The sequence below is a fragment of the Panthera tigris genome, chromosome A3 (genome assembly GCF_018350195.1).
Source record: "Panthera tigris isolate Pti1 chromosome A3, P.tigris_Pti1_mat1.1, whole genome shotgun sequence".
Lineage (NCBI taxonomy): Eukaryota > Metazoa > Chordata > Mammalia > Carnivora > Felidae > Panthera > Panthera tigris.
The window spans coordinates 93,293,507-93,365,595 of NC_056662.1; positions in this window are offsets into that span (position 1 = coordinate 93,293,507).

Here is a 72,089-nt window from a genome sequence, read left to right on the forward strand (position 1 = left end):
GAACAATGTCTGTGTTAATGCAATAATTCTCAAACCTGACTACCTAGTAGAATATGCTGGAGAAGTCTAAAATGGCTGAGGCCCAGGAATCCCACTGTACCAATTAAATCTCAATTTCTGGGGCAGGGAAGGAAGGCCAGTAGTCAGGTTTTGGGGTAGTCTAAAAGCTCTTCTAGATGTTTATACTATTCACAAAGGATTAAAGAAATTCAGCAATCAGGGTCTCTTGATTCTTAACTCCTAGGTGTTTTATTGTTAAATTAATACTGATTCAAAGCCATTTAGTAATTATATATGCAATGGAGTGAGAGCATTCCATGGCATTTTGTGGATATAATGTTTTTTTCTCAAATATTTTAAAGTACCAATGTTTTAAAGTTTCTTTTTTTATATCTTAAATTACTTTTGGTTTCATAGAGATCAGTTTTATGAATTCATTCACATATATTTAAACTTAATCTTTCTTTTCATGTGCTGTGGATCCACATGTGCTGGGATAACCTTGTCTACTGACATTTTAGAATAAAATATTATAATTATAATTTATCAGGTATAATTGCCCTCAGTTGTTTAAAGACAGGAATATTTATCCTATGGGGAATTCCTCTAGAATTAGAAAAGTTGACTGAGAATTCCATTTATGTGTCATAGGTTTGCCAAATGACTGGCTCTGTGTGGGTTGGGGGAAAACTGACAGTTGCCAAATATTCCAGCCAAGAGCAAGGATTGTAGATTGTGAGAAACTAATAAATACCAACTGCAGAGCCAAGGGCTCTCCTGAGAGTGGAAATTAGCCATATTGGAAAACAGACTGAAACCCCTAACTCTGTTTTTATTTTTATATTTTGCAGAGTTATTAAAATAAAATTGACATGTAACATTGTCTAAGTTTAAGGTGAACTACATGTGGATTTGATACCCATATATATTACTAAACAATTACCACAATAATTTAGTTAACACATTCATCACATCACATAAATCCATTTTTTTGTGATGTGAGAATATTCAAGACCTACACATTTCAATTACACAATACAGTATTATTAATTGCAGTCAACACGCTATATGTCACATCCCCAGAATTCATTCATCTTATAACTGTAAGTTTTTACATTTGACCAACATCTTTCCATCTCCCCCATCCCTATCCCTGGGGACTCACCATTCTACTCTCTATTTATATGATTTCAGCTTTTTTAGGTTCCACATACCAGTGAGATCATGCAGCATTTGTCTTTTTCTGTTAGACTTATTTCACTTAGCAGAATGGTCTAAAAGTCCATTCATATTGTCTCAAATGGCAGAATTTGGCTGAATAATATTCCACTGGAAATATATACCACATTTTCTTTATCCATTCATCTGTTGATGGACATTTTAATTGTTTCTATGTTTGGCTATTGTGAATAATGCCGCAATGAACATGGGAGTACAGATATCTCTTCAAGATGTGACTTCACTTCCTTTGGATATATGCCCAGAAGTAGGATTCCTGGATCATATGGTAGCTCTATTTTAAATCTTTTGAGGGTCCTACATACTGTTTTCCACAGTGGCTATACCAGTTTAAATTCCCATCAACAATACACAGATTCTTTTTTCTCCCCATTATTGCCAAAATGTATTCTCTCTTGGCTTTTTGATAATACTCATTCTAACAAGTGGTATCTCATTGTGGTTTTGATTTATATTTCCCTGACAATTACTGATGTTGAGCACCACTATGAACCTCTCCTCATCAGTTCTCTCCTGGACAGTTACAACTTCTTCTGAATTGGTCTTTAATGCTTCCATTTTTGTGCCCCTATGACCCATGGTTCACACAGAATAGAGGCATTTTATAAAATTAAATAAATTGTTTTTTTCTCAATAAAAAATAAGATTATATTATTCCCCAGATACGAACCTTAAGCTCTAAATGGTTACTCATTGTAACAGGAATCACATCCAATCTCCTCATAATCTCTAAGTCCCATCTGGTCTTACCCTGTCCATTTAAACGCTTCCCTCTGCTCCATATCCTCCATCCTCACTAGTGTGCATTTTCTTCTTCGAACATTATAGGCTCTTTCCCAACCTGAGCATGTTGCTCCTGCTATACTCCTGACAGAAAACTCTTCTTTATTCACATCACATGGTCCATTCCTTCTCATAATTTCATTCTCAGAACAAAAATCTAAGACTTTACATGACCTTAAATGATTAATGTACTTAAGTGATGGTACATTTTTACCTATCCTTATCCTGGATTATTTATTGTATTAAAAACATGTATGTAATTTGTAATTATACTTCTCATTAACTTTTTTCCTGTTTATATTTTCAACTATTCAATTCTTGCAATTAAGATACACTAACATTTCCAACTGCTCATCTCTGTTAAGAGCATTACCTTTGTAATCATCTAGGTTCAAAATTGTAAGAGTACTTTTCTCATTTATCTTCTTTGATTCTCATACACACTCATGTATCACCTTTTCTTGATTGTATTTCTTACTTAACCTTTATTGATTCCTTTTTCTTTTAATCCCTGCTGTCACATCCTTAGTTCCAATCCCTATATTATCTCTCTTGAATCATGATGTGGTCTCAGGAAAGAAAATATTTTTAATATCTTTTACAAACAATATTTAAATTGCTAGCAAATGTTTATTTTGGGGATGTAGGGGGAAACTAGTTATCTTTTTTTAAATTTTTTTAATGTTTATTTATTTTTGAGAAAGAGAGAGATACAGAGTGCGAGCAGGGGAGGGGCAGAGAGGGAAACACAGAATCCAAAGCAGGCTCCAGGCTCTGAGCTGCCAGCACAGAGCCTGATGTGGGGCTCGAACTCATGAACCAAGATATCATGACCTGACCCTAAGCTGGATGTTTAACCACACTGAATCACCCAGGTTCCCCCTAGTTTTCTAATACTTTATTATTATATGTGCTTTACTTGAGATGTATATTACTTGTTTTTAGATTACTTATGTTTTTTTGTTTGTTTTCATAAAACATACTGTATTCCTATAATCAGATTTGTAAGAAATACAAAACTTACAGGAGATTTTTATAGTAAATGTGTATTTGGAATAATGTACAGCATTTCATTAAAAAATGTAACTGTTCTACATCATTATCCTTGATCTTACAGCAACCTCTTCTATTATTTTCTTACAGTCCTTCGTATTTTGGACTTTTGCCCCACCCCACCCCTCTGCCACCATCCCATTCAACTATGAGTTTCTTCTGTTCCCTCATCCAGATCCTCTCCATATTGCTTTAATCCTAAGCACAGAGCCAGCTACAAAATTTACCAGGCCCAGTACAAACTGAAAATGAGGAAATGAGGGCTCTTTTTCCAAAATCAGAAAATAAGCTTTTCTTTCTTTCCTGGTCTCTGTCTAGTCCTGTCATGGTATTTTCCTACTTGATTTTTAATGACATACTGCCTTTGACACAGGGATACTAGCGGGGCCAGTACAGCCCCTGATAGGCTCACGGATACCCCATCCACCTCACTATCCAGTACATGGACCACAAGCCAACTCTGCTCCTTCTCACACCCTCAGCAGTAGTTGGACAGAACCAGAGGAGTGGATATCCAGAAACCTGTTTTAGGGAGAAATATTTTTTTTCTAATACAAAAGTAAAATACAGAAATTTTCAAATATACCAAAACTGAAATACTCATTCCCAGCAGACCTAAACTCCAAGAAAGATAAATGAATTCTTTCAGAGCAAAGGCAAATGATGCCAGATGGAATTATAATCAAAAGAAAAGAATGAAGAGTACGTGAAATGGTACTCCATGGGTAAATATGTAAGAACGTTTTACTATTATTATAATATCTTTATTAGAGCATTATATAAAAATTTTAAAAAGGTATTATGCTATTACATGTATGACCAAAGTGTATGCCAATAATAACATAAGAATGTGACGGGGAGAAAATAATTGTTTGAAGTTTCTTCTACTATATGATACATGAAATGGTATAATTCTACATGTAATAGTCTGTGGTAAGATAAAGATATATAATGTACTATAAACTTTAAAGTAACCACTAAAATAAAACAAACTATAACTAATCAACCAGCAAAGGACATAAAATGGAATCATAAAAAATAGTCTGAAACAAGCAAAATAAGAAAATTATAACAACAAGAAGATTAAATACATGGAAAAAAATATTGAAATAGATTTTAACCTAATCATGGTAGTAATCACATAAAAGTGATTTAAATATTCCAATTAAATATCAGAGAATGTCACTGAATTAAAATGCAAGACTTGACTATGTTGCCCATACGAAGTACACATTCAAAATAAAGATACAAATAGGTTAAATTTAAAAGAATGGTAAAAGAAATTTTGTGCAAATACTAAATAAAAAAAGCTGAGGTTCTCAAGAGAAAACGAGATGGATAAAGCATGATTTGATCACAAATAAATTACTAGCCATGGGACACTGAGTTAATTGTTTAACTTTCTCACAGGGACCTCATCTGCACACTGAAGTTAAAATGCTTAGTCCACAGAATTGTCACAAGCCTTAAATAATATATGTGAAGACACTTTAAAAGTTACAAAGTGCCATACAAATGCAAGACTAGATGAGAGATTGACAAACATCCTTCTGCTGGCTTAGAGGCTATTGAACAGCCCGAGGAAAAGAGAAGGAAGGCCAGAACTAATGATAGTAACATTAGAGAGGATTTGATGGATGTGCCCATCATTTCAGGGGCAGTGTAGATCAAATTTGATGGCTAATTAGTTGGGCAAAAGTCATAGAAGAAGGAGCTAAAAATGACTAAACTTTGAACCTATATGACTAGGCAAAAGATGATAATAGCTGAGCCAGGAAACATGGAAAGGAGCTCCATTATGAACTCTAATATAGGATTCACAGGAGATATCTAGAAGAAAAGGCCAGGTGGGAGTATAGGAGAGTATAATAGGTAGTCTCCTAAACTTCCCACATCCCCACTCCCAAATTTCCTGCCCTAATCCCTCAGACTATAAATATGATGAGATATTATGCCCTAAGTCTGTTATATTTCATGGCAAAAAGATACAAATATTTAATTTAGATCCTCATTAGTTAACTTTAACTTAATCAAAATAATATTGGAGGGGATATTAATCTAATCACATAAGCCCTTGAAGGGGCCAAGCATAAGGCCTGGAGTGTGGTCTCTAGCAATTGAGAACAATCAGGATCCAAAAGCTAAGAAGGACAGGGAATTTGATCCTAAAACCAGAAGAAACTGGATTTTTCTAACCACCTGAATGAGCTTGTAAAAGATAAAATTTTCCATTAGCATTGAGATGATATCCGAGTCCAGTCAACATTTTGATTTCAACCTTTTTGATCCTAAGCAGAGAACCTCAGTACCAAAACCCTTGACTTGCACAACTGTGAGATAACAAATAGGTGTTGCTTGAAAACTAAGAAGGAAGAGGAAGAGAAGGAGGGAAGATTTAGGGGTTATATTAATGTTGGACAAAGTAGTTCTCAAAACAAAGAATATTACTAGGGGTCAAGAAGGCCATTTGATGATGTCAAAGGAGTTAATATATCAAGTGAACATAACAATTCTAAATGTTTATTCCCCTAATAACAGATTTAGATTTAGAACAGCTTTTAATCTAAATTCTAAATCAAAGAATTTAGAAATGTATTTTGGGAGCACATGGGTGGCTCAGCCAGATGGGCATCCGACTTCAGCCTAGGTCATGATCTTGCGGTTTCTGAGTTCAAGCCTCACATCGGCGGGGGGGGTCAGTGATAGCACTCTGTGCTGTCAGCACAGAGCTTGCTTCAGATCCTCTGTCCTCCTCTCTTTGCCCCTCCCCGACTTGCGCTCTCTCAAAAATAAATAAAACATTTTAAAAAGTTTAAATGTATTTTGAAGTGAACTAAAAGGAAAAATACAACATATAAAAACTGTAAAATTCTGCTAAGCCAGTACTAAGTGGAAATTTTTAATACCAAATGCCTATATTAGAAAAGAAGGACTCAAATCAATGACTTTCTCTGTACCATAAGAAACTAGAAAGCAGTCAATTAAGTAAACCCAAAGTAGAGAAAGAAAAAAAATGACAAAAAATAAATAAAATTAAAAAGCATAAAGAAAAATCAATGAACTCAAATATAGTTCGTCAGGGAGAAAATGGTAAACCTCTAGTCAGACTGATCACAGAAAATACAAGGGAAGAAAACAAATATTCAAATATCAGGAATGAGAGAAGTGGCATTTTACTGGTATTACAGATTTGACAGATATTAACAGAAAAATATGACTATTTTATAAAGTATTGTAAGCCAATAAAAGTGACAAACTAGATACAATGGACAAATTTCTTGAAAGACACAAATTATCTACCAAGGTACACTTAAAAAGTAATAGGTAACCTGGATAGCCCTGTATGTATTAAAGCAATTTAACTTAGAATTAAAAACATTCTCCAAAAGAATGTACTCTAGGGACAAATGACTACTCTAGAGAATTATTATTATTATTATTATTATTATTATTATTTTGAGAGAGAGAGTGAGCAGGGTAGAGGGGCAGAGGAAAAGAGAGACAGAATCTTAAGTAAGCTCCACACTAACTGCAGAGCACTATGTGGGGCTTGATCTCATGACCCTGGGGTCATGACCTGAGCCCAAATCAAGAGTCAAATCTCATTTGACTGGGCCACTCAGGCACCCTGAATTCTATAAAACTTTTAGGGAAAGGTATTATTAATTCAAAACAAACTCCTTCTAGGGGCGCCTGGGTGGCTCAGTCGGTTGGGCATCCAACTTCGGCTCAGGTCAAGATCTCTCGGTTTGTGAGTTCAAGCCCCGCATCAGTCTCTATGCTGATAGCTGGGAGCCTGGAGCCTGCTTCAGATTCTGTGTCTCCCTCTCTCTCTGCCCCTCCCCACTCGTGCTCTGTCTTTCTCTGTGTCTCAAAAATGAATAAATGTAATTTTTTTTAAAACAAACTCTAAAAGTTAAAAAGGAAAGAATATTTCTCAATTCATTCAGAGGCTAAAATTGCCCTCATTACAAACCAGACAAAATCATTACAAGTAAAGAAAAAAGAGAAAAGGTACTCCTTGACATCATTAGCATAAGGAAATGCAAATTAAAACTACAATGATATACTACACACCATTAGAATGGCTAAAATTAAAAGCTTTACCAAGTGTTAACAAGGAAAGTGAAAAACCAAACCTATCACGCACTTCAAATAGGAATACAAAATGATCCAACTAGTTTGGAAAGTAGTTTGGCAGTTAGACACAATATAATCCAACTATCCCACTCCTAAGAATTTGCTGAGGAGAAAGTGTATGTCAATACAAAGACTTGTATACAGATTTCTACAGCACCTTTATTTGTTATATCCCAAAACTCAAAAAACAACTAAAATGTCTACCAATAGACATGGATGAACAAATTGTGGTATATTGATGCAATAGGGTACTTCTCAACATTAACTTAAAAAAATTATACTAAGTGAAGAATTCAGACAAAAAAGAGTAGCTTCTTTATGATTGCATTTACATAAAATTATAGTAATGCCACTAATCTATTTGGACAGAAATAATATCAATAATTATATAGGGATAGGGATTATATAGGGACAGAAGAAAACTGTTAAGGTGCATACGGCAAATTTTGGGTTACAATCTTTTGTAGACTCAGCAGACCTAAAGACATTTCATGGTAGACTGAGTAGACCTGAAGAATATAAAGTATTTGTTCACTATCTTGATAGTTGTGATGTTTCATAGGTGTACATACATGACAATGTATCAAGTAGTATATTTGAAATATATGCAGTTGATTTTTATAAAAAAGAATTCAACATAAAACTTAAAAACACATTTTTCCTTTCAAATAGTCAGTTCTCTTTGAATGAGTGAAACTGAAATGTTGAATTAAAAGCTACAAGTAACTTAGATGCTCAACAAACCTTTCATAGTATCTTTCCCATTTTTTTTCTTATATCAGAAATTGTGGACTTATAAGACTTTATTCATATCAATTTCCCATAGACATTTCTTACCTTTTCTGTCAGTTTTCTGGGGAAATGGGAAATCAATACATCCAAGGTATTTAGACTACAGTTTCATTTTTGGGCCAGAATCTGTGCAACAAATTATAGCTAAGGAAAACGTTGACTTTGTCCAAGTCAGAGAACCAAATTAGTCTATTAATTTCTCCTTCAATCTCTTGTAGTCATCATGAGGCAATTTTCCTGTGCAGCCTCAAGTAATTACAAATTAAGACCTTTAGTTGAAAACCGGACTCTTCCAATAGGGTATCCAGCTGGGATAACATTTTCTGAGCATTATTAGAGAAACTGCTTTATCATTTTGATTGGGACTATGACTTCTTAGTTGTAACTTCCCTTCCAAAGGAAGCTCATACTTCTTCCCATGAAGAGTGGAGGCATTTCGGAAAGAGTGGGAAGGCCCTACAAAGAGGGAGCCATAACGTAACTGCTATGTCCACGGATGAGCCCATGAGACCTCTAGCTATTGACAATATAGTGTGCAGCAGTGCTGCTCTTAATTTTAATACACTAACTTGGTAAACTTAAAAATACGTAGGAGACAATAATCTCATTTTGTTGTTTTGGAATTTAATTTTCTAAAGCACTCCTGGAATCAAATATAGCAATAAATACGTTTTTACTCTTAAACCTTTCACTTGATTTATATCATATTTTTTTATTTTATGTATGCAGATGGTCCCATAAAAAAAGAAATATTTAAAAAGTTGTAAGTATATGATTTCAATACAGCATTACATCATTTATATTTACTCATTACACCAAAATTATTATGAGCCTACATTGTGCAAGGCACCATACTGAGCATATTAAAGTATCCAATAAATAATTGTTGAATGGAAAAATGAATGAGAGAATCTCATGCTCTTACAGATTTGATGATATATGTGCTAATAATAAGAGCAATTACTTTCAAAACTGCCCTCCACTGGGGACTTTTTTATAATGATGCACATATCTTTACTAATGAGTTACATTTCTATTGTTTTTAACTTCATTTACCCAGTGTTTTCTTGAATGTGAACCCACTATTAAAAAAGATTCAGGTGACATTTTGCTAAGGAACGTGTTTATTTTGATGGTGTGCAATTAAATTATTAAGAAGATTTTAATTATGTTCAGTAATAAGTAATTCGGGTATGATAGGTTATTTTAATGCTGTAATGATGTTTTTCATGTGCTCAGTCTACCATTAAATGTCAGGTAGACATTATAACCCAAGAATTTCAGCTTTCAATTCTTATAATTATTTAGACTGAATTTTGCTTGAGTTATTCCTAACTTTCTCTGTGCTTATCATTCAGATCGAGAAGATTATAATTTCATTTGTATTTAATAGTAAGTCTTCTACTCTCTAGTCTGAACATATTGACCTCAATTATTTTACAAATCAGATTAGCCTTGTTGGCTTCAATCACTTCAGTTATTATGAAACATAAAAAGGGACTATATTCTAAGCAGCTGTCTTCCAAGTGGCAATAATCAGCAGGACTAGTGTGTTTGGGAGAGAGACATGTATTTTCTCCTAGAGAGATTTTAAGGTTTGGATTATAGGATTAAGCTCATCTACTTCGCCAGCATGGCTAAGGGAATGGGGAGTGGCTTCATCCTCACCCTATAGTATAATAGCTCTCTTCAGGACTAATCAAAGCTGCAAAATAAGAATTAAATGCTCCCCAAATCCCCATCTTTATGCCCCAATAGGAACTCCGTGATGAATGACTGATATAAACATCAAACTGCATTAGCCGACTACCACAACACACCAGAGATACTTCCTCCATCTTCTTCAAACACTCAAAGATTCTTTCTTTCCTGTTGGGAGTTTGATGACCAAACCATGTACAGAGAATCTAATGTGAACTTTCTGCAACAAGTACTCACCTTGCAAGTAATAGAATATATCTAAAGTAATATTCAGCATGTTTCTTTTTTGTAAAAGCTATCACACATTCTTCAGAATATGAAGGAAATATGTAAAGCACTTTTATTTTGTCTACTTCTTCAGCTCAAATCTCCCTTCTTTATTGTGGAATCAGAATCTGCTTTGTAAATGCATTATCTGTAGATTCTCTAAGTAACTTAATAAAGATCTGAGGTTAATTACTTGAGTATCGTTTGCTAATTGTGTATCCTTTACTAAATCTGGCATAACAAAGGGCATCAAAATCATCTCAAATAGTTCAGAGGTAGAATGGATAACGAGTGAAGGTCCATTGTCTTTTTTGTTTTCATAGGGTATATATATTGATTAGCAAGGCTTTCTGAAAGAAGCAGCTTTCAATTTGTTTCACTGGGAGTTAGTCTATAATTATGTACATATTGTTGTATGTTGCAGACATTAGGGCATTATTTATGATTGCCTACGGAGGCCACAATTTCCAAAATTCTCTATCCTATAACCCTTTTGATGAACCCACATGTTTGCCATCTCTGATGTTCTGTGACCTTACAACAAAGTAATTGGACTAATAGGTCCATCCGTGTGAAAACTGACAGGCTGGATGTGATATCTGATTAAGTTCAGACTGGCTTGACTCTCAAAAGGGACGCATTGCTTCTGTATCCCCACCCATAGTTCTTCAGTATTTTCTGGCATGAGAAATGGATATGGTGCATAGAAGTGCCTCATACTCTAACATTTTACCACTGCCACACCTAAAGCTTTTAAACTTCTATAACTACTTTATCATCTCTGAAATTAAAAAAATATATGAATTTATTATTCTCTGAGGACAGCTACAAAATATATAGCTCAATCTCTTTTAAGTTTAATAAAATTATGCATACTTAACCTGAACCCATCATCTATCAGTTCATGATACTCTTACATCAGTGTTCCATCCCTTATATTTCTATCGTTCCCTTTATTTCCTTGTAATATACTTCTGAGATGTGCTATTCTTGCTTTGTCTACCAACTCTATGCTAACTATATATAATCTCTTATTTTGTAATAAATAGGGAAAACCAAAAGAGGCAAAGGTTGATGATGCCCACCTAGCACTATCCAGGGAAGTGAGTGCTGTGATTCGGGCATAATGCCTAAACAACCTTGATATAGTCTACAGTGATATAAACTTTACTTTTAGGAGGTACCACTTTAAATTCCAATCATCTATTGCACCCCTTGTTATGAAGTTATCATCACAAAAATTGATAATAATTTGGCTTACCAAATATTATGTCCACAAGGACAGAATGTGCTGCCTGAAGAATATGCCTATTTGCTTTGGGAGTTTTCTCCTCAGAGTAAAATAATAAGTAGGCCCTCTTATTGTAATTAACTTTTCAAGCAGCGGTTCTTCCAAGTCAAGCATTTTGGTCCACTTCATAGTTGTATTTCTCGTTATGAATTAATAAGTTGGTATTATGGAGTTTTCTCTATTGTTTGTTCTACAGACAGGCCCTTTCAGAAAGGGAGAGCAGAAGTTGGATGCTGGGAGAGAGGGAAAGTTGAAGAGAACAAATTTGTTGGCTTGATCCAAACAGAGAGATGACTTCCAACAATGGGCTGGGAATACCCCTGTCTTTATCGCAGACTTCTAAGGCTAGAATAGGGCAGAGACTCTGAAGAGCCTTTTAAAGCTACCAACTATAGCTTTAAGGGAAGTATGATTAACAAGTTCCCAGCCCAGGTTCTTCAAGCACTGGGAGAGAAGCACAGGGAGCAGCAGAGGAAGGGACTCAACAGATAGATAAGGAGCATTTGGTAAAGAGAGAATAGGTGAGGTGCAAATCATTAGGGGGCTGGGAGTTACAGACTGAGCTCATTAGGGCCCCATGAGGAACTCTGCTAAACCTGGTCATGACTAGGGAATGGCCCAATAGAAAGGCTTTATACTGTGATTGTCACATCCATTGTGTTCACTCGTGATTAACTTGGGGCTCATCTGTGTCCACAGCTGACTCCACTGACATATAGTACTATCCTGTCTGTCCACCTATAAGATTATGCAAGATGATCCCATTCTCTTATTGTGACTGTATAATCAAATCTCATCCTTACAAAGGTAAATGGTGGAAACTAGCTAGTGTTGGTTGTCAGTCAGTTGATCTTCTTTCCATCATGAACTTCTATAATGCTGTACTCGTAGCATGTCTTTTCCATTTGAATTTCAATAAAATTAATTTCTGATCCACTGGTTGCCTATGCCAGGATAGCTTCAGTTATACCTGATGATGTTTCTTCTCCTCTCCTTTTACACATTCATCCAGGCAGTAACCCCCTATTTTCTAATCTCCAAATATGTCTCCATAACTATTGCCTTTTCATAAATACAATCCTATGTGACTACTTACGTATTTCTAACTCTAATTTCTTATAATCCACTTCCATAGCATGGACAGCGTTATCGTTCCTGCTGCCGTTCAGATCACTAAGATGCTTAAAGTCTTAACTGTCTTTCACTCCACAAAGAATAAAACTAGGTTTCCTTGTATGATTTATAATTTTTTTTTAACATTTATTTATTTTTGAGACAGAGAGAGACAGAGCATGAACGGGGGAGGGGCAGAGAGAGAGGGAGACACAGAATCAGAAGCAGGCTCCAGGCTCTGAGCCATCAGCCCAGAGCCTAACACGGGGCTCGAACTCACGGACTGCGAGATCGTGACCTGAGCCGAAGTCGGACGCTCAACCGACTGAGCCACCCAGGCGCCCCTCCTTGTATGATTTAAAACACACATCACAATTTAGTACTGATTAAGATTCCAAGTTGATCTCATATCTCGTTCCCTAATAATTCATAGTGTGCCTTGGTTACCTAGGAACGGCCCTAGTCCTGAACCACAGCCCACAGGGCCAGGTATTTGTTTTATTTGCTACTTCACAACTCTGAAAACCAAGAGAACCAAAACCCACACTTGTCAAATGGTGCCTGAGCTTTTGTCATTTCCCTGGCATCACCACAGTTTTGAGGATTGAAATGTCTAATACAAACAATGAAAGAATATTAATTGGAAGTGTAAATTAAATGCAAGTTACAACAATGCTCATATGCCACTTATTATGTTTAAAATTAGAAAATTTAAACATTTTATATTATATGTTTCCAAGCAAATGGACAAATTATGGTCACATATACTTCTGATAAAACTAAAAGGTTTTTACATGCACCTTGGAGAACAATTTAACAACATTATCTTTTAAGTGCATGTATACTATGACCATCCTGTTACTTGGTGTCTCCCTAGAAGAAATACATGAATAAGTGAACAAGAAGGCATGTAAAAAGGTGCTCACTGAAGAATGAGTTGTAATAACCAAAAATTAGAAAAAACTTAAATGGTTACAAGTAGTATGATAAATTCATCTTGCCTTATTATATTGAACTCAAAGGGCAACAAATAAGTAGTAAAGATCATTATTTTATGTGCAATCAAAAAGGAAAAAATACTCTTAATGTGAAAAAATACCTTTAGTACAGCTCTTTATGACTTTTGAATATGTTGTAACAGTCACATACTCTTTACCTTGAAGTTTATTTCAACAATTATAAAAGATCCATCTATCTGCCTACCTACCTCCCTACCTACCTGCCAATCTGTACATATAAAGTTGCACTGTGTGGCATATGAAAGTCCAACTGTCTGCATTTCTCTGTAATCCAGTTGCTATTAACCACATGTAGGTATGTTCCCTTCTTCAGTCATAAAGAGCATTTGTTGTTTTAAAAAAGAGTGTGCAATTGTATTCCCATCTACAGTGATAAATATTATCCTATAGAGTAAAAATAAATGCAAGAGTAATGAGATGAAGACTCTAAGGAAATAAGCCATGCGATAATTAAATTCTTGTTACTTTTGAAGCAGAAAAATGCAGAATGGAAGCTTCAGGAAAACCATGTAGGTGAGGGAGAGAACAAATGCACTATGTTTGCCCCAGAAAAAAAGTAAATAGAAAAGATTAAAATGATGAAAAGATTGAAAATTATGGAAAACATTTTTTGAAAGAAAAGTCCCTAACTTTTTCAACAAGGATTGCAAAAGTGAGATATACTCTGCTGTATTAGGCATTCATTCACATAGTACTACCGATAATGGCTGGGCTGACTTTACACCAATGTCACAGTATGTAGATAAGTTAAAAAAGAAAGGAAATTTTGTTTTAATAGTTTAATAAGGCACAAAAACTAAGGTAATAGTTCTTTTGCATCTCAAGACACGTTCTCCTCCTTTCTTCCTCTGTAGAAGGAGTGTTGAAAGCTAATCTCAGCATACATCAAGAGGTGAGTTATAAAATAAATCATTACGCAACTCTAATGGACTCATATAAACTAGAAAAACTCAACAATGCACTTTTTTCTTTTATGGAATAGTGCATATACACTTCAATGAGAATGAGATTTTTAATTTTCTATTTGGGGAATTATGATATACCAATTACTATATAAATATGTATATTATATAATATATATATAATGTAGTATATATAATATATATGTAATTTTAATAATATAATATAATATAATATATAATTTTATAATATATAATATAATATTTTATAGTATTATATACAATATCATATATATTATAACATTACTATCTGTTTTATGAAACTAAAATTTTTATGACCACTATTAACTTGACAATAAAGATAATCATAATTTCCAAAAGGCAAAAATATCCAAACATTAAAATTAGAATGACTAATAGTTTCCCTCCTTTTTTTCTGAATAATTTTAGCTTAAAATTTATGGGAATATGCTATACTAGTATGTTGGGAATATAAATCCATTAGTGCTCATTGTTATAGACAAAATGGTGAGCTTAGTGATGCTTACTATTGAAAGCAACAGAACTCAGTAATTTAACTTAAATAAGATGTTTCAAACACTTAAAAGTTGAAAAATAGCATTTCAGTAAATCACATTTTCACTTATACAAGAGGATTGTCATTTCAAGAAAATTGTATTATAGAAGTTAGGTAATTTAAAGAAAACTAAATTTTAGAATAAAATAGCATAAATGCATTAGCTTCTATTGGCTATTTTTTTAAAATAAAAATGGATATTTAAGCCAAAAGTTTATACCTTTTAAAGATTTTAAGGAAAAATCCACTACTAAAATACAACCGTCAATGTGATAATTTGTACCGATTTAGTTTTAAACTTTTTGATTTCAAGGTTACAAAGAAGAATTTGTCATTATTTATCTTGTTATTGCTTTATACTTTTATTCAGTGTCACAGCATTTTAAAAAATTGTCTTAAAATACATATAAAATTTACCATATGAACCTTTTTTTAAAGAGTACAGTTCTGTGTTAAGTACATTCACATTATTGTGCAATCACTCTCCAAAACATTTCATTTTGCAAAACTGAAACTCTATACCCATTTGTAAAGGAAAATTTCTACTTCTCCTCTCAATATTCTCAGAATACTTCACTTCAACAGAAATGTGGGGTTTTCACACACTAAGCAATTCTCCAATTCTCTGCAGACACCAAATGGGTATCCCAAGTCAATTCAATTCAATGCTGACACTACACAGAGTTAAGTGTCAGATTCCCCAGGTTAAGGGATCAATCTCCAAAGACTGTCCTCATCCCCAACCTGCCACTTCCAATGCCAATCACAGGTCCAGGTGGTCACCTGTATTTCTGACCAACTGGTATAAAACAGAAGTTCACACAACCCTCTCCTCTCAGTTTAATTAATTTACCTAGGCAATTCATGAAATTCAAGAAAACAGTTTACTACTAGATTACCAGTTTATTGTAAAAGGATACAATTCAGGAAAATCCAGATGGAAGAGACACTTAGGGAAAGATATTCGGGGAGGAGTGCAGAGCCCCCATGCCCTTTCTGGGCACACCACTCTCCCAGCACCTCCACATGTTCATCAACCTGGAAGTTCTCCAAATCCCTCACTTTAGAAATTTTTATGGAGTCCTCATAACAGGGGCATGATTGATTACATCATTGGTCACTGGTAATTAAACTCAATCTCCAGATTCTCTCCTTTCCCCGGACATCAGAGGAAGGACTAAAAGTTCTTATCACCCAGCTAATTCCCAGGGCAACTAGCCCTTCACTCATCAGGGCTTTCCAACATCGTGTGATTAACATAAACTCAGATGTGGTTAAAAGGGACTTGTTACAAATAACAAGAGACATTCCTTTCTTCATAACTTTGCAACCATTTCAGGAATGGAGGACAAAAGACCAGATATTATAAAAAGATGTTCCATTGCTTTACCACTTAGGAAATGATAAGGGTCTTGGGAGCAGTGTGCTACGAATGGGAGAAAGAACAAATATATGATAATGATAATGATTATGATTATGATTATGATTATAAATCACAATTTCACAACATTAACAAACAACTCTGTATTACCCCTCTCCCTAGTCCCTGGCAACCATCATTCTACTTTCTGTTTCTATGAATTTGACTAAGTGTACTCATATAGTATTTGTCTTTTTATGGATGACTAATTTCACTTAATTCAGTGTCCTCAAGGCCCATCCATGGTATCATATGAATCAGAATTTCTTTCCTTTCCAAGCCTGAATAATATTCCATTGTATGCATATACCACATTTTATTTTTGTATTCATCTATCAATGGATACTTGGGTTGTTTCCACCTTTTGGCTATTGTGAATAATGTTGTTATAAATGTGGGTATGCAAATATTACTTTATGATTCTGACTTCACTTCTTGTGGATATATACCAGAAGGAGAATTGCTGGATATCTGGTAATTCTATTTTTAATTTTATGAAGAACTGCCATTTTGCTTTCCTTAGTGGTTGTACCATTTTATACTCCCAACAGTGTACAACAGTTACAATTTCTCCATATCCTCAATAATATTTTTATGATTATTTTTTAATATTAACCATCCTAATTGGGTACAAGGTAATATTTGGTTGTGCTTTTGATTTTCATTTTCCTAATGATTAGTTGCTGAGCAACTTTTCATATGCTTGTTGGCCATTTGTGTATCTTTGGAGAAATGTCTACTCAAGTCCTTTGTCCATTTTTTTTAATAATGGAGTTTTCTGTGTTATTTATTTTGTTATTTTTGAGTTGTAGATCTTTATATGTTGTGGATATTAACCTTTCAACAGATATATGACTTAAAAATATTTTCTTCTATCAGTTGACTTTTAACTCTATTGATTGTGTGCACAGATGTTTTGATTTTGATGTAGTCTAATTATGTTTCCATCTGTTGTCTGTACTTTTGATATTTCATATCCAAGAAATCATTGCCAGATCCAATGCAATGAAGCTTTCCTCTTTTTTTTTTCATATTAGTGTTTTATAGTTTTAAGTCTTGCCTTTGTCTTTAATCCACTTTGAGTTAATTTTTATATATGGTGTAAAGGTCTAACTTCTTTACATAAAGATATCCAGTTTTTCCAATATTATTTATTAAAGATTTATCATAGTGTTTGGGAAGATATATCATCTGTATTTTGTACATTCATGAAATGAAGTTAATTTTCCAAGAAGACTTTTTACTTAATGTATATAAATCTCATTCAATTAGATCACAGTCAAAAAACAAAACAAAACAAAACCACAGAAATAGGATATGAACCCTGGAATCCTGGCTCTGGTATTTTGCCTACTTGTTCATTTGTTTCATTTTTATTGTTGCTGTGGTTATTCTTTTTGTTATCTGTTCATCTTTTCTAGGAGAGTTAACCAGAAGTTGACATTTCAGAAAATATATTTTATGATAATTTCTCTTCTGTTTTCTGAAGTGGTCTAATTCATTCATAATTTTTAATTTTTTTCCTTTTGTTTTTAAGGTTATTTATTTACTTTAAATAAGGGATAGGCAGGATGAGCTTTGAGGAAGATGGCAGCGTAGCAGGATGCTGGGTTCACCTCATCCTGCTGATCGCTTAGATTCCACCCACATCTACCTAAATAATCCAGAAAACCACTGGAAGACTAGCAGAATGGACTCTCTGGAGCCAAACATAGACAAGAGGCTCACAGAAGAGGGTAGGAAGGGCAGAGAGGCAGTACATGCTACAAGGACTGGTGGGAGGGAGCCAGGGCGGTGGAGGGGCAGCCCGCCGTGCAAGGCAGAGCCCCCAAAGTCTGGCTTCCAAAAGAGGAGATTCCAGACTGTGTGAGTTCTGACAGCCTGTGGGACTTAACATCTGGAATGTTAAAAGTCAACAGCACTGCTCTCAGAGAGCAGGGAGGGTTGTTGAGTCCCAGAAGGACAGAACGTGGCGGGGGAACAAAGGCACTGGCAAGCGCCATTTCCCTCTCCCATCCCCCAGCCAAAATTTCAAAGGGAACCAGTTACCGTCACTGAACTTGTTTGCACTGTACAAACGCCCAACGCTGTGCTTCTGTGGATCCATCCCTCCCATGGGCCTGCCTCCCTCCCAGTGCTGCAGGGCCCCTCCCCCAGGGGACCACTGAGGGCAAAGCAAGCTAAACCTGCCCCTCCTGCCCCTGTGCACCTTGGGGATCCATTCCGGCTCATATGCCATTGGCCAGATCCCATGGAAGCAGCACCACAAGCCTGGCAGTATGCAAGCAGCCCAGACAGGGGTCACACCACTCCACAGTGAGTCCTGCCCCTGGGAAAGGGGAAGATAGGGTACACATCAGTCAGACTGTGGCCCCAGTGGCTGGCTGGGGGCAGACACTGGGTCTTACTGCGGCCCCACCCACCAACACAACTTTCTCCTAACAGCACAGGAGAAATGCCCTGCAGGTTGGAGCTACCTCAGGGACTACCCAAAATGATGAAATGGAAGAATTCTCCTCAAAAGAAACTCCAGGAAGTAGCAACAGCTAATGAATTGATCAAAAATGATTTAAGCAATATAATGGAACAAAAATTTAAAATAATTGTCATAAAATTCATTGCTTGGCTTGAAAAAAGCATAGAGGACAGCAGAGAATCTACTGATACAGAGATCAAGGGACTAAGAAATAGTCATGAGGAGCTAAAAAGTGATATAAATGAGGTGCAAAATAAAATGGAGGTGGCCATAGCACAGATTGAAGAGGCAGAGGAGAGAATAGGTGAATATGGAAAAAGAGGAAGCTGAGAAAAAAGAGAGATAAAAAAAATCCAGGAGTATGAGGGGAGAATGAGAGAACTAAGTGATGCAATCAAACAGAACAATACCCATATCATAGGAATTCCAGAAGAAGAAGAGAGAGAAAGGGACTGAAGGTGTACTTGAATAAATCATAGCTGAGAACTTCCCTGATCTGGGGAAGGAAAAAGGGATTGAAATCCAAGAGGCACAGAGAGCTCCCTTCAGATGTAACTTGAATCAATCTTTTCCACCACATATCATAGTGAAACTGGAAAAATACAAGAATAAAGAGAGAATTCTGAAAGCAGCTAGGGATAAACAGGCCCTAACACACAATGGTAGACACAAAAGGGTAGTAGCAGACCTATCTACTGAAACTTGGCAGGCCAGAAAGGAATGGCAGGAAATCTTCAATGTGATGAACAGAAAAAATATGCAGCTGAGAATCCTTTATCCAGCAAGTCTGTCATTCAGAATAGGAGAGATAATGGTTTTCCCAAACAAACAAAAACTGAAGGAATTCATTACCACAAAACCAGCCCTACAAGATCCTAAGGGGGATTCTGTGAGTGAAATGTTGCAAGGACCACAAAGTTCCAGAGACATCACTACAAGCATGAAACATACAGACATCACAAACACTCTAAGCCCATATATGTCAGTAATAACACTGAATATAAATGGACTAAATGCTCCAACCAAAAGATACAGTGTATCAGAATGGATAAAAAAAAAAAAAAAAAAAAAAAAAAAAACAAGACCCATCTATTTGCTGTCTACAAGAGACTCATTTTAGACCTGAGGACACCTTCAGATTGAAAATGAGGGGATGGAGAACTATCTATCATGCTACTGGAGGTCAAAAGAAAGCTCTAGTAGCAATATTCATATCAGACAAACTAGACTTTAAATTAAAGACTGTAACAAGAGATGAAGAAGGGCATTATATCATAATTATAGGGTCTATCCATCAGGAAGAGCTAACAATTAAAAATGTCTATGTGCCGAATACGGGAGCCCCCAAATATATAAAACAATCACAAACATAAGCAACCTTATTGATAAGAATGTGGTAATTGCAGGGGACTTTAATACCCCACTTAAAGCAATGGATAGATCATCTAGACACAGAAGCAATAAAGAAACCAGGGCCCTGAATGATACATTGGATCAGATGGACTTGGCAGATATATTTAGAACTCTGCATCCCAAAGCAACAGAATATACTTTCTTTTCAAGTGCACATGGAACCTTCTCCAAGATAGATCACATACTGGGTCACAAAACAGCCCTTAATAAATATAAAATTATTGAGATAATACCATGCACACTTTCAGACCACAATGCTATGAAACTTGAAATCAACCACAGGAAAAGGTCTGGAAAACTTCCAAAAGCATGGAGGTTAAAGAACACCCTAGTAAAGAATGAATGGGTCAACCAGGCAATTAGAGAAGAAATTTAAAAATATATGGAAACAAATGAAAATGAAAATACAACAATCCAAACGCTTTGGGATGCAGCGAAGGCAGTCCTGAGAGGAAAATACACTGCAATCCAGGCCTATCTCGAGAAACAAGAAAAATCTCAAATACAAAATCTAACAGCACACCTACAGGAAATAGAAGCAGAACAGCAAAGACACCCCAAACCCAGCAGGAGAAGAGAAATAACAAAGATCAGAGCAGAAAAAAACAATATAGAATCTAAAAAAACTGTAGAGCAGATCTACAAACAAAAGAAACCAAAAGTTGGCTTTTTGAAAAAATAAACAAAATTGATAAACCTCTAGCCAGGCTTCTCAAAAAGAAAAGGGAGATGACCCAAATAGATAAAATCATGAATGAAAATGGAATTATTACAACCAATCCCTTAGAAATGCAAGCAATTATCAGGGAATACTATGAAAAATTATATGCCAACAAACTGGACAACCTGGAAGAAATGGACAAGTTCCTAAGCACCCACATACTTCCAAAACTCAAACAGGAAGAAATAGAAAATTTGAACAGACCCATAACCAGCGAAGAAATTGAATCGGTTATCAAAAATCTCCCAACAAATAAGAGTCCAGGACCAGATGGCTTCCCTGGGAAATTCTACCAGACATTTAAACCAGAAATAATTCCTATCCTTCTCAAGCTGTTCCAAAAAATAGAAAGGGAAGGAAAACTTCCAGACTCATTCTATGAAGCCAGCATTACTTTGATTCCCAAACCAGAGACCCAGCACAAAAAGAGAACTACAGGCCAATATCTCTGATGAATATGGATGCAAAAATCTCATCGAGATACTAGCAAATCGAATTCAACACCATATAAAAGGAATTATACACCATGATCAAGTGGGATTCATTACTGGGCTGCAGGGCTGGTTCAATATTTGCAAATCAATCAATGTGATACATCACATTAATAATAGAAAAGGTAAGAACCATATGATCCTGTCAATAGATGCAGAAAAAGCATTTTACAAAATTCAGCATCCTTTCTTAATAAAAACCCTTGAGAAAGTCAAGATAGAAGGAACATACTTAAACATCATAAAAGCCATTTATGAAAAGCCCACAGCTAATATCATCCTCAATGGGGAAAAACTGAGAGCTTTCCCCCTGAGATCAGGAACACGACAGGGATGTCCACTCTCACAACTGCTGTTTAACATAGTGTTGGAAGTGCTAGCATCAGCAATCAGACAACAAAAGGAAACAAAGGCATCAAAATTGGTAAAGATGAAGTCAAGCTTTCACTTTTTGCAGATGACATGATATTATACATGGAAAATCCGACAGACTCCACCAAAAGGCTGCTAGAACTGATACATGAATTCAGCAAAGTCGCAGGATACAAAATCAATGTACAGAAATCAGTTGCATTCTTATACACTAATAATGAAGCAACAGAAAGACAAATAAAGAAACTGATCCCATTCACAATTGCACCAAGAAGCATAAAAAGCCTAGGTGTAAACCTAACCAAAGATGTAAAAGATCTGTATGCTGAAAACTACAGAAAGCTTATGAAGGAAATTGAAGAAGATACAAAGAAATGGAAAAACATTCCATGCCCATGGATTGGAAGAATAAATATTGTCAAATGTCAATACTACCCAAAGCTATCTACACAATCAATGCAATCCCAATCAAAATTGCACTAGCATTCTTCTCAAAGCTAGAACAAGCAATCTTAACATTTGTATGGAACCACAAAAGACCCCGAATAGCCAAAGTAATATTGAAAAAGAAGACCAAAGCAGGAAGCATCACAATCCTAGACTTTAGCCTCTACTACAAAGCTGTAATCATCAAGACAGCATGGTATTGGCACAAAAACAGAAACATAGACCAATGAAACAGAATAGAGATTCCAGAATTGGGCCCACAAAAGTATGGCCAACTAATCTTTGACAAAGTAGGAAAGAATATCCAATGGAAAAAAGACAGTCTCTTTAACAAATGGTGCTGGGACAAATGGACAGCAACATGCATAAGGTTGATACTAGACCACTTTCTTACACCATTCACAAAATAAACTCAAAATGGATAAAGGACCTGAATGTGAGACAGGAAACCATCAAAACCCTAGAGGAGAAAGCAGGAAAAAACCTCTCTGACCTCAGCCGCAGCAATTTCTTACTTGACACATCTCCAAAGGCAAGGGAATTAAAAGCAAAAATGAACTATTGGGACCTCATGAAGGTAAAAGGATTATGCACTGCAAAGGACACAATCAACAAAACTAAAAGGCAACTGACGAAATGGGAAAATATATTGGCAAAGACGTATCAGACAAAGGGCTAGTATTCAAAATCTATAAAGAACTCACCAAACTCCACACCCGAAAAACAAATAATCTAGTGAAGAAATGGACAGAAGACATGAATAGACACTTCTCTACAGAAGACATCCGGATTGCCAACAGGCTCCTCATCAGGGAAATACAAATCAAAACCACACTGAGATATCACCTCACGCCAGTCAGAGTGGCTAAAGTGAACAAATCAGGAGACTATAGATGCTGGCGAGGATGTGGAGAAATGGGAACTCTTTTGCACTGTTGGTGGGAATGCAAACTGGTGCAGCCACTCTGGAAAACAGTGTGGAGGTTCCTCAAAAAGTTAAAAATAAATCTACCCTATGACCCAGAAATAGCACTGCTAGGAATTTACCTAAGGGATACAGGAGTACTGATGCATAGGGCACTTGTACCCCTATGTTTATAGCAGCACTTTCAACAATATCCAAATTATGGAAAGAGCCTAAATGTCCATCAACTGATGAACGGATAAAGAAATTAGTTTTTATATACAATGGAATACTTGGCAATGAGAAAGAATGAAATATGGCTCTTTGTAGCAATGTGGATGGAACTGGAGAGTGTTATGCTAAGTGAAATAAGTCATACAGAGAAAGACAGATACCATATGTTTTCACTCTTATGTCGATCCTGAGAAACTTAACAGAAGACCATGGGGGAGGGGAAGGGAGAAAAAAAAAACAGAGAGGGAGGGAGGCAAACCATAAGAGACTCTTAAAAACTGAGAATAAACTGAGGGTTGATGGGGGGTGGAAGTGGGGGGAAAGTGGGTGATGGACATTGAGGAGGGCACCTATTTGGATGAGCACTGGGTGTTGTATGGAAACCAATTTGACAATAAATTTCATATTAAAAAAAGTAAATAAATAAGGGAGGGGCAGAGGGAGAGGGGCAGAGAGAATCCAGAGAAGGCTCTGCACTGTCAGCACAGAACCCGACATGGGGCTCAATCTCACGAACTGTGAAATCATGACCTGAGCCGAAATCAAGAGTCAGATGCTTAACCAACTGAGCCACCCAGGGGCCCTCATTCATGAATTTTTAAAAATCTGTTAGGTTACTCCAAATAACTTTACTTAGGATCTATTATCTTACCTTAAATGAACAGCAGAGCAACTGAAAGGCATTTATGCACATGCTAACTTTCAAAACATAATTTTTTTAAAAAACCTAAAAACAAGTTGGTGTTGTTGCTGTTTTTTGGTTTTGGCAGGGAAAGAGGATGTTGCTCCACATATAGTAAAATTTTCAATAATTGCTTAGCCTTATTTAACTTAGTGGTATAATCAATTAAATATTCTGGAAAAATATTATTTACATCAATCCAGGGTCCAAATTATTCCTGGAAGCATAATAACATTATGATTTAAAATTCATTATTTCATAAAATTGAATATATTTAGACTTTTTTTTCTGTTCCTGTAGCAAATTTCAGTTTTTGCTTTCATTGCCCAATATAGTTAATAGAAGAAAATGTTAGATTGAACTGAAATAATTCCTGACCACTATTTTTCCAGGGTTTCTGGTATCCATTTCTTTAATTAAAATGCACATCTATAATTAAAAGTCACTTTCTGAAGCACTGTTCTAAGTAGTTTGCATATACTAACATATATTTTTTTAATAAATCTATGATAATTTATATATCACAATATGTATCTATATCTATATCTATATATAGATACATATATCTATATACATCCATATACATATATCTATATATCTATCCTTTTACATATCAAGAAACTGAGACACAGAGAATTTAAAAGTCCTGATCAACAAGTAGGATTTATGTCTGGGATGCAAGGGTGGTTCAATATTCTCAAATCGATCAACGTGATACATCACATCAAGAGAAAGGATAAAAACCATATGATCATTTCAACAGATACAGAAAAAGAATCTGACAGACTACAATATCTATTCATGATACAAACCCTGAACAAAGTAGGTTTAGAGGGAACATACCTCAACATAAAAAATGCCTTATATGAAAACCTCATAGCTAACATCATACTCAATGGTGAAAAGCTAAGAGCTTTTACTTTAAGTTCAGGAACAAGACAGGGATGTCTATTCTTATGACTTTTATTCAACATAGTACTGAAAGTCCTAGCCACAGCAATCAGACAAGAACAAGGAATAAAAGGCATCAAAATTGGAAAGGAAGAATTAAAATTTTCACTATTTACAGATGACATGATACTATATGTAGAAAACTCTAATGACTCCATCAAAAACTAACTGATAAATGAATTCAGTAAAGTTGCAGGATACAAAATCCATTGCATTTCTATACATTAATAACAAAGCAGCGGAAAGAGAAATTAAGAAAATAATCTCATTTACAATAGCACCAAAAATAATAAAATACATAGGTATAAATATAATCAAGGAGGTGAAAGACCTGTTCTCTGAAAACTATAAAACATTGCTGGAAGAAATGGAAGATGACACACGTGGAAAAATGTTCCATGCTCATGGACTGGGAAAACAAATGGTTTTAAAATGTTGATACTACCCAAATCAACCTATGATTTAATTAATCTCTATCAAAATACCAACAGCATTTTTCACAGAACTAGAACAAACAACCCCCAAAATTTGTATGGAATGACAAAAGACCCTGAATAGCCAAAGCAAACTTGAAGAAAAAAAATGAGATATCACAACTCCAGATTTCAAAACAAACTATAAACTACAGTAATCAAAACAGTATGATACTGGCACAAAAATGGACACAGAGATCAGTGGATCAGAATAGAGAGCCCAGAAATAAACCATTCATTATTTAATCAGTTAATCTTTTGACAAAGGAGGCAAGAATATGAGAAAAGACAGTCATTTCAACAAATCATATTGGGTAAACTGGACAGCTACATGTAAAAGAAGGAAACTGAACCACTTTCTTATACTACACACAAAAATAAGCTCCAAATGGATTAAAGACCTTAATGTGAGACCTGAAACCATAAAAATCCAGGCAGTAATTTCTCTGACATCAGCCATAGCAACATTTTTCTAGATGTGACTCTTGAGGCAAGGGAAGCAAAAGAAAAAATAAACTATTGGGACTACATCAAAATATAAAACTTATGCATAGCAAAGGAACAATCAACACCACTAAAACACAACCTACTGAATGGGAAAAGATACTTACAAATGACATATCTGATAAAGGGTTTGTATTCAAAACATATAAAGAACTTAAACAACTCAAAACCAAAAAAACCCCAATAATCCAATTAAAAATGGTCAGAAGACAGGGACAGACATTTCTCCAAAGAAGACATACAGATGGCTGTTAGACACATGAAAAGATGCTCACCATCACTCATCATCAGGGGAAAGCAAATTAAAACTAAAATGAGATATCACCTCATTCTGTCAGAACGGCTAAAATAAAATCAGAAGAAAAACAAGTGTTGGTGAGGATGTGGAGAATAAGAAACTCTTGTGCAGTATTGGTGGGAATGCAAACTGGTGGAGCCAGTTATTTCCTTAAGAAATTAAAAATAGAACGACCGTATGATTCAGTATTTTCCCTACTGGCATTTACCCAAAGAAAATGAAAACACGAATTCAAAGACTCACCCTTATGTTTACTGCTGCATTATTTACAATAGCAAAATTATGGAAGCAGCCCAAGTGTCCACTGATAGATGAATGGATAAAGAAGAGGTGGTATGTATATATATGCATATTCCATAAATAATATATATGGAATAGTACTCAAACATAAAAAAAAAGAATGAAATCCTGCCATTTACAATATGGATACATCTAGAGAGTATAATGCTAAGTGGAGTAAGACATTTAGAGTAAGACAAATATATGATTTCACTCAAATGTGGAATTTAAGACACAAAACAAAGGAACAAAGAAAAAAGAAACAAAAACAAAAACAAAAAAACAGATTCTTAACTATGGAGAAAAACAGATGGTTACCAGAGAAGAGGCTCAGGTGGGGAAATGGGTAAAACAGGTGAAGGGGATTAAGAGTACACTTATTTCGATGAGCACTGAGTAATGAATAAAATTGTAGAATCACTGTTATACACCAAAAATTAATATAACCCTGAATGTTAGCTATGCTGGAATTTAAATTTAAAAAATTCTTGATCAAGACCACAGAGTTAGAAAATGGTAGAACCAGGATACAAACCCAGAACACCTGGCTACCAAGCTTAAACTCGAAATGACTACACTATGATGTATTACATATGGATTAAATTCAAATTTAATTTACATGATATTCTCAATGATTTGTGAGACTAATTGGTCGGAATTTATACAAGTTAAACAGTTATGTTTTCTTGGAAAATTATTGTTAAGCATTTACAAAATAGAGTATTTCCTTCTAAGACATTATAACTAAAACAAACACCTGTTGCTAGGAATATCATTCCTAAATAGTTTTAAATTTTTTAATAGAAACACAAGACAGAAGGAAACTACAAGGTGGCAAACATGTTGAATCCATGGGCTGTCTCCCTAAGCTCCAATCAAGAGTTTTTTTTGCGTAGAAAAGAAGCATCTGAAATTTCCCCAGTCGAGATGAAGCACTTGAACTGGATTCACAGTTGCAGCCAGGAACTAGACTTGGCCTCCTGTGCTAACCAGTGGAGGTTTAAAAAACTGCCAAATGTCACCCAGTGCAACCACGAGTGCCAGGTGGAAGAATGGTAGATAGAAAGTCATCCCATGCTCGTTCAGTGACTAGATTTGCATAATTTCCAGATTACCACAAGATAGTAACTCCAAACATAAACCACTAATTTTTATATTGAAGAGAGACAAAAAATAACTACCAAGAAACAAACAACTTTTCATCATATAAATTAACTGTATGCACCATTCCAACAAACACTTTAAAAATTATATTAAATAGGGGTGCCAGGGGGGCTCAGTCAGTTGAGCGTCCGACTTTGGCTCAGGTCATGATCTCACAGTTCATAAGTTCAAGCTCCGCGTCAGGCTCTGTGCTGACAGCTCAGAGCCTGGAGCCTGCTTCTGACTCTGTGTCTCCCTCTCTCTCTGCCCCTCCCCTGCTTGCACGCTGTCTCTGTCTCTCAAAAATAAACATTTAAAAAATTGTATTAAATAATTTCAAATATATAAACACTGTATCACATTACATTAAAGATAACATGATATTATGAATGGCAATAATATCTCATTAATATGAAAAGAACTGGAAATCATGACATGAAATATACTTCATTGATAAAAAAATATTTTCAGAAATCACCCATAAATCTCTTGGCTGGATAGAGTCAGAGAAGAATGATAAACTGAAAATAGTAAGAGGAAGTCAGCCAGCACATATGCACAAAGATTGAGATAAACAATGTGAAAGAATTCTTAAGAACCATGGAAGATCCTTTGACATTCCCCAACATGCATATAATAAGTTTAAAAAGAGGGAGGGAGGGAGAAAATGAGAGAGAGAGAGAGAAGGAAAATATAGAGAAACTGTATTTGAATAAACAATGTTGATGTTTCCAAAATTGGGAGTGAACAATATGTGAGCACTAGTAACATATGCATTTTTAATAATAAAGACAAAAAACAAAATAAACCTATACCTAGATACATTATAGTAAAACTATGCACATTAAGTATAAAATAAGTTATAAAAACTTCTAGCAAAAAGACATTTAAACAATAAAGGAGAGACCAACTGACAATGGGGCTTCATTTGCAACAAGAGATGCCAAAAGAAAGTGGTAATATCTTCACACTGCTGAAAAAAATAACTCTAACATATAATTTTATATCCAAGCATAATATTTTTTAAGAGCGAGCACAATAAAAATGTTTTCAGCTGCAAACTCACAGAATGACAGGAGATCTGACCACCCATAGAAACTGAGTAAAAGCTATTCAAGAAAAATAAAATAGTGACAAAAAATAAGATATAAAAGAAATTCTGAGAACAGAATATATACATAATAATAAATTTAATTGCTTTTTTAAGAAAAATATTTTTCTTTTAAAAGAAAAGAAAGAAAACTTAAGTATGTAAGTCTCATCTTGCACATTTACTGAACCAGCCCTGGAATCTGCCACTCTCTAGGTTTCTTGATTGGAAAATAATATTAAGAAAATAATATTAGGAACCATGATCAGGGTATCAGGTATGCTTTTTGCCACTAAGGTGTCACTGTTTCTAGGCTCTCTTAGCTGAAGAGCAATGGAATATATATATATGTATAATAACCTGTATGCATGCATGTGTATATACACACACAACCCTTGAATATACACATTATCTCTAACTAATTCTCCGCTTAACTGTATGTATCCTAATTAAGCTAAACTTGAATTCCCACTGATGCCTCCAACTCTCATCCATTACCACATGGGTCATACAAGCACCCTTCTTTGCTTATCTGTAACCTCCCATTTCAAAAATGACAAAACTGGTTCCTGCCATTTCCCTGGTGTATTGTAAAATTTTTTTTTTACTTCAAATTTTCCTGATGCCTCAACTCACCTACAAAAGGCTGAGTACCCCACCCAAGGGACCAAGTACACCAGTGTGATAAGGTGGTTCCATGTCACAAGTTTTCTTGCTGTCTGCTGGTTGTGACCTTGTGATATTCAAACACACCAATGAAATCCCCTTATGATTTTTGCTTGTGTACTCCACACTGAACTCCTCCAAAAAAGGCACTTGACCACCGGTCCTCACCCTCTCTCAGCTTCCTTCCTGCTTGTTTGCATCTGCTCTCTGGGTGCTTTTCCTACATGGCCCCATGAGTGGAATGGTGTGCCTCCCTCATCTGGAATCTGTGAATATAATAGGTTCTTTAATTTCCTATGCCTCTAATGTAATTTCTGTGGCTGTGTTAAAATGATCCTTAAAGACCCCACAAAGGGACTTAGTCTCTCATTTACAACACACCTGAACCCACCATCTGTCACCCTCTGTTCATCTCAAGTATCACACTTGTTAACGTATATCAGTTTGGGAAACAACTGTATTAACTAGAAGACGGTTTTTATGAGCATTTCTTTGCCTTTTAGTATTACAGACTCCACTTGTTTCCAAAATGACTAAGATCAGCATTCACTCACTTTTTTGATGAGATTGCAACATGCATTTGTAATGCATTTTTATTCTATTATCAGAGGCTTGCATTCCTTTCAAGGATCCTCAGACCTCTTAAATGATTTTTTTTTAGTTTGCATACTTTAAGTTCACTTTTCTGCTGTAAATTCTATGCAAATTAATGTTTTGTATTCACCATCACAATATAATGCAAAATAGTTCTACCATCCTAGAAGTCCCTGGTGCTTCACCTATTCATTCCATCCATCTCCATTCAATTCCTTGGCAAAGATTTATCAAAATTTTTGCCTTTTTCAAAATGTCATATAATTGGAAGCAAACAGTATGTAGTTTTTTCAGATTGGCTTCTTTACTTAGCGGTATACATTTAAGGTCCCTCTGTGACTTTCTGTGTTTTGACAGTTCATTTCTTTGTATTGCTGAATAATATTCATTGTGTGGATGTACCCCAATTATTTATCCATAAGGATATTTTGGCTACTTCCAGTAAAAAAAGGAAGGCTATAATAAATACACATGTGCAGATTTGTGTGTGGATATAAATTTTCAGATCACTTGGGTAAACACCTATGAACACAATTGCTGGATCCCATCATAAGATAATGTTTAACTTTGTAAAAAACTGCCAAGGTGTCTTCCACACTGCCTGTACCATTTTACATTCCCACCAACAATGAATAAGAGTACCTGTTACTCCACATCCTTGTCAACATTTGTTATTGTTAGTGTTGTGGATTTTAGCCATTCTAATATGCATGTTATGGTATCTTGTTTTAATTTGAAATAAGACTATGAATAAGAAAGTATTTAGCAAAGTGTACACAAAAATCAGAACCTTTCATTGAATTCATGGTGTTATCACTGAGATAAGACAGAAGGAAATGAGATTAGGTAGGAGACCAGAGGGACCTCAACTACCTTTGTCATAGTTTAATTCTTAGAAGACCTGAAATAAATTTGCCATAATAACTAGTACTAGCAGAATCATGAGTGTAGAGGAGTTTTTGTTATGTTATTCTTTAATCTTTTCTATATGGTTTGAAATGGTTGGCAATAAAAGATTTTTATTTTTATAAAGGTTTATTTGTATAAATGTTTTGTTATCTTTGTTGGGGGGAAAAGTAAAACATCTTCCAGAAAATGGCGCTTGTAAACATTTGCGCTGACAGATTGCTATTTTGGAGAAATCCTATTGGGACATCTCCTATAATGCCAAAAAAAGCACTAGCAGATGTATCTGCAGCTGGAGAAAGACAGCCACACATGTGGTACAGTCACACTTGGCAGTGAAAAAAAAAATTTTTGGAGTCTGCATTGGCTCCCTTTACTGTTTATTTATATTTTTCTGTTTAGTTAACAAGACAGAGAAGCGTGTAGTCCCTTCCCAATGTAGAGCATGTACAGAGAAGAGCAGCGAGGGTGGCAAAAAGACAACAGTTGGTCTCTGAATGTTGATTCAAATCATACTAATCTTAATTATTAAGTCATACACTTGGCATTCATTCCATCAGCTAATAAATTAATAAAGCTTCCTATAGAAAACATCAGCAACAAATTCTGTCATAAGGCATCTTTTATCAAGACATCCCAGGGTTGAGGGAGAGGAGGGAAAATTACAGTATCAGTCTTAAAGAAGAAACTGGAAGCATTTTGTTTTCAAGAAAAAAATATAACATACTAGAAACACAAAGCAACCAATAATCAGAAATTTTAAGTTAAAAATTAAAAACAAAACTAATAGTAGGCCTAGGTAATTTTAAAGATAAACTATATCAGCCTAACAAAAATACATATTTATTTTTCACTTTGTACTGTTCCAAAACATGAAAATTTTTTAAACTTTCTAATTCATTAATTAAGCTAGTATAACTTTTAACTCAAACAACTGAAAGACAAACATGTGCACGTATAGAGATGTACAAACAAAAAGCAACACAAATTTTTATGAGTATAGTAAAACTCTGAAACAAATTATTTGGAAAATAAGGAACTAAATAAACTAGTATGGCATCATATAATATAAAACTAGTATCCGCAGGTTATTTTGTTTCTTCAAGAATGCTAGAATATTTCTTGTTTTTCCTTAGAAAATGCAACATGAATGGGGGGCCAGCATGGCTCACTCGGTTAATAATCGGACCTTGGCTCAGGTAATGATTTAGCAGTTCGTGGGTTCGAGTCCCACCTCATGCTCTGTGCTGATAGCCTGGAGCCTGCTTCGGATTTGTACCTCCCACTCTCTCTGCCCCTCCCCTGTTTGTACTCTGTCTCTCTCTCCAAAAAAAAAAAAAAAAAAAAAAAAAAAAAAAAATTAAAAAAATTAAAAACAGAAAAAACATTGAAAATCCTTTCATAATAGCATGTTAGAAATAAATTATGAATAACACTAACATGAAATATGTAAGAACTATAAGTAAACATTTGCCAAGTTTCCTAAAGAAAAATAAAACTGAGACACAAAAAAGTTAACAGAAATTGTCTTAAGGCACAGCAAGAGAAAGAGCTGAGGTCTAAGTTTATACTGTGGGAAAACTGAGCTAAAACCATCGCACTCATTGCCTCAAGCTATTCATAATCAGTATTTTATACTCAGAAAACAACAATAATACTGAGATAATAAATTCTAGTATAAAATAAAAGTTCATAATAGGCCAAAGCAATAAACAATGTTTACTTATGCATAATAATTTAAACACTATTGATTTTAAGTTATATTAAAAATAAATAAACAAACAAACACTATCGATTTAGACCCACGCCCACACCCAATTCCGATATGACTATTTTAGAGGATAGGGCCAAGAAAGATATTGAAAATATTATTAAGACCAAGGTGGTGGTTGAGAGATAGACTAACGAAATCCCTGCTTCTTACTTTTATGTCTGGAGTTCAAAATAAGATATCTAAATCTAATAAATCAAAGAATCTTCATGAAAAAGAATTATTTGTAAACATGGTGGTAAGTACAGAGTTGGTAATAAGAAGTATGGGGTTTTACCTCTACGGACTGAGATTGGGAGTTAGTAGTGGTAGGTTATCAGTTTGATATAACTTTTTTTGTTTTTGTTTTTGTTTTGTTTCAAGTTTTTATTTAAATTCCAGATTTGTTAACATATAGTATAGTATTAGTTTCAGGAGTAGAATTTAGTGACTCATCCCTTACATATAACACCTAATGTTCATCACAACAAGTGCCCTCCTTAATACCCATCACCCATTTAACTCATCTCTCTGCCCACCTCTCCTCCAGCAACCCTTTGTTTCTTCTCTATAGTTAAGGTCCATTTTGTGGGTTACCTCTCTCTTTTTTTCTCCCTTTATGTTCACCTGTTCCGTTTCTTAAATTCCACATATCAGTGAAATCATATGGTATTTGTCTTTCTCTGACTTATTTCTCTTAGCACAATACACTCTAAAAAAACATTTGGAGCTTATCTGCTTACATATTTTAGTTTTTAAAACTGTGGGGAAAAAAAGTAGGTGGTTTGAGGAAAGATTATCAATAAGTTTTTTGGCAAGAGATAATTCTCAGAGAAGAGCAGAAAACACTAGAAGCTCATCTTGTCCTATTCTAATAAAATAGAATAATAAGTCATGTTTCAACAAAAGGAAATACTCAAAGTTGTGGGAACAAGTTGCACAGCCAATGGCACACTGACAATTACCATGATTTGATATTTAGTTCAAAATGATACATATTCCATCTCCTATAATTCTTACTCTCGATTCCTTCCAACCTCAAAATTTAGCAATGATACTGGAAACTGGAGTAGAGTTTAATTTACACATGAGGAGTGAATTGGCCTCAGAAAGAGGAAGAAGAAAAATACAGACGGTGGGTTCTCAGATGAAGCTCAATAAGAAAAATTGGTAAGTAAAATACTGTTCCAGGATACTTTGGGGATACTTTTTTAAGGTGCATGCAGACCATACTCCAACACAAGTACCAATAAAACATTCTCACCATTAATTGGGAGAATTTTAATTTGCAAATATCTAATCACCAATGTCAAAGTGTCCTCTGGGAAACACTGTCTAACTTCTTTAGGTGTAGGTGCCCACTGTGCTGTCATCCCCACATAATTTCATATAGATGTGTTTAGAGCACATATGACCTTTTTGCTTCCTTAAAAGTCAGATTTCAGAATGGCTGCCTACATATGGGTATTAGATTGCAACTCCCATGAGACAAGGATTTTATCTAGTTTCCACAGATATGCCCTCACTACCAGAACACATCCCGGCACATGCAAGAGCTCAATAAATGTTATTCCAAAACAAGACATCCATAGAGACAGCTGACAATGATACCTAAAATCAAAGGCATGAACCATATGTTAAGAGTAATTATCCTCAAAATGGGTTTTTGTGGAGGACAGGATTTTGTCCTCCATGGTGAAGCACTGCTTTGTGGGTCATGTGATGTGACTATTCTCGCTTAGGTTGATTTCTAGCATAAGATAATTTTACAAGGAGCAATCCACACCCCAATAACCTTGCCTCATTAAAGTGACCTCAACTATAGTCCTTGGGTAAAATTCTTTCAAAATAATACTTTCTCCCTGCTACCTTCCATGGTGCTTCCCCCCAGAGAAAAAAATCTCAGTTTCCTTCCTAAATCCTGTGAGTAGAGGCTGCACACACTTACAGCCCTTATTTTCTGCTCCAGAATTAAAAACAACTTCACATCTTTAGATTTATTTCTAGGAAATAGTACCTGCATCTAACCACTCCAGGGAACTCACCTCAAGTTATTGAAATAGTTAGCTTGATTTGGTTATCCTCATTTGGTTCAAAATGGCATAACGATTACTGACAGCTCCATGAGACTCTGGGTTCTCCTTTTTTATTCTGGTAACATTTCACAATGGTGTGTTTTGTTTTGTTTTGTTTTTTGCATTTTTTCCTCCTCTATTTTGGTTGGCACTTGGTAAATGAATTTTCTCCAGTGCTAGGTAATTTTTCTGAATACTTTATTTGACAATTTCCTCCTTTCTCCTCTGTTCTTTCTGTTTGGATCCCTATTGTTCACATATTGAACTTCCAGACTAAGACTCTGGTGTCCTAACCTGTCTTTTCTTATTACTCATCCCTCTTTTTTAAGTTTGTGGGAGATTTTTTTCAAAATTACTTCTGCTAAAACATCTGGTGAGTTTTTCATTCCTGCTATCACATTTTTAATTTTCCAGAGCTCTTTATGGCTTTCTGAAGGATTTTCTTTATAACATCTATTCATATTTCATGGATAAAATATTATCTCTTGTTTTTTGAGGACATTATAGTGTGTTTTATATGCTTTCTCCCACTCACTGGTTCATTTTTTTTTCTTCCTAATTTCCTTTTCTTCTCTTTGTTTTTTATCTCTGTCTCAAGTTGGCATTACCCAAAATCCCTGGGTTGAGTGGTCCATTCATACATAAGAATGGGCACTAATCAGTTGACTGTTAGTTTAATTGTATGGAGAGTCTTGCTGAATCTTGGGCTTTCTCCAAAAACAGGCTGAGTCATTACACCAACCCAACTGTCAGTATCTATTGGTCTTTTCATTTTAGACTTGTCTGCTTTCTCAGAAAGGAATCCTTTCATCTTTTATTTGGAAGATAAAAGCTTTGTACTTGGAGCCCCTGGGTGGCTCAGTCTGTTAAGTGTCCCGCTTCAGCTCAGGTCATGACCTCACAGCTGGTGAGTTTAAGCCCCACGTTGGGCTCAGTGGCTCTGTGCCTAAGGCTCAGACCCTGAAGCCTGCTTCAGATTTTGTGTCTCCCTCTCTCTCTCTGCCCCTTATGCACTGTGATCTGTCTCTTTCCTTCCAAAATAAATAAACAAACATTTTTAAAAAGCTTTGCACAAAGCATTTATAAAGTGGAGAAAGTATATCAAGTAGGAATGCCATCATTTAATGTGCATATTTCCCCTAACCTCTCATATTTCAGTATGGTTCTGCCTGAGACCCTCTGTATTAATTTCTCTAGACTGGAGGATAAACCCATAATCTTCCACTGAAGTTTAGGGAGATACAGTTGTGCAGTTTTGGGGATGAGGAAGAGGATCTGCAAAACTAAGCCTTGTATACAATATTCTGCATTTTTTTCAGTCCCGCCTATACCTGTATTTTTAGAAGTATTTAGGTTTCCAGCCCTAGAGAGGTCCAGGTCCAGGAGAGGTCCTGCAAGCTTGAGTTTCAGATTTCTCCAGTCTTCTAAAACTATAGTCTAGTTGCATTCTAGCTTCTGAAATTTTAGTGCAGAATTTTCTTCCCTTGTTTCATTTGCCTTTATGGTTTTATTCAATGTTGTTGTTGCTAACTTCTCATTCTACTATTTTTTAGCAGAGTTTTTTAGAAATAAGGTGACAACTGTATGTTCTCAATACACCATTCTTAAACAGAAGTCTTATCACTTCAATGGAACTAAAAAACAACTATTAAAAATAAAGTATCATTAAAAATAAAGTATAGGTGTTGAGTACCTATAATATTGTTTGCCTTATCAAATGTAGTCTTCAGATGTATTATTTAGTTTGACCTTCATCCTAAGCCCTGAAATGTACCATTTTTGTACCATTTGATACTTGAAGAAACCATAAATGATATAAAATTTGATCACAAGTCTCTCTGAACAAATGTTTTCTATTATTAACTGATAATTCCCAAGAAGTTTACAGTCTCTAACCCGAAATTCTTTATAACCTAGAAGAGGTGTTTTATACTAAAAACATATGTTTAAAAGAAAAACTAAAAGCTAGAGGTATATGTTTCCATGGAATTTTACAAGAAAAGTAGATTGAACTTAAAAACAAAAGGGGATTGTGTTGTTCCTTCTAAACATAATATTGAAAAGACCATGGAGAGAATGAGACTGCCTTCCACATTAAAGACAGGCCTGAATCAGCCTTTAAGGTCTACAGTGAATATCACTATCATGAACACATACCCCCAAACTGAGATAGCTTTCTCAGTCTTCGAACATTCACAACACCATTTTATATTTTCCTGTTGATCAGTTTGAATTTTCATTTTCTTTTAAAACCATTAGTACCCTATATAATGTAAACCCAAATGACTGCCAAATATTTAAACAGCAAAATCTCAAGCTGTCATAGTTAGGGGTCCTTGGGTATCCAAAGAAGCTGACACAGAGCTGTAAAGAATTTCATCATGTAGACTTTAACCTAGTATCTATTACCAAAGGAGTCTTCCATCATCTTACAAAACTGTTAAAAATGTTAATTTCTCTGGAGGTTAGAAACTTGGTAGAAAGCTCATTTTTGTTTTTGTTTTTGCTTTTTTAAATCACTCTTTGACACCATAAATGTTCTTTCTTGGTGTATCAAAATGCATAAATCTGTAAGGTAGATAACAATATGTGAAACTGAAGATATAACACTAAATGACAACTCTTAATATAACTTTAAATGTTAAGCAACTGCAGAATGGCAGACTGCAATTAACTTATCAATTCAGATGCAGAAGGTTAAGCACCTGACATAGACCAACGTGAACTTTCTAAAGTCAATAAATCATCCATATCTAAAATAATGAAATGAGAGGACTCAAATTAGATTCAGATACAACATATTTTCTTTACCTTTTGCTGTCATTGTGGCAATTAGATCTGTACATAGGTGTGCTTTGCTATATTTGAAATACATGTTTTAAATATACATATGTCATGTATGTATTATAATTGGGTTCATTTTAATAATCTTTATATAGAGTTATATGCTTATATTCATGAAGTGATGATCAAAAAATCACTATCAGTTAAAGAGTACTTAAATAAGCTCAATTCAAGATACAATGAATCAAGATTCTGGTGTGCAGATGAAAGTAGATGTTACCACCTGTAGAATATTGCCTTAGCAAAGTCAGTCCTCTACCATTGTTTCCCAAATTATAGGTACAAAAAAAAGGTATGCAGTGGTTTGTACCAAAAGTAGGTAAGGGTATAAACACACACACACACACACACACACGCACGCACGCACACACACACACGCACACACACACATGCACACACACACGCATGCACACATATAAGAAAATAAAAGAATTCGATGTTCACTACAAAAGATTTACTATACATCCCTCACTATCTAATCAGAAATGACCACATCATCATTCCATATTAAATGTGATGGGTATCAGCTTTTCATAGGTCATCAAGTCCACAAATAAGTCTCAAGTGAAAAACCAATCTAATCTAATTATGTATAAAGAAGCAATATGTCTGAAAAAGTGTCTGCATGAAGGAAATTCATGGTAGCAAGAAATGAAAAGTAGTTTTTGTTTACAGGTCTGAAAAACTGTGAGGAAGTCAGACATAAAAGAGAAGTCTGTCTTTCCCCACACTAAGTCTGAAATTAAACAAAAGATATCCTTTTGGAAATGAACTGGAGTAAGAGTGATACTGGTTGAAATAACAAGGAAGACATTATGTTATAGGAAGCATCTGACATGATTTATACAGAACAGGAAGGGAGACAATGGTATTTAAACATAAATTCACTTCTGTAATACACAGATGGGGTAGGGCAGAAGAGTTCATTTCCGTAGTTGTTGGCTATTTTAATTAGAAGACTTAAATCATTTTTTTAAGAAATTGCAAGTTGATCTGTATGGAAGAGATTTCAATGAAATTTAAAACTATCTTTAATAAGGTAAAAGAAATTTTTGTGTTTGCTCTGTGAATTGAGACAGACATTGGTGCAAGGATGGCTTTGAATTTGAGCCAAAAAAAGAGTTATGAGAAATAGGACTGAAGGGTGCCTGAGCAAAATGTTAGCATGTAGGGAGGGACTGAAGAGGAATGAGGGCAAGAGAGAGATTTACTGTGATTCAGAGAGGCATGGAACTTTAAGAATGTTGGTGTCAAGGGACCATTTTGAAGTCCTATCATCTGTGCTGTGCTCTAGTCCTCCTCCAATATGTCTGAAAATCCAATCAAAGTCAGACTCTGGCAAAATGGTGCTTAGTGGTTAAATAAAGGGAGAACTGTGCTCAAGCACAGTGAACAGAGTCTGAAGACAAAATAGCAGCTTCAGGAGAAAAGATTAGACAGCGTTTTTCAGGATCTTAAATTGTCTTAGAGTAGGAATTCACTATAAGAGTCTCCATAAAATCTTTGGAAAAAAACTGAGGAGGGGGGTTGAATTCCCTTTCATATAGAAAATAAGAATACTGTTAACTATTGTGCTGTAAATGGGAGAGTAAGTTCCCCTCATGGATTCATTAAGAATCATTCCACATAGTTGCAGAAATTACACTAGGAGACACGTATGGAGGAATTTATTATACCCACAGTTCCTAGAGAAGTGGGCCATGACATGCCCACAGGGTCATACAAAGTCACCCAAAAGCCCAGAGTTTCCTCAGAGCAGGCAGGAAGAGAACAGAGCAAGGACCCAAGGGACAGTGACTGAGGATTAAGAGTGGTGTAGCTTGTGGCACAGAAGACGCACTCTTGTTGGGTAATTTGAGTGTAACTGGGTCAACATGGAAAGGAAGAAAGGGGTAAAACAAAGAAGTCATCATGAGGCTTATAGTTTAAACACACATGCTAGGGATAAGTACCCAGAATGTGCAATAACTAGATACAAGTTCAAAATAAGCAGGGAGGATGCTGGCAACAGGGCATAATCATCAAAGCAACAAATAATACTTTTACATTGTAATTATAATAGCTAATGTTTATTGAACATAGCTCTGTGCAAGGCAGTGTTCAAAGTGCTTTATTTGTTTTGGCTCATGTAATCACAGCACTCCTATGAGGTAATACTCTATTATTTATCCTCATTTTATCAGTGAGGAAATTAGGTGGGTAGAGTTTCTTTTATGTTCACCACATATTGTCGAACTGATGAGATGCAGACTTGGATAAAATAAATGATTACCCCCGAATGCTCAAGACATAAGAACATGGGATTGCTTAATATATAATAGTTCCATGGTAGATATTTGGAGAGAGAACTGTAGTTTTCTCAGCATAAGTTGTCAGGCACCATAAGAATGCTCAGAGAGAAGGAAATTCAAATAAAAAGTGTTGATAAAGTGCTGGAGGTTGGCTGTTAAATTAGCTGTGAATGAGGTTATACAAAAGAGAAGTCAAAAACATCAAAAAATTTTAGAATTTGGGCCATGACAGAAAATAAAGACAACTACAGGGTGAAGTAAAGAGTTACTTGTTCTTGCCTGTTAGTTGTGTATTTGGTTGACTGATCTGAATTGTTTTCAACTTTGGAAGAAACACATTTTAAAAGCAGAAAGGAAAAAGTCAAATGAAAGGCAAATGATTGAAAGGTCTGAAAAAGGGTGTGTAATTGGTGGTGCAAGTTCCCTGAGGAAGTAATAAGAAGTGGGGTCAAGAAAATGGGCAGAAAGTTTAGACTTAAAGACGAGAAGTTTCTATTAACTAGGGAAACTTTGGAGTGGGGAGAGAAATGATTGCAGTGGTAAATAAGGAGGATTCAGGATGAATCTTGTTTCAGTAAGAATTTATTGAACACATAACTTTGTTCTTAGCACTGTTGGCACTGTACAAGTTACAAGGAGGGCTTCAGAGAAATCAAAGATGTTTTATGCCCTTAAAATGTTTTCCAGTTATAATTTTCAATCTATTGGAAAGTTGAAATGCTAGAGATGAGAGAAGTTATAGTCATTCCGACGAGATCATAATTCTGTTTAAGTTATTTGATTTTGTAGATGCAAGAAAAGGAAAACAGTTCCAAAAGTAAATGGCTTAATGAAAGCATAGCTTTAAAAAGGCCTAACAGGGAGAAATAGCTTTGCTTTTCTTATTACTTCTACCTTATTTCTCATGAAGTCAGAGAATATGACAGGATTTTTTGAGATAGCCTGTTTTCCTTTCAAGTTAAAATGGTCTCTTTAGGAACAGCTAATATAAAAAAGTAATGTTTTAAAAGTTACAATAATGTAGGAACTACTTCATTTCCACAACATGACAAAAATTAACACTGGATCAAGGTTTCTGTTTATTTTTTAATAGTAGGGTTTATACCATAATTATGAAAGGTCAAACTACATATACATACATATGTTAGCACTTTTCTAATTGAAAATAATGTTTCTAAATGATAATATAATAGAGAAATAATATAATAATATAATAGAAACAATATAACATTATAGAAAATATTATTATATAATAATATATTAGAAATAATATAATATTTCTAAACATTTCTAAAAAAAACAGCTTCCAGCATATTTGTCATGTTTTTTACTTACTACTGTTTTATTTGTATTAAAATTTAAATATAGTAATTGCAACATTCACTTGAAGCCACCAGATGTCACTATTTTAGATACGATACCTACATCACTATTGATATGACACAGGTCTGAAGAAATAATTGAACATTCCAGTAAAATTATTTTCTAGCAAAATTATAACAAAGATGATTATGTTAGAATCTCTTCAAAAGACACCCAAACAGCAGTAATATCCATACATATAGGGCAGAGGAAAAAAATCTCCTTACAAATCATGTTTATATAATCAACTTAATTTTAATAACTTCATAGTCAGGGAATTCATCTCATTTTGTGCCTTTTATATTATGAACCAATTTTAATGATCAGCTAATTGTAAATAATTTAAAAATACCTAAAGCACAAGGATATTATCAGTGGGAAAAACAATCTTAAAGACCACCGAGTGCAACCCACTCTTTTATAAGTGGTAAAAATTTAAAGAAAGAAAAAGAAAAGATAAATTGAGAGGGAGAAAGAGACAAGAAAATTTTCTAAATTCAGAGATGTGCTAACAAAATTATTTGGCCAGTTATTTGATAATTTTGACTACATGGTCAGTATTTTGTTGTATACCAGCAAAAATTGTTTTTGAACTGCATACCATGTTTGACCACAAGAAAATAAGACAAAAACAATTATAAATATATGTGTCATTACGATTTTCCAATGTATATAAATATTCTTTAAATATATCTGCTTCTTAATCTTTTATCACAAAGAGTGATAACAATCATAGAAAAATGTATAAAACCAGAACATAGAAACGTGTTAAGAACATGTTGTTAACATCTTGTTCTTCATAATTCTGGCAATTTCTAAACATTTGTTATATTATGTATATTTTATTTACTTTTGAGTTTGTAAAATTTATAGTATGCATATTCTTTAAGATATCTACATTTTGCCAAATAACAATATAAAATACTTTTCTTTTTACATCATTAACATGGTCAAACCATCAACATTCTGGCCTCTTATCACTGACTTTATTTTATCAGCTAGCTAATTGTCTTTCTAGTGCCGCCATCAGACTGGGGAATTCGGTGTCTTGAAGATCCTCAAACCAATGTTTTAACTTGGATTATTCAATTCTGGTGAACAATTTCTCCATTCTATTTACTCACGTTGTCATATTTGAGTCATTAAGTCAGCCTAAACTGTCTGGTTCAGAAATATTAAATGCAAACATTCCATTTCCTAAGTACATCTTTCTCACACTTGCATCCATCACCCAGTTGCTCTGAAGCAACAAGATCTTCCATACAGTGGGGCCCCTCAGCCCCTGATCTCTACATTTTTCCTCATCACTGCTCTCCTTTTTTTACCCCCCATGTCTATGGAGATGATGTTGCTTTGTCCAGTGTTTCATCCAACATCCAACCCTTGTGTGAATATGCAACTTTTTCTCCATTTTTCTTTTTCTTTGTATCCACCAGTAAATTTCCATCGCTGGATCAATCCATTTGCTAAAACTCTGACTATGACTGGGCTATTCAAAGATGCTGGAGAAAATCAAGCAAACATGCAGACTGAGCCACAAAAATCTTATGACCTACTGTTAGAGTTGTACTGTCAAAGCGCTGTGGCAATATTTCTATAGTATTTGAATCATTTTCATCTCCTCCTATCCAAAGAAAAATTTAAAACTGCCTGTCTCTCTCAAAAAAAAAGAAAAAGCTTAGGCTGATAAAAGATTACTTTTTGAGACTTCTTACTTAGCATGTCATGCTGACTACCTGTGTAAGCAGGAGGAAATGGAATATATCAGGCAAGTAAAGACTGGACAGAGCATTATGACAACTAAGTGATAATTCTGACAATATCTGCAATAACATTATAACACAAAATCCCTCTGTTAACATGTACATACTTGTTTTGAATTAGATTTACGTAGTGAAATGAAGTAGCTAGATAAAATGAGAGTAACACAAGACAACACCGCTAAGCTCAGAAAAAAAAAATCAAAGTAAATTTAAAAACAAAATCTCTAGATACACGAGGAAAATTTAGATAAAAAGAGAAGCCAACTAGTCAAAAAGTAGAAGTTATTCTAAATAATGTAAATAATAATTCCAAATAATTATGTTTTAAAATTGAGAGTTGTAAAGAGACTTAAAAAATAACATTTACACAGAAAAGTAATTTTGAAATAAAAATAGACAGCTATAAATAGAGGTTACATATTGTTGGTAACTCTGACTGGGTAAAAAATGCCCCCAAACTCAGTGGCATAAAACCAATACTTATCATGGTCATGAATTCTGTGGGCCAGGGATCTGAACAAAGCACCGAGGGAAGCCTCATTTCTGTTCCACTTGGTGTCAACTGCGGCAGCTCAAACACTAGGGACTGAAAAATTCTAGATGAAAAATTCTTGTGCATGCATATGTCTTGTGCCTGGGCCTTCTTTTGAAGAAGAAAATAAGTGGGCAGCTCCGTTCAGGACACTGCTCCTTTCCCAATATGAGAAGCATTCATTACAGGAAACTCCATCTATTTTTTAACCTACTTGGCTGAGCTGGAAGCATTTGGAGATCTGAGGCCTGAAGCAGCTGGAGTCTTCTTAAGCACTATGTTTTTGTTTTGTTTTTGCTTTGTTTTGTTTTCATCTTTATGTGGTGTCTATATATATAGCTTTCCCAGGATGGCCTTACGATAACCAGACATCTTACATGGCAGTTCAGAACTCTAAAACTTTAGAGAGAGAGAAAGAGACAGAAAGAGACAAAGAAATAGAGAGACAGAGAAAGGAAAAGGAGAGGCAAAAGCTGTATTTCCTTTTATGACATAGCCTCAGAAGACGTGCAGCATTGTCTCCTCCATGTCCTATGTTATGGGTGAGCGACCAAGCCTGGCTGATTTTAAGAAGGGGACAAATCAGACCCAGTCTTTTGAGAGAAGAATGGAGAGAGGAGTGTCAAAGAATTTGTGAACATGGTTTAAAAGCTTTACACACAGATAATGCAAAGAAATGATTAGAAACCTTAAGAATGTTTTGAAAACCTATACCTAATTTGGCCAAAATGAAAATACATTATTTGGATGCTACTAACAAAGAATTGGCCCAAGCAGCAATACATAGAAATAAAGAAACAAAAAATATGATGGAATTTAAAAGAAAAGAGGAAGGAATGGGGCGCCTGGGTGGCTCAGTCGGTTGAGCGTCCGACTTCGGCTCAGGTCATGATCTCACAGCTCGTGAGTTCAAGCCCCACATCAGGCTCTGTGCTGACAGCTTGGAGCCTGGAGCCCGCTTCAGATCCTGTGTCTCCCTCTCTCTCTGCCCCTAACCCACTCACATTCTGTCTCTGCCTCTCTCAAAAATAAATAAACATTAAAAAATTTTAAAAAAAAAGAGGAAGGATTAACAAAATTTCAATATATGTCTGATAGGAGTTTTAGGAAAAGAGAATAGAAGATAATGGCAGAGTAATTACTGAAAGATATAATAACTAAGAACTTACTGGAACTGGTGAAAAAATGAGTCTATAGATAGAAACTCGTAAGTGCCAACAAAGATATATAAATATAAATCCACACCTGGATAAAGATGGGTAAAGTTCATAGTATAAATGATCAGGAGAAAATATTAAAGCTACCTGAAAAACAAAAATTATATTCAAAGGAATAAAATTAGACTAATTGCAGACTAATCACAGAATAATAGCAGAATATGCAACTCCAAATGTAAAAAGACAATGGAATAATGTTATCAAAGTTTAAAAAAAAATTAAGTGCCACTGTGAATTCTATATTCAACCAACCATATTATTCAAAGCATGTATTTTCAGATATAAATTAAGCTATCAAAGTGGATAACCTACATCATCCTGATGAAATATTTAGTGTAGAATACATTTATAGAGACGAAAGATGAAGACAGAAAGAAAAATGAGAAGAAACAATATTCATGTGACAATGAATTGAATATATAATGGATTATCTGGAGTGCCTGGGTGGCTCAGTCAGATAAGTATCCAATTCTTGGTCTCGGTTCAGATCATGATCTCATGGTTTGTGAGAATGAACTATGCATCAAGCTCTGCACTAACAGCAAGGAGCCCGCTTGGGATTCTCTCTCTCCCTCTCTCTGTTCCTCCCCTCCCCTGCTCTCTAAAAATAAATAAACTTTATTCATATATATATATATATATATATATATGAATATGAATATATATATGAGAATATGATGTATATATATATATGATGTACATATATATGATATATATGTTTATCTGTTTAATAACAATAGACAAGTATTATGTGTTTAAAAAGTTGAAATCATAATTTTATGCAACAATAACAAGACTATAGGATAGGAGATCCACTGAAAAAATATGTTGTATTAAAGTGCTTGAATGGGTCTGTGTAAAAAAAGTGAAAACAAAGCAGAGTAAAAATAAAGGAGATGAATGAATAAAGGCTATGAAGCAAAGAGAGAAAGAAAAAAAAAACAATAAAAATGCATGATAAAAAATAAAAATAAGGAAGTAGAGTTAAGCAAATTTAGTGTAATCATAATGCCCCAAATGTATTTATTCACCTATAAAAAATAGATACCAGTAAATCAAGATGAAAAAGAAAAAAAGAAAGACCCAGCTATCTGTGGCTTACCATAGCCATAATTTAACAAACATGACACAAAATATTTAAAAGTAAAGTGAGAGAGGGGCACCTGGGTGGCTCAGTCGGTTGCGCATCTGACTCTTGATTTCAATTCAGGTCAGGATCCCAGGGTCATGGGATTGAGCCCCTCATTAGGCTCCATGCTGAGCATAGAACCTGCTTGAGATTCTCTCTCTCTATCCCTCTGCCCCTCTGTCCCACTCACATGCACTGTCTCTCTCTCTCTCTCTCTCTCTCTCTCTCTAAAAAATAAAAAAGATTAAAAAATAAATAAGTAAAGCTGACACAGGAATTACTTTAAGAAAAATATTTTTTTAAAAACAGTAGGGGTGCCTGGGTGGCTCAGTCAGTTAAGTGTTCGACTTCAGGCCATGATATCATGGGTTCGTGGGTTCAAGCTCCACATCAGGCCGTGTGATGACATCTCAGAGTCTGGAGCCTGCTTTGGATTCTGTGTCTCCTCTCTCTGCCCCTCCCCTGCTTGTGCTCTGACTCTGTCTGTCAAAAAATAAATGTTAAAAAAAAATGTTTTTTAATAAATAAATAAATAAATAAATAAATAAAAATAAATGTAAAGTGATTGAATTAAAAGCTAAGAAAATACTGTGCTAAGAAGAATGGTTTCCCAAAGATCCATGTCCAAACCCCAAGATCATGTAAATATCCCCCCCTCGAGGGGGAATAAATGTTGCAGATGGAATTAAAGTTGCTACACAGCTGACCCTAAAATAGTAGGTAAACTTGTATTGTCCACGTGGGCCTAATATACAGTCACCAGAATCCTTAAATGCTGAAGAGAGAGGCAGAAGAGCCCCAGTCAAAGGGATGAAACATGAGAAAGATTACAACAATCGTTTCTTATTTGAAGATGGGAAGATGGGTCCATGAGCCAAAGGATATGGACAACCTTTAAAATCAGAAGAAGACACGAAAATGGATTCTTTGCTAGGTACTCCAGAAAGGAACACAGCCTTGCCAATATCCTAATTTGAGTCCAAAGAGATTCATTTCACTGAGACTCCCAGACCTGTAAGATAGTAATTTGTATTATTTTAAACCATTAAGTTTGTGGTAATTTGATATATCATTCTCATTACCCATAAAAATGGGTAATATAGCAATCATAATATAAGGCAGAATTCCACAATGTAAAGAAAGGTGTAATAGGAGAAAGTCACCAAAAAAGACTGCAAGTATATAATTCACTTCAAGTAAACACTTATAAAGCAAATTTGAAAACAAATCTATTAGACATAGAAACATTAAAGACCATTATTTTATATGTATATGTGTACATGTGTATGTATATGTATGTATGTTGAAGAATGAGAGAGAGGGCCTTGCAGCAAATGAATAGAAGGTATATGTTCTATTCAAGCCTGAAACACAATAATCCTGACTACACACTCAGTCATAAAATAAGTCATAATGTATTTCAAATAAATAATCATACAGAGACAACCTTTTATAACCTCAATTGAATTTAGTCTGTAACTACAATAAAAAATTAAGAACATGTGTTCAAATTTTATAAAAGTATTTTTTCAAATCTTATCAGTTAAAGAGAAAAACAAAATATCTTAAATTGAAAGACAACCAAATATATGACAAGCTCTGTGGGGTACACAAAAATCTGAATCTGTGCTCAGAGTCCCTTTTATATGAATTTATTAGGTTATAAAGATTAAAACTTATAGGGTAAGCCTTTAATTTAAAAAAAAAAGATAAAGATGTTCCAGTTTGAAGAGTATGGTATAAAGTGAGCATTTCTTTCTTCCTAGAAATACTTCAAAAGCTATAAGAATGAAAACCCAAACAAATGATTAATAAAAAAAATCACACCAAAAAGATGTTGTGATAGAGCTGATTAAGTTTCGATCATGTATTTTGACTTTTCAAAAAAAATCTAAGTGAACTATTATCTTAAAAAAGCAAAAAATCAAGATCTCAGGCAGGAAATGGTGATACACTATCAAGAGATAATATTTGAGCACATAGAAAGACAAATGGTCAAATGGAGAGAAAAGGACACAAGCCAAACATTAGAATAGTGAGCAAAATATAATGAAACTGAGTAAAAATGGAAGATAATAGAGACAGGCAAAGGAAATCCAAGATCCAAACCACTGGAGTCCACTCTTCCTCCAAAAAGAAGTAAATAAGATATAAATCCAGAGAATACTGTCAAAAATATAGAAGTTAAAATCAACACATTATCAGCAATGGTCTCGTCTAGAATTGTCCACTGTGAGATATAGCTAAGTAATTGAATTTTAAAATAAGGTAAAACATAGTGGACAACCAGACCAAAATGATCAAGTTATTCAAAAGGGAAAGTCTAAGGCTAGATTCAGACTTCATCACAGTAACATTGTCCATAAGAAGATAATAGCACAATGCCTTCAAAAGCCTCAAAATTCCAACCTGAGAATATCATACACAACCAAAGTATAGAGTATAAAGGCCAAAGACATACAGTTTTGAAACACAAGAATCCAAAAGACATTTTTGTGGAAACCTCTCCCTAAAAAGGTAAGACCAAAGATTGGAGCTAAGCATTGAATTGCTTTCACTATACAAAAATAAATAAATAAATAAATAAATAAATAAATAAATAAATAAATAAATAAATAAATATTTTAAAAATGCACAAATGTAGGGTTATGGAGAAGAATGTAAAATAATAAGCTTTTTATATGGAAAATTCCAGCAAAGTAATTAAAATACAATAACATATGAAAAGATAATTCGATAAGTTAACTAAGTTAGCTGGATATACAGCAATCAATAAATATATACAATGGCTAATGTATGCATATTGCAGCTATTGATTTTTGTGTATCCAGCTAGCTTACTGAATATATTTTAATAAAATTTGATATAACGAAAACCAACAAACATATGTAATTAAATAAAATATCCACTTCCACGGCAACACAAAATTTAATATACTTATGAAGAAGAATAAGCTTGACATGAAACTTGAAAACTCTAAATGAAGAAACCTTTTGAATGTAACCAAAGTCCACTAAGGAAGACTTGAAAAACTAGAAAGGGTAATCACATCCTTTTTTTTTTTTAAGGTTTATTTATTTTTGAGACAAAGAGTGGATGTGAGCAGGGGAGGAGCAGAGAGAGAGGACAGAGGATCTGAAGCAGGCTCCATGCTGATAGCAGAGAACCCAATGCAGGGCTTAGGCTTGAACTCACAAACTGTGAGATCATGACCAAGGTCGAAGTTGGATGCTTAACTGACTGAGCCACCCAGGCACCTTGGAAATCATATTCTTATATAAGAAAACAACAAGATAATATTGAGATATGCCTAAGGATATAATGAGACCTTGGAGAAAGAATGGACTACAGAAAGATTCTGGGGCAACTGGATTTCTTTATGGGAAACATAACATAGAATTAAATACTCTTCACAAAAGTAATGGAAATGTAGAAATCCATACTTTATTTTTTATTTATTTGTTTTGTTTTAAGTGGGCACTGGGTGCAGAGCCTAACGCAGGGCTTGAACTCACAACACTGAGATCAAAACTTGAGCTGATATCAAGAGTCAGACACTTCTCCCTCTCTCTCTGCCCCTCCCCTGCTAATGCTCTGTCTCTCTCTCTCTCTCTCTCTCAAACATGAATAAACGTTAAGAAAAAAAATTAAAAAAAAGAGTAGGACTTAACCAACTGAGCCACCCAGGTGCCCCCAAGAAATCCGTACTTTAAAGTTATTAAGAGAAAATAGTGGAGAATATTTGTATTTAATATTAAATTTAAAAATATACCGCTATATATATGTATTCTCTAAGGTGAAGGATATCATTAATAAAGTTCAAATTTAAAGCAAGAAAAATCCAAGAAGATATTAGCTACATGTAAAGCAAAATATTCATATCTAGTAGTAAATCAGTCAGATATTTCAATAACAACCACTTGTTCCCCCCACATTTCATTCATGCATCATTTCTTTCATGGGTCAGTTAGGATATCTCCTTCACATCTGAGTACATAACAGCCTTACCCAGGGACACAAGCTAACCAAAATCTATCATTGGAAGCAATGGAATATATTACAACGATGAAAATGTTCTATATCTATCCTAACCAATAGAGTAGCCATTGGCCACATGTGGTTACTGAGCACTGAAAGTGTGGCTATTGAGAATGAGAAATGGAACCATAATTTTATTTCATTTTCATTAATTTAAATGTAAATATCCACATGTGGCTGATGGCAACCACACTGGATGGTACAGATATGAGGCACTGTCAATCATCAAGGAAGACAGAAAGACAATGTGACAAATTGCAAAACAATTCTTAAAAGTCCTTTTTGACAATTCCATATATATCCATAAGGAAATTTAAAATTCTCTGTAATTTTTTAATTTCCATTTATAAACTGTGAATCAAGAATAACAAAACCACTAATGTCTGTTCATTTTTGGTAGCAAGTGTTTGTTTAGATTATCATGTAACGTAATATTAAGTGCTTTTGAGTTTTAAATATTTTAATAATATGAAAGCAAAGCTTTTACACTGTTGGTTTAGATTTCTGTGTGTTGTTCATTGAACTGACACTGTTGCCAAGTTCTTTTCTGTATAAATTCTCTTGAGTTCCATAGTAGCAACATCTCCTTCTCTTCAGCCTTCCTCATCAGGGACCTGGTTTCTGACTTCTTTACACATGAGTATTCTCCAGTCACCAATTTTATCATGATAATCTTCAGGTTTCTGTTCTTGAACATGATTTCTTCTTAATTTTCTCTTCAGGAAAATCTCATATACTCAATTCTTTGGTTTCTATTCATAGGGCTCCCCAGTATAAACTGGGGATATAAAGATAAAAAGATATAAAGATATTTATATAAAGATATAAACCTTTCAGGTCTTTTCTGAGTTCCAAATATGTCCAACTGACTATTAAAATTCTCCACAAGGAATCTCCATGCCTATTTCTCTTCCATGTGGTATACTATCTTAGTGCATGGCATCACCATCCATCAGGAAGCACAAACCAGAAAATTCAGAACCATTTCCAAAATCTGTTTTACTCATTCCTTGACAATTAATAAGTAAATTCTGCCAGATGTATGATATGCCTATGTAGCTCTCTTAGATTTTAGTTTGAATTTTCTCCCACTGACCTTTGAACTACTAGAGGGCAGAACTATTTCATTTCTTCCATTGCCTCTACTGCTTGGCAGAGGACTTGGCCTGTGATGCTTGTTTAGTCAAAAGGTTATAAAAGAAGGGAGTCATTGGGGTAGAAGAAGAGGTTTGTTTCTATAAGCTGAATTTCAGTGCTATGATAGTCATAAATAGTTTCTATAGAATTATTTAGGGTCATTTATGTAGCTATAAAAACAGATTTAATATCCCTTTATTTTTTTAATACTCCTTTAAATGCTAGTCTCTCTCTCCATCCTGCCCTCAATCTGAGAAATGTTTAAGATTGAGGTTAACAGACGTGATAACTTTTGAAATGACAAGCATCTCAAAGTTCCAATCAGCTTCTTGTGATCCACTGAATGGAACTGCCATCTTTACTAAAATTTTAGTCTGTTATTCTAAGCCTTTCTTCACTTCACTCACTATCTATTCATTGTGACAATGTGGTGGGGTTTCTTGAACACAGCAGCCCTTTTACTTTTTAAACATTTAGTAGACATGTGTGCCTTTTTGTGTTTTCCCTCTGGCTTTAAAATGACTTTATTGAGCCTGTGTAAGTTAGTGAAGACTCTGTAAAGGGTTTGGGTGAGGCAGTCTTTCCAGGTAATAATGTGACCTAATTAGGTCACACCTAAAGGCTCCTTTCAGCTCTTTGAAGCTGAGGTTGAAAACTGACTCAGCATAAGACTACGGTTGTTTGCATGTGTATCAACAACCTCTTCCAACATTTATCATAGCCTACAGAGATCTCCTAAATCTGTCTTACACACCTCTTATGTTTAATTTTTAACTTTATTATCTCTAGCTATAGAATTCAGCTTTACATAATGTTGCACATTCTTGAAATCATATTCTTCCTTATTGTTGTTTCAGACTCCACAGGCAGGATGAATAATTCAAACACAACCTAACTAAAGGACATCCTTTCCACCTCAAATTCTGATTTAATAAAAGAAAAAAAATATATATGTATTTGGCTTGGGATCCCTGATATTAAAGTGAATGAATTCTGAATCTGCACATGTTGAGAGAGATGTGGGGAGTGATTCACATGATTTAGTAAAGCCCCAGGTGATCCTACTATTTTCAGAAGACTTCCTTTTTTATGAAGAAAATGTAATGTGCAAAATAAGTATACCAAAAACAGTTACTATCTTACTCCAATAGATGAATCAAGATATCTAAGCAATGTATTGTATTATTCTTCTGCAAATGTAACTGAATTAAAGCTGCCTATACATGAGTTAAGAACAGAAGGTGCAGTGACTTTACATATCCTGAGCAGTTGTAGAGTAAAAAGAGAATTGGACTTTGAATCTTATGACATAAGTCACCCCTACTCTGGCACTTAGTGATGTTGCACACTGAATAAATCCCCTGACTTTGCTTCCTTCACCTAAGTAATGGAATACTTAGAATACCTTCTTTGCATTTCTCACAGTGTTGCCCAGAAGGTCAAGTAATAGAACATTAATGAGAATATTTTATCAAGGAGACAGTAGCATTGTGAGAAGAGATGAATGCTCTGAATTCAGTCTCTTTGGTTTCACAAACCAGCTCAACCACTGTGATCAGGGTGATCTGAGCAAGTGAGAGAGCCTCTTTAAGAGCCAAGCTCTGTGTGAGTAAATAAGAAATTAAAAGAATTATTAATGCCATTGATTGAAATATACCACATCAAGTATTAGGTCTGAAACTTGGTAAGCACTCTGAGGCTAAGCATTCAATGTGAAGGCAGTCAGTCTGTGCATGAGAGCTGCGCCCTCCCTGAGTCACTTGGGCGGCGGGCCAAACACATCCTCCTTTCAGTCATTGCGTTCCTCTCCTTTTGATGTTGGCGGGTGGCTGTGTTGATCTACTGTCATATTTTCTTGCATTACAGTGGTGTGGCCTGAGACACAGGTTTGGGAATTAGTGTAGGGGAAGATATATAGAGGTTTGTTATATTTGGTTCAAAGCTTTTTAGAATCCTTGCATATGAAGGAGCCCCAAATGAGTCCAATCTAGATTAATGGAGTTTTATCTCGGGCTTTGGTGTCAAAAACCTCACCTAATAATAAGGTTTTATTTTGCCTTGTTTGGATTTTGTGTTTACCACCCCCAAATATCAGGCAGGGGGAGGTTGTGTTTGCAATAGAATTTGTATATTCCTAAATACCCTAGGCAAAGTCACTATTAATATCTCCCCTGAAAAATAACTCCCTTAAGGGGAACCTGGGTGGCTTAATGGGTTGAGCATCCAACTTTGGCTTAGGTCATGATCTCGTGGTCCATGAGTCTGAGCCCCACATCGGGCTCTGTGGTGACAGCTCAAAGCCTGGATCCTACTACGGATTCTGTGTCTCCTCTCTCTGCCCCCGACTTGTGTTTGCGTTCTGCCTCTCACTCTCTCAAAAATAAATAAACAATAAAAAACATAACTTCCTTTAAAACTCCCTTCATAACTTCCCCTAAAAATATTCTTTTATCTCCAGTGCTTCCCTTGTCCATTTCTCTCCCTGGAAACTCTTGTCTTCTCCTAAACTGACAGTTCCCATCCAACAACTATTCATCCTTCTATATTCACACTGAATAAAACTTTATACACGAAACAGTTTTTAACACTACATTTCTATTATAGCATATTAGGGTCCAGGGATAAACCTGCCAGTTACTACCCAAAACATTTCCCTCATCATTCCTTAATTATAGAATACAGACTTTATTTAGGGATGCAATACGCCTACCTAAAAACAAACACACAAAAAAGGCATTTCTGAGCCTCACTGAGCATGTTACTACATCCTGACCCATAAAATGTATGCAACAGTGTATGGGAAAGCCACATCAAGGACACTAAGCTGGGAAATTTTCTAGCCTGCTCTTCCTACTTTCTTCTTCCTGCCCCTCTAGATCAGAGATGCAAACATAAGTTTCCTCAGTTATGTGAACGTAAAGGAACCTCCAAGATGGCAGTGTGCTCTAGGATGGTGAAACAGAAGAGTGGAAGGGGTCTCATTTCCATAGAGGTGCTATATACCACCCTATTCTCCAGGTTGCTTTCCTGTGAGAGAGAAATGAATGACTTTTCTTATATACTGTTATTGTTATATTGGGTACAATGTTACCAGAAGCTAAATTAAAACAGTTCCCTGTTGATTTTATCTTCACATCCCATATTTCCAAAATGGCACATCTGTCATTGGAAAAACTCCATATGAAAACTTTGAGTTTGGAAGGGCCATTCTTACATGAATTTCTCAAACCCATCATACTCAGTTTCATATTTAGATGTTTTAATATTCTGTGAATTTAGTTAAACATCTAATTGCTGGCATTAGGGATCAGAGGGAGACAGTAAAGTTGCAAGAGAGAGGAAGAATTTACACCTTCCTGCTTGCATTCTGTTCCTGTGAACAAAATCCTAGAAATGACTATTGCTCATGCTGTGAAATTGGTTCTTATCTTCAGCATTTTAATTGGTACTCTCAGAACCAGTCTCAAATGTCCATTTAGAGGTAAATCACACTCTTGGAAAGTTTGTGTGTGTGTGTGTGTGTGTGTGTGTGTGTGTGTGTGTGCATGTGTGTGTGTGTGTGTGTGTGTGTGTGTGTGTGCGCGCGCACGTGGGTATGGTATGGGAGGCAACAATCTAGCAATCTATGGTTTAATAAGCTCCCCAGGTGATTCTGATGCACACCCAAGCTTTCACACTTATGTGTCCTGCCTACACAGTAATGACTTCATATTTTTCTATGTATACATCAGCTTAATATTCTCTATAATCTTTCTTAATTCTACTCAGTGTTAAAAAAAAATCCCTACAACTTGGCCACCTCTCTGGAGTCTCTGCAATACTAGGCAAATGTCACCCGGCTGTGTGCTTGTAGGCTTCTGAGTGGATATGATTCTGAGATTTGCCTTCATGTTATCCTTCATGCCATTCTCCAAATTTATTTCCCTTCTCTCCTGGATTGATTCCTTTATTTCTTTGACCCTCATTTCATTGGAGTACAAAATCAAGTAACCTCCTGAAAAATGAAACATGGGTGGTGATTTTTGAGGCCTTGAATATTTGAAAAGGCCTAACTCTAACTTACATTTTTATGATTGCTTAACCAAATACAAAATTAGAAATATCTTCCAGCAGATTTTTTAAATGCTGTGCTGTGCTTTAATTTCTGCTAAGAGTAAATGTTGCTCTTGAAAGGTGTGATGTTATTCTCATCCTGATGTTTTGTATGTAACTCTTTTTTCTCCCCTCACCTATGCTCTGTTCCCCATCCCCTCCTCTATTTCTCTCCTTGGTTTCCTGAAATCTTCTAATGATATATTTGGTGATTCTTTTTTTAATTATTGTTTTTCCAAAGTGAAGATACATATTACATAATTTTTCTTGTGGCATATTTTTAATAAATTTCTCCATTCTTTTATTCCCCAAGAATAGCTATTACTTTGATGTTAGAGGTCTTTTTTTTTTTATTGAAGTATAATTGACATACAATGTTATATTAGTTTCAGGCACAGAGGTTAGACTTCTTTGGTTTTTGGAATTTTTTGTCTATATTGTCCATATTTTTCATTATCAGAATTTTTCTACCTTTGGGGTAGATTGAGATCCTAAGATTAAGTAAACTTACAGTCCTCTTACTGAATTTTTGGGTACATACTCAAATATTTAATTTCCAAAAAAACTCTCTTGTTCTTGGAATATTCTAAGTTATAATGCTTCCAGTTTTTGGAAATACTTCCTGATCTTTTTGTGGAGAGTAAAAAGTTTTTAGATTTTCTGATGCTCCATCAATCTTCTCTATTTTGCATATATGTATGTATATGCATATATACTTTTTTCCCTGATGGTTAGTTTTAAGACCTCATTTTCCATGTTCAAGAACTTTCAAAAATGTGACTTATTATTTTCTGTTTTTATATCTAATAATGGATCACTGAAAAATAATATTGGATGCTTTTTTTCATGGCTGGCATTTGTTGACTTCTTGTTCGCATCATGTGTTAATCAGTCAGACATATGGTGTATTAATGGGAAACCACTAAAGAATTACTGGCAATTCATTTTTCCCACTAAGAATCTTCTTAATCTCCAGTCTTGCAGTCTTAACTATGGGATCCAAAAAGGTGATGTTAGAAGCCAGTTCGCACCTTTCAGTATAAAAATGTTGACGTAGTCTTCCATTGGCTTTGCCTCAGCTGTGTCTGATTTTCTAAATTCTAGATTTTCTTTGATATATATTTTTTTGTATATGATAACCCTCTATCGCACACTGCTGTGAATAAAGGGAAATTACCTCTCTAGTAGCAGTTGTTGGAAGGAATCTTGTAAGTCTTGTTATGTACACACACATACATACACACTCTCAACCAGATGTTCTCTTTTTAGCTCCACAAATACTGAAGCCTCAGGGGTATCTCTATCACCAATTTCTGAGCTTATTTTGATTCTTGAGTTTCAAAGAATTTGTTTTTCAACATTATCTTGTAGACAATTAAGCTTCAGCTCCCTCTACTCTGCTAAGTTAGCAGGAGTTATATCCCATTCTTTTCCCATCTTCCAAGCTCTCAGTGATGTTTCTCATCTGCTTTGGTCTCTTCCCCTATATTCTTTATGTTAGTTTATACATTATTTTATTATTCCTGGTTTATTGTAATTTTACAAAAGAAGAAATAATTACATCTATTAAGTCCATCTATACAGCCAAAAGTCAATGCTGTATTGTATATCTTGTACATTCCTGGTAGTTAGTCTTTGTTGCTAACTTTTAGTTTTATTGCACTGTACAATGTCCCATCTGATGGTGATAAGCTTTTGACTCTTCATTGTTCCCTCAATTTCCATTAATCAAGAAACTTGGTAAGAATTTGAAACATCAGAAGACTTTCCCATTGTTGACTTTATTTGTATTGTGTTTAAATTACATCTTCTTATGCTATTATGAGTGTGCCATTCTGAAAATGACAGAGTGCATGGATCCTCATAGCTTCCATATTAAAGCTAGGCTTTTAAATATGGTCCCTCCAGAATTAATGCTATTACCTTCCTCTGTGGAAGCACTTGCGGATGATTATTATTAAGTCAGAGCCAAGAAGTTAAGTGTTGAGATGTGGACATGCAGTTTCTTTTCCAAACTTGGCACACGGTTCCTAATACTATTTATCTGATGGGAAAAAGAGACTTCAAATTTTGGCAGTCACTATCACTTCCATCTTTCTCTTGTTAATCAAAATTATCTCTATTTGCCTTCTTTAACTTTCCTTCCCATGTCTAACCTGTTTATAATTAATTTTTAATTATTCTTTTTCTCTTAGGCATAATCTTTTGAAAGTCCTACCTACTACAGGGACAGAGGCAAGTTTGTTTATCCAGTGTCATATACACACTTCTCTGCCTCCATCCTACAAATTTAGATGCCACTGTTTTGTTGTTAAATCAACATACATTTCAGATTATGAAAATTTATATGCTGTTCTGGTTAACTTAGTATATCATGACTACATTTACCACCTGTCAGCAATGGGGTTTCTGCGTTCATTTTGGAATTACCAATTATTTTGACACAAAATGTACTGCTTTTGGCACCAACTCATGATGTGTTCTACGTGGTTGGTGCTAATTTGGTTTATCTGCAGATTTGGCTTTTTTGGCACTTTGGAGTTTGGAGAGGGAAGCATCATTATCTTGCTACTATACAACTATCTTTTCTGGGACTCAAAATACAACAGTATTAAAATTCTTACTATTTACACTCTACATCTTTCTACTTATGTATCCACATACTTTATGTGATGTTATTCATACACTAATGTTTACTTATGTTTTTAATATATGTGTACTATTTAATAATATCTACTTAGGAAAAAAGAAAGGTTTAATCTTAATTGCTCTATCTACAGGTACAATAAAGTGGTTATATATTAATCCGGGAAGTCAAGGAAAAAGACAATACTTTGTGAGATATATTGTTAGTACTTGTAAGATACAAAAGGCCATTTAAAAACACCTAAAAACAATTAGCTAAGTTTGTAGTAGTAATTGTACTAGCAAGCAAATTAAAGTTTAGAGCAGTCAGTTACTAGGGAAATGTCAAAAGGTATCTCCAGTGAAAAGCAAACAATAAAAAAAAAAGTCTTGACATTTCAATATGAAGTTGATTTCCATTAAAATAAAGTTAATGTTAATGCTTATTAATATAGAAATTTATGTTCAAATTATAAGAAGTAGGTGATTAAAATACCACCAATGCCTCTCTTTTTTTGCCAAATTCGTTAATATTATCAGTTGGAAGAAAATATTTTATTGAATATGATGTTCCAGTAGTTAACATGAAAATTTTAAATACTGGTGAAATTCTTTATTTGTATTTGAACCCAGTTATTTTTGGCACCTGCTTTCATTCACAGTTAATTCAAGAATGCTTTCTCAATAAGTATAATTTGTTTTCCATGTAATTTTTTGGCAATACATGATTCAACTTTAACTACTTTCATTCTATTATAAGATAATATTGTAAATGTGCATGTTCTCAGGTATGCTTCACTAATTTATGTTATATGTCTGCCTTTTAGGTGTTGCTTTTTGTTAACTGAAATAATCAAGATACTAGTATGTACTGACCAATGTTGGTGAGCCATACAATGATCACTGGGCACCCAATGCCCTGAATATCCTATGTTACGGTGATATGAGAATATTGATAATTCTGAGCAAACTATTTACTTTCAAGAGGAACTGTCATGTGGATATGTAACAAGCAAAGGGTAAAGGGTCTCTTGGATTATCTTTTTACAAAGACAAATTGCCTCCACAGGAATATTGTTGGAGCTATGTATTAGAGACTTTAAAGAAACATTAAAGTCAAAATATTCCATATTGTTGTCAAAATAAGTTTACACATGATCTAGACATATTTTTATTAATGTATTTTAGTTGAATTCTCACTTTAATAAATGAATGCATTGCCACTAGTGTGCTGTATCTATTGACTCTGGGAGGGATCAAGACATTGAATACACACACACACACACACACACACACACACACACACACACACACACACACTTCTGTCTCTGAGGCTCATTTCCTTGTATTTACAATTTAAGGCTGTTTTAGTTTCTAAACACTGTATTCCTTTAGGTCAAATTACCCACTATACCCTTTGCTTCACAGAATATTTTTTAATCTCTCTATTACATTTTTCTTGTGCTGCATACAGTATTATTAGTCCTTTATCTTTGATTAAGCAGTAAAATCAAACATCTACTTTTCTTTGTCTGGAAAGATCGGCACTGAGATATTACTTTGCTGGTTTCTTATTTCATTTTACCTTAGAAAATGGTTCTGATCAGAAAGCCTGATGACCTTAACTGAAATAACACCTCCCTCCCTTCAATCTCTAACAGTTTTATTACAATTTTGGTTTTTTTTGTAACACCATTATATAGCATTTGAAATATTATGGATTTATCTACATACTATATGTATCTCTCATAAACACACACATACATCTGATTATAAGGGCACTTAAATCAGGGTGTTTGTTTCATTCATTATTACATCTCCAGCATTTAGAGGACTGTCTGACACAAGTTACATCACAATGAGTATTTGTTGGAATAAATAAGAGAGGATGATCTACCTCCCATTTCACTCCAAAGTCTATTGAAATGAACAAACAGATATAAACAACAAAAATAAATTCACAAAGAAGGGCAATAGAAAAAAGAAACACTAATGATTTTCTGGAAAATAAACAGCATACAAGACAGAACTGAAAGATACAATGGAGCAGAGAAAGTACCAACCCAAAAATAACACATACCCAAAACAAACGAACAAACATACTGAACACACAGGAGAATGAAACTACAAATGTCAGACCATTTGTTTTTCTTGCTTTAAAAAAATAATCCAAATTATGAGTGAAAAAAGTAAAAATGAATCCTGGGACAAATACTAAGAGAAATGTTAACTACTTAAAAAACTGTGCAGGTGGGAGGATTCTGAGCATATGTCCCCAGGCTAAAGAAGTAGAGTAGAAGAGCCACTGTACTAACAAAGTTAATTTCTGCCCCGAAGAGTGTTGTCACAAAAGTGTGGTAGACAAAGAAAGCAGCAGTGTAGAGTTCTTGGGATAATTGTTACCTACAAAAATAGAGAAGGACAATGTGTGTTGTCGAGATTCCAAATCTATCCTTCCATTCACTATTAAAATAATAATAAAAAAGAAAGGAAAGTCACCTCTGTACTTGATAACAAAAAGATCAAAAAAAGTACTTAGTTGTTTAAGCAACTCATCCAATTAAATGATTCATACAGTACTTTATTTGGTTTGGCATTCATTAAACAACCTTCCCAATGCTCCAATGGCATCTTTGTCATTTGTGCAGTGTCCTAAATCAGTGTGCAAGGATGTCACCTGAAGGAAGCAAATTAATTAAGAGTTTTTAATGAGCATAACAGCCTGTTCATTTCTCTAAGAAACTTTATGGTCTCTTTGAATACAGTGTTATAGCCAGAACATTTTTTTTTTAAATCATAAAGATTCATTTTACTTTATTTCATTGTTACTTTATCTGTATTCTTGATATTAATGATTAAAATGTCAAATTTCTGAGGAAAGACATTCAAGCTTATAGAAAGTGTGTATTCAAACATCACACAAACCAACATCAAGAACTTTCATCAGTGAAGGGAAAACACCACTAAAAGTTGAAGACTACATTGAAGGTGGTGTCAGCAAGATGGCAGAATAGGAGGTCTCTTGCTTGTATTCCACGCTCAACAACAATAATATGAGAGCCATCTATGGACAAAACTGCCTTTGTGGGAGCTTTGGGATCCAAATAGAAGAGTGTGAAATTCCAGGGGAGTTCAAGACCATGGAGTGTCTTTTTGAAAAAGCAGGCTGTGCCCAGGTGGATGACTTACTCACTGACCAAGCCCTGTTTATAGACCCGGAAATAATTTTGTGCCCCTATGAACTCAGTTTCAGCCCTGTTTGGCCTTGGTCCTCCCACTAGCACTGTACACCAAACGACATGGGGGGAATCACACCTACCTATCCTTCAGATAATAGGCCCATCAACTTTGGTCTTGGCCATGGACATTAAATGGCCTGTGACCCAGCTCTATCCCCTTGTGGCTACAGTCCTGGAGCCCCTGGAGGCAAGACTTTGGAACTTGATCCCAGTACATTCTGTAATAGCCTTGTAACTGGGTTCTAGCCTCTCTGAGCTGCAGTCTGTGAACAGTCTTGCTGGCCCAGAGACCTGCCAGGAGACACTCATGTCTGCATCCCAGAGATCCTGAAATAGGCATATATTTGACTGCAGCCCCATCCAGCTACAGTCCATGTGCAGTCTTGTTAGTCCTGGGTCCTGCAGGGAGACAGGCCCATCAGTGTCCCTGGAAGCAGACCAGCCAACTTAGGTCCCATAGCAGATCCTGAAATAGTCATGTGACTCAACTCCAACTCATCCCAGCCATGGTCCATGAGCAGTTCTGCCTACCCAGACACCTACCAGAAGACATGTGTGTTCACGTCTCTGGAGGTAAGCCTGCCAACCATAGTCTGACTATATATCCTGGCACAGCCCTATAACCCACTCTGACCCTTTCCAGCCATGGTCAGGGAACAGTTCTGCCCACCTATGAGCTGGTTAGAGACATGTCCCTCCACGCCCCATAGACAGGTCTGCAGACCTCAATTCTGGCTGTGGACCCTGAAGCAGCACTGGGACTAGGTTCTAGCTCCTCTCAGCCACTGTCTGAGTCCAGTCTTGCCTGCCCCAGGATCCACCTAATGACAGAACAGGAGCTGAGGACCTGGCAGGTCTATACTCATCTGCATACCTGGTAACAGACCTGCTGTCTGCAGATCCAACTATGGACATTGAAACAGACACTTATCTAAGCAGAACAAGGTCGTGAAGGTTGTCCCATCCACCTAGGGACCAGACAAGATCCACAGATGCCCAAATCTTTCATAACAGTCCTGCCAACTTTGGACAACACTGCAAGTCCAGGAACAGCCTCATGACCTAGCTCCAATCCAGCATGACTGTAAAGACTGGAAGAAATATTTGCTCCTTCAAATGTGGAGACATCAATGCTAGGCTATATGAATCACAAAAAGTCAGGCAAATCTCATGGCACCAAAGAACACTAATAATGCTCTAGTAACTGATCATAAAGAAATGGATGTCTAAAAATTATCTAACCAAGACACAAAATAATCATCTTTTTAAAAAAAATTTTAATGTTTATTTATTTTTGAAAGAAAGAGAGAGCGTGTGTCAGCTGGGGAGGGGCAGAGAGAAAGGGAGACACAGAATCCAAAGTGGGCTCCAGGCTCTGAGCTGTCAGCACAGAGAGCCTGACATGGGCTTGAACTCACAAGCCATGAGATCATGACCTGGGCTGAAGTCAGACGCTCAACCAACTGAGCCACCCAGGCACCCCAAATAATCATCTTAAATAAACTCAATGAAATGCAAGAGAGCACAGAAAACAACTACAGAAATCAGGAAAGCAATGCATGATCAAAATGAAAAGTTTCATAAATAAATAGAAACCATAAAAAAGAACAAAACAAAAATCATAGAGCCAAAGAATACAATGACAGCACTGAAAAATTCAATGCAGATCTTCAAAAGCAGACTTGATCATACAGAAGAAAGAATGTGCAAACTGGAAGATAGCTTATTTGAAACTATCAGTAAGAGGCACAAAATTCTTAAAAGAATGAAAAAGAATGAAGAAAATCTACATGAATTTTGGGACCATCAAACAAATGAACACTGGCAACATGGGAGTCCTGAGAGACAGAAAGAAAGGGGCAGAAAGTTTATTTAAAGAAATAATAGCTGAAAACTTACCAAATATTGAGAAAGATATAGAAATCATATACAGAAAGCTTAAAGGACCCCAGGAAAGATCATCCCAAAGAAGATTACTCCAAAACACCTTATAGTCAAAATGTTAAAAGCCAAAGATAAAGAGAGAATTTGGAATCACCGACAGAAAACCAACTCATCACATACAAAGGAGTCCCCTCACTCCCACATAAGGCTATCAAATCTCCTTTCAGAAACTTTTCTGGCCAAGAGAGAGTGGGATGATATATTCTACGTGCCAAAAGAAAAAAAAAACTGACAACAAAGAATGCTATACCAGGAAAATTGACCTTTAGAAATGAAGATGAGATCAAACATTCCCCAATAAACAAAAGCTAAGGAAGTTCATCTCCCCTAGACCCGCCTTCCATGAAATGCTAAAGGGAGTTCTTCAAATTGAAATGAAAGGACACTATGTACCAACATGAAAACATATAAAAGTATGAAACTCACTGAAAAGGCAAGTATATAGTCAAACTCAGAATGCCTTAACACTGCAATGGAGATGTATAAATCTCTATTATACAGTTAAAAGACAACAGTATTTTTAATGTTTATTTATTTATTTTGAGAGCGAGAGAGAGAGAGAGAGAGAGAGAGAGAGAGAACCAGTGCAAGCAGGGGAGGGAGAGAGAATGTCAAACAGTCTCCATACTCCTGGCAGAGCCACAGGCGGGGCTCAATCACACAACTGCAAAATCATGACCTGAGCTGCTACCAAGAGTTGGACACTTAACTGACTAAGCCACCAGGCATCCCTAAGGACAACAGTATTAAAAATAACTATACCTTGGGGCACACCTAGGTGGCTCAGTTGGTTGAGTGTCTAACTTTGGCTCAGGTCATGATCTCACAGTTAGTGCATTGAGCCCTGTGCCGCGCTCTGTGCTGACAGCTCAGAGCCTGGAGCCTGCTTCAGATTCTCCCTCTCTCTCTGCTCCTCCCCCCCTAGTTCATTCTCTCTCTCTCTCTCTCTCTCTCTCTCTCACGTACACACAAATAAACATTTAAAAAAAATAACTATAGCTACAATAATTTGTTAATGGATGTACAATGCAAAAAGATGTAAAGTGTGACATCATTAGCATAAAATGTAGGGAAATGACAAGTAAAAGTGTAGATTTTTTGTATTCAATTGGAGATAAGTTCTTTTAAGCTTAAAAAAAGGCTGTTATAAGATATATTATGCCAGTTTGATGGTAAACACACACACACACATCCAGTAAATAAAGTAAATAAAGAAATAAAGTACAATAAAATAAAGTAAAATAAAAGTAAATAAAGTAAAATAAAAGTAAAGTAAAGTAAATAAAGAAATTAAAGCATGTTACTCCAAAAAATAAAATAGCAAAGGAACCATCAAGAGAGGAAGAAATGAACAACAGAAATACAAAAAAAAAAGTACAAAGCAATTTTAAAAATTACAATTAACAATATGGCAATATAAATAATAACTTTAACATAGATGGGTTAAATTATCCAATCAAAATACATAGAGTGGCTAAAGGGAAAAAAAACACGATTTCACAATATGGTAACTACAAAAGACTCATATTGTCTCTTTAGCTTTAAAGACATACATAGTTTGAAAGTAAAGGGGTGGAAAAAGATATCTCACAAGATAGTAATCAAAAGAGAGCATGACAAGCTATACTTAGATCAAATAGATTTATAGTCAAGATTGGTCACAAGAGACAAAGAAAGTCACTATATAGTGATATGGGGTCAATTTATGAAGAAGATATATAACAATTATAAATATATATGCAAAGAATATTGGAGCACCTACTTACTTAAAATAAAAAATTAATAGAATTGAAGAAATAGAAACACAATAATAGTAGGGGGTGTCAGTACTCACTTTCAACATTGGCTAGGTCATCCAGACAATCAATGAGGAAACAGTGGACTTGAAAAACACTATAGACCAAATGACCTTGACAAACTCCTACAGAACATTCCATCTAATATTATCAGTAGAATACACATCCTTCTGGGGTGCCTGGATGGCTCAGTCGGTTGGGTGTCTGACTTCGGCTCAGGTCATAATCTCACAGTTGTGGGTTCGAGCTCCTCATCAGGCTCTGTGCTGACAGCTCAGAACCTGGAGCCTGTTTTGGATTCTGTGTCTCCCTCTCTCTCTGCCCCTCCCCCATTCAGGCTCTGTCTCTCTCACTCTTAAAAGTGAATAAATGTTAAAAAAATAAATAAAAAAAAAAGAATACACATCTTTCTCTAATGTACACTGAACATTCCCAGATAGGTCATGTTTGAGACACAAATCAAGTCTTAAGAAATTTTAGAAGGAGCAAAGCATATCAAGTGTTTTTTCTGACCATAGTTTGACCATCATTTTATGACACTTGAAATCAATACCACAAGTAAAATGCACAAATACGTAGAAATTAAACAATACGCTTCAAAACAATCAATAGGGCAAAGAAGAAATCAACAGAGAGATGAAAAAGTGTCCTCAATAGGTATATGTCAATTGCATCTCAATAAACATGAAAAGTAAATGGGGGGCGCCTGGGTGGCTCAGTTGGTTGAGCGTCTGACTTCAGCTTAGGTCATGATCTCACAGTTCAGGAGTTTGAGCCCCCATCGGGCTCTGTGCTGACAGCTCAGAGCCTGGAGCCTGCTTCACATTCTGTCTCCCTCTCTCTCTGCCCCTCCCCCCGCTCGTTCTCTGTCTGTTTCTCTCTCTCAAAAATAAACATTAAAAAGAAAAGAAAAAAAAAATACCAAGCACCACCGCATGACAAACAAAATATGTTGTGAGACAAAGAAAATGGAAATACAATATACCAAATTTATGTGATGCAGCAAAAGCAGTTCTAAGAGAACATTTTATAGGGATAAATGCCCACAGTAAGAAAAAAGAGGGGCGCCTGAGTAGTTCAGTCGATTGAGCATCTGACTTTGGCTGGGGTTATGATCTCACCATGAGTTCGAGCCCCCTGTTGGACTCTATCCTGTTGTTTCAAAGCCTGGAGCAGATTCTGTGTCTCTTTCTCTCTCTGTCCCTCCCCAACTTGCTCCCTGTCTCACGAAAATAAATACAAATTAAAATAATAATAATAAAAGAAAAAAGAAACATCTCAAATAACTAAGGAACCAGAAGGAACTCAGGAGCTAGGAAAAAAAAAAAAGAAGAAGAAAGAATAAACTACACCCAAAGTTAGCAGAAGCAAGGAAATAACAAAGACCAAAGTAGAAGTAAATGAAACACAGATTAAAATAACAATAGAAAAGAATAAAATTAAGATTTTTTAAAAAGATAAAATTGGCAAAACTTCAGCTAGACTAATCAAGAAAGATGACTCAAACAAATTACAAGGCTTTTGTCAATCTTTTTAAATTTTAGTTGTTCTAGTGGGTGTGTAATTTTCCATTGCCCTAGTGGACTATATAATGTTGAGCATTTTTAATGTGCTTACTTGACATTTGTAGATCTACTCTGCAGAACTCAGAATTCTGTTCAAACATTTTATCCATTTTGGACCATGTTGTCTTATTACTGAACTGTAAAAGTTTCTTATATAATTTGAACATAAATCCTTTATCATATATATGCATTACAAATATATTCTCCACATCTTCTTCTTAAATGTATTGTTTGAAAAGCACTTTTATTTTTGGAAAAACCCATTTTATCAAAGTTTGTTCTTTAATAGTTCAGAGATTTTTGTCCTATCTGTGCTAGGTGATAAATTTATATCTATCACAAAGTCACAAAGATTTTCTCTTATTTTCTTCTGAATGATTCATAATATGGGCCTTCATTTAGGTCTATTGTCTATTTTTATTTTCCTATCTAGTATGTGTCAAATTTAATTAGGGTGTGGGAGAGAATGTCCATTTTTTTCCCAGAATAATTTGATGAAAGAATATTGTTTTCCAATTTCTTTATCTAGGCATATATTTATAAAAAACACTTGAGTGAATATTTGTGGCCTTGCTTCTGGATTCTGTGTTTTCCTCCACTGATTTATATGAATATCCCTATGCCGATATGAAAAAGGTTTTCATCATTTTTGGGAAGAGAAATCAAGAATATCAGATTTACATTTCTGTCATTTCTGTGGATACCCCATAACTCATCCATAAACTTCTAAAGAGATTTTTTCAAAACTAAAAGAGAAAATATTTTCTCTTATTTACTTAAATATTTCCCATTGTTGATACTCCATTCTTTATGCGGATTAAAAATTCCATCTGGTATAATTCTTATTTTGCTTAAAGACTTTCCTTAGGACTTTTAGACAGAAGTTATGTAGGTAATGAATAGTCTCAGCTTTTGTTGGAAAAAGACTTTATTTTACTTTCATTTTTGAAAGATATTTTTATTGTGTATGAAATTCCAAGTTGACAGGTATTCTTGTTTTTCTTTCAGTGCTTTATTTCTTTTAATCAATTAATTCATTTTGAGAGAGACAGAGATAGCACAAGTGGGAGATAGGCAGAGAGGGACAAAGAGAAAATCCAAGCTCCGCAGAGCCAGCACAGAGCCCAGTGCAGAGCTCCAACTCACAAAACCATGAGATCATGACCTGAGTCCAACCCAAGAGTCAGACACTTAACCAATTGAGCCACCAGATGCCTCTCTTTTAGGGCATTAAATATGCTTTCCATTTCCTCTAACTTGCATATATTCTGATAGGTCAGATAGCAATCTCATTCATTTCTTATACATAAAACATTTTGATTTCTCATTGCTGTAACATTTTTCTTTTTGTTACTGGCTATATGCACTACTATTAAAGTGTACAGGTGTGGTATTCTTACTATTAAAGTGTACAGGTGTATGTTCCACCTGGTTTTTGCTCAGTTTAGATTTATTGGTTTATATTTTTAAAACATTTGGAAAACATTTGGGCATCTTTCCTTCAAATATTCTTCACACCCTGTTCCTTTATTTTGTGACTCTAATTACACACATTTTAGAGAGTTTGATAATATCCCACATGTCATTGTTTTTCTGTTCATTTTTTCTTCTGTATTTTTCTATGTTTGCTTCATTTGGGGTAGTTACTATTGGTATGTCTTTAATTTCACTGATATTTTGCTATGTGCTACTTTCATTTATTGCATTTTTTAATCTCAGATATCATATTTTTCATCTCGAGAACTTTTTTGTATCTATACTTTACCTTTGATTTCTCTATTTGTGTTTTTATCTACCTTCTTGATTGATTTTAAGAAGTTGGTCTACATGATTGTGAGGGATGAGAAATTTGAAATTTGTAGCACAGAGAAGGTTGGGAACTCAGGCAGCATTCCTATGTCAGTCTTGAGGCAGAAGTCATTATTTATTTATTTATTTATTTATTTATTTATTTATTTATTTCAGGAAACCTCAGCCTTTGTTCTTAAGGCTTCCAGCTTCGTATTAGGAGGCCCACCCACATTATGGAGGGTAGATTCCTCTACTTAAAGTCAGTTAATTGTAAATATTAATCACATCTACAAAACATCTTCACAGAAATAACTCTATTAGTGTTGAACCAACCAATCAGACACTCTAACTTAGCTAATTAAGTTGACATGTAAAATTAACCATCACACTAACTTTCCCTCTGAGCTTTCCGGTCCTGGATTATTGTCTGGGAATAGGCAGTAACCTGATGAAATTATTAGGTCCGCTTTGTTTCCCCTTCTCTCAGGGATTAGATTCCTGTGTTGTCTATTGTCCATGTGTCATAACTTTGACTTGTTTTCTAGCTATTTAAGATGGACTAGATAATGCTTTTCTTTAAGTTTGTATTTTTCATTGTTACTCCCATGCATTTTTCCAATTTTCCTATAAAAAAAAAAACTGGATCCTTGTAGAGAAAACTAGAGATGTAGATATTAATATAAACATTATAAATCTGAATACTTGATAAATACACATATTAAAATGATTCTGTGGAAACCAGCCTATGAATCTTGGGCTTGGAGAATTAAATCTGTGTGATTATTTTAATTAAATAATCCTCCCTCAAAAAAAGGGGGAATAAGGTGAAATTTTTCTATTTTTAAAAAAAGAATGTTTTTTTGTAATACAAAATTTAATACTATTTAAGTTTGCAGAACAACCATAAACTATTTTCTATACAAAACCTAAGGAATTTCAAGAGAAAATAAGAGATATAGATTACATACCTCATTACACATTTTTTTAGACATCTGGCCACTGATCACAAAATTGATGAAAAGTATTGTGCTTTGTGTTTGGAAAGGAAACATAATGTTTTATTGGGAAAAACCATTATCAAATGGCATTATTTCTCATTCCATAATTTCACTGGCACACGATTTATAACAGTAGTTACAGATATATGCAGAGTAAATATTTTGCTTTACAGGCAGATTAAACCTCAGGTATACAGAATACAAAACAGTTCCTAGCATAGGAGTGATAAATGTGTGAGGTCAATGGGCTTGATGAATGTTTTGGTATTCTTTATCAGTGGAACTCCATTACACTGGGGGAATTATTCCATTTAATTGAAGATTATATTGTGAACCATTATGTGGATTCCATAGTTGCTTGAAGTCAGTGTTGCTGGAGTACCAAATATGGGTAAAGCAGAGCGTTAGCATGCAAATAAAAAAGCAGTCAAATGCTCACTGAACAATATTTATTCACAGAAAACAGCTATCATTTCTCCATTTTGTTGTTTCAGTGTTGACATTAATCATAGGTTATTTTTATATGAACAAATTATCTCCTATGTTTTATTCAAAGAAAGAAGATATATACAAATATTTTCAATTCACATGGATGCTCAACTGATTTGTAGAGAAAAGGTACTCACACTTTTAAAATGGAAAAAAAAAGATATAGTAAAAAATGATAGCATGTATGGTTTCTTCATTAGCTGATAGTACTCCTGAAGATTATTTCCGTTATTTTGAATAAGTTTTTCAAAGGGCATATCTCAAAAATCTATTGAGTGTCTTGAAAATGCTGATATTTTTTTACATTAGCCCAATATTATAATTTTAATAACGATGATTTCTTATTATAGCAAACTATTCTGAAAGCCATTTGCTAACTGAATTTATATTTTTCATGACACACAAAGATTTCTTTGCTGGCTGAGAAAGGCATCAAATATATATTTGGCATATTTTAAGAGATGTTCAATTGCCATAACAAAACATGAGGTAATGACCTTTTGTGCTGAATAAAATGAAGGAGCAATAGGAATACAAACTTGTTACCTCCCAAATTAAAACAGTCAACCTTCTTACTATACCTCCACTCCCATACCAGATATTAAATATGATATAGTAAAGGACTCATCCTTTTAAAGAGCAGAAATCTCTCTTCACTGAAGAATACACCTTACTTCCTGTATTTTGTTTAATCAGAAAATCAAAAACTATCAAATGTACATCTCTTTATTTTTCTTTTGTGAAGAGGGAGGGTGGAAAAAGAGCAAGCGGAGGAAGGACAGAGGGAGAAGAAGAGAGAGAATCCTAAGCAGGCTCTATGCCCAGCACGCAGGGCTCCATCTCATAACCCTAGGGTCATGACTGAGCTGAAATCAACAGTCAGACACTTAACCAACTGAGCCACCTTGGTGTCCCTCAAACATGTATCTCCTATAATGACATAATGTAGAGCTAGAAGTATGTGATTATTAAAAAAAAAGGAACAAGAAAATAACGATGTCAAAAGTGACCAACAATTCAAACAATTCATGATTACAAACACATATCCCTTTCACTATATGGAATGTTTTTTCAGTATTAAAATTCTGTGAATAAGGACACAGAATTGGATTTCATGTGTCCTAATCAATAATTTATGAACTAGTGAACTTCAAAGGGATAAAAGGAGGCAGAATACTATTACTTGAAAAATTCCACAGAAGAGGTCAGGAAAGGAAAGCAGGGATCTTTCTTTATCTTACCCTTCCCTCATTGGCTTACTGTCATTAGACAAAGACATATATTCATAAAGAGAGAGCTATCCATAAAGCTTTACAAAGTTTTCAACGTAAATGATAAGAAACTACTCTTTGCCAATAAGAACTCAATCTTTCTCTCTGAATGGAAAGTTTCAATTCTAACTAGATGTTTATAATACTAGCACTTTCAGTAATTGTGTGAATTAGAGATAAATTCAGTTTAAAAATGGCAATAACAGTGATAAAATGGAGTTTAGAAGTTTCAAAATAATTTTTTATGATAACATCTAAGTAAATAATTAACTTTTGTTTAATTTGTATATTTGCTGTAGGAGACTTTTTTTTTTCTCTTCAGAATGTATTGATTGTTAGTGTGCATGCCTTATCAGCCTGAATGTGGTATGCTTAATTGTATTTTTCAGTGTTTTAATATGATCGGACTTCTCTCTTGGTATGTGTGAGAACTGTAAGCTTTGACAAATGTTTAAGAGTGGAAAAAAAAGTAATGAACTTTCTATAATAATTCCAATTGTGTTGTAGGATGATTTTTAGCAATGATAATGTCCTTTTTTTCCTATTCTTTCAAGATTACAGTATGATTTCAAGTTTTATGAGTTGTTTTGCTGATAATTTATATGGATACTAATGAAATTATTTAAATAAGAAAAAAATCTGAGTAAATTTGTTAACAGTTCCTATTAAGAAATGGATTTATGTCATTATTGTTTGTTATGTTTGGACTGCAGATAAAATTTCTAGTTTAGAGTTTTCTGTTTAAAAACAAATTTATACTCAGCCAAAAATGAAGAAATGATGCTGTATCACAGAATCTCTGTACCAATACAAGTTAAATAAATAAAACTAAAAAATAGTAAAATGCAGAAAAATATTGGCAGGAATACAATAGTAATAATTCAACTTTCTGCTATGTTTCAAAAATGCTATTCTGAAGATGAAAAAATGCTATTAAGAAGATATTGTTCTTAATACCACCCAACCCCAATATCAGCTTTCAGAAACAATAATGAGAAAAAAAATTTTAGAGTAGACAATTATGCTGTTTTTCTTAAACAGCTGCAAGTTTATAGAATAACAGAATAAAGGGATGAAAGGCAAATCCTAGGCAGAAGACATGTAATAAAAATGCCAGTAGAGGTGGAAACAAGTGACGTGACTCTGGGTTGTTGTTTTTTTTTTTCAGTTTTATTTATTTATTTTGAGAGAGAGAGAGACAGA